This window comes from Mesoplodon bidens (genome assembly GCF_964165515.1).
Source record: "Mesoplodon bidens genome assembly, chromosome: 6".
NCBI lineage: Eukaryota > Metazoa > Chordata > Mammalia > Artiodactyla > Ziphiidae > Mesoplodon > Mesoplodon bidens.
In genome coordinates, this window is record NC_138162.1 from 3,803,685 (window position 1) to 3,854,996 (window position 51,312).

Genomic DNA, 51,312 nt, shown 5'->3' on the forward strand with positions numbered 1-51,312 from the left:
TCTATTTTATATATAATAGACTGGGATTGACATATGCAAGCTGATTTCTACAGCTTTCGAGGAAGAGGGAGCATTTTCTCCTTGTCCTGTTAGAGTGTCTTGACCACTAGTCTACCACTTGTAGATTTCAAGGTCAAACTCTGGAATTTCATCAGCACTAAGTGGGGAGAAATGGTCAACAGATCAAAAAGTGCAATGTGGGAAGGAACAGGCCAGGGGGTCATTATTAGCCAGTGGGCTATGGACAGCGGGGGCTCTGCATGCTCCAGGGCCCTGTGATCGACCCTTGACCTCCTGGAATCCTTGTCTCTGACATCAGAATTCCTTTTCCTGCTGGTTTCCCGTCCGGGGAAGTATTTGTGATGCAGCTTTTAAGGCTACAGCTGGCCCTCACTCCTTAAGGATTTCTGCTCTTGTGAACTAGGATTTACAGCAACTCTAGGATTTTCTGCAACTCTTCATACAATTGATTTCACCCAGAAACTCGCTAGAAGGCGTCCTGCCGCTCTCTGTCGGGCACATGGTGGCCACTCATCCGGGCTGGCGTCTGATGAATCCCCGGGTGAGTGCTAGTTTGCCAGGATAAGGAGGCTGATTCCTGCCAGTGACGGACCCCTGCATTGTCCCTCTCTAGCCAAGATAAAGTCAGAGGCCGTGTGGTTCTGAGGTCCACCGTCTTACACAATCACCAGTTTACAAATGCAGTTGTGTTGGTACTGACTTTGTCCTAAAGGTTAGCTGGGCCAGAGCCCTTAGAGCTTGCAGTCCCCTAGAATGGCTGCGTTCTTTGTCCAAGTCTGTGTTTTGGCTATGTCACGGGGAGGGGGGTTGTTTGAACCTTTCCCATGGGGAAGGTTGAAAGATGAGGCATGGGGGCGGGGAGGGGGGATGCCCCCAAGACGGCCAACCCACAGACACGCTTGGGCACAGCCTTGCCAATGACATACTGAAGCACCACGTCTCATCAGGGTGGTAAACAGACTCTGACCTGAGCTCACCTGTGTGTTCCCCCGGGGCTTCATCATGATAGGAGTTAAAGGGCTACCACTTGGCCCATCAGGGAGCCTCCAGGACTCTGGACAGGCCTCTGGCCTGCACCTTGGTATTTTCAGCTTCATCCCCTGGATAAAGCCTGGAAAGGCAAGAGCCACACGAATTACGAGGCGTCCCCAAGTTGTCCCGACGGCTGCAGGTGTCACCCAGACACACAGCAGGGCTCGCCCCTGCCAGGGAGGCCTGTGCAGCCTAGGGACTGAGCACACACCCGGATGCCGGCCATTGTGATGAGGCCCAGCCATCCAGGGACATGATTTCCTGAATGATAGGCATAGCTGTTCTCTCCCCCAGCAAGGGGGAGAAGTACCACGTCGCAGCACTGTCCAGGCCCAGAGGAGGCTCCTGAGAGCAGACCCAGCAGCTAGAAACACTTAGAGAAGTCATGTGCGCGCAGAGCAGGGATACATCGCATCCTTGGGCTCCATCGGCCGAGAGCAGGGCTAGTCACCGGGAGAGCCCACACTGCAGCAAGGGGCTATCTCCCTCAGTCTTTTACACCCGACCAGGCCAGGAAGCCCAGAGCCACCAAGGTGGTCACAGGCCAGCCTGGGGTGACCCCTGCTCCTCGGTGGGCCAGGTTTGCCCCCTGTTCAGCTCTGCTGCATGGGGCTGCAGGACTCGCTGCCCGGGCTCAGCCTTCCATCGGTTGCTGGAGAGGGAGGGTGGCCGGCTGACCCCCCGGTGCTGCTGCACCACTCGCACCCACCCCCCCGGCCCCCAGGCTGAGCTGCTCAGGACTCCGGAATCTCTGATCCCTCACCCCCACCCCACATGACTAAAGAATGGAGGGGAGCGGGGAGAAGAAGCCCCAGCATTGTTGCAAGCACTGGCTGTGGAGTCTCTGGGTTTGAATCTTGCTCTGATGACCTTGGGCACGTGCCTGGGCTAGACTCCCAGAGGTGGAGATGACCCTGACTCTGACCTCTGCCTCCCGCCGCCGGCTCTGCCAGGGACATCGGGCACTGCCCAACACCCAGCTCTCTTGCACCCTTTGCTTCTGATCCTCCCAGTGCAATGCTTTTACCCTCTCACTGACTCGCATCCAGCTGGAGGCAGAATTCGTTTCTCTCCCCAGACCGTAGTTAGAACACAGAGGTCCCTCCCCGCACCCCAGAGGACCTGGCCGTGACTGGGCTCTACCGGTCCAGAGGAGGCCACCGCCTGCAGAGCCCAGCCTTGTGTGGAGGGGACCCACGCCGGAATCCCAGTCCTGGCCCTGACGCTTCACTTCTTTGAACCTGTTTCCTCCTCTCCAGAATGAGGATGGTCCTGTCAGCTTCCTGGAGCTTGAGGGCTGACAGATAAGGGTGAACCCCTTGGGCTGGGTGCCTGGTGCTGTCACGAGAGCTGAGGGCCCCCCTTCCTCCAGCTGTGGGTCTTGGGAGCAAAAAGAGATGCCAGACAGAGAGGGATGAGGCTTTATTCAGGAAGAGCTCGGGAGGGAAGGTGGGCCCTGGGGTCCCACCCTGGGGCCTCTGGAGGCCAAGGACATTAGAAGCCAATGACTATGGGCATCTGAGCCACCTCAGAGTCGCCCGCGGGGGGCGCGGGTGTGGCCTCAGAGTCGCCCGCGGGGGGCGCGGGGGTGGCCTCGGAGTCTCCCGCGGTGGGCGCGGGGGTGGCCTCGGAGTCTCCCGCGGTGGGCGCGGGGGTGGCCTCGGAGTCCCCCGCGGTGGGCGCGGGGGTGGCCTCAGAGTCTCCCGCGGGGGGCGCGGGGGTGGCCTCGGAGTCGCCCGCGGTGGGCGCGGGGATGGCCTCGGAGTCGCCCGCGGGGGGCGCGGGGGTGGCCTCGGAGTCGCCCGCGGGGGGCGCGGGGGTGGCCTCGGAGTCCCCCGCGGTGGGCGCGGGGGTGGCCTCAGAGTCTCCCGCGGTGGGCACGGGGGTGGCCCCCTCGCCGAGCACCGTGGGCAGTGCCTGGTAGGACACGGTCCAGTACTGCACGTAATTGGTCCTCAGGTGCTGCTTCATGGAGCTGCCATCCATCTTCTTGTTGATTTCGAGGTAGTTGCCACTTTCCAGGGTGTAGGGATCCCAGTGCGTGGGCACAGGCGAGTGGCCCATGTTAGGGTCCCTGCAGAGTGAGAAAAAAGGCTGGGTAGCTGGCTGGGGCCCAGGGGCTCACGGCAGGCTGGAGACCCAGGTCCCTGGCCCGGCTCTGCCCCGGCTCTCCTGGGCAGTCCTCCACCCTCTGCCCCGTAAGCACTTCCCTGTCTCCTGGGCACTGGCTGGGCACGTGCGCATCCTGAGGCCCAGCCAGGAGCTCTGAGCCTTACACAGACGGGGGTACCGAGGCTCAGGGAGGTTAAGTGTAAGTGAGGGAACAGGAACTGGACCCCAGCCCTGCAGGGCAAGGTGGCAGGAGGCCACTCTCACCGCTGCCTTACCCAGTTCTGGCAAAGTTGGTCCAGTAGGCGATCATGGCCTTGGAGACAGCCCTGTCTTGGGGTCGGTAGCCCAGCTGGATGGCAAAGGGCGTCCCGAAGACATACTGGAGTTCATCTGCATGGTCAGCCCCCACCCAGCGGGGGTAGATGGGCATCCGAGACGGGTAGGAGAATAGGTAGGAGTAGGTCTTGGCGCTCCTGAGGAGGGCAGTGGAGACCACCCATGTTGGCAGGGTGCTCACCTGGGGCCGCCCACCCTGGAGATGGGGCCCCAGGGGAAGGCCATGGGGAGAGCAGGGAAGGGTCTGGGGAATTCCCACAAGACTCAGAAGGGGACTTCCCTGGTTGCGCAGTGGTTAGGACTCGGCGCTTTCTGTGCCGAGGTCTCGGGTTCAATCCCTGGTCGGGGAACTAAGATCCCGCAAGCCACGTGGTATGGACAAAATAAATAAATAGATATATAGATAAATAAATATAAAGTATTTTTTAAAAAAAGACTCAGGAAGGATCTGGGTCATTACACCTGGGGGAAGGAAAGCTGTGGCCAAATTTATGACTGCATGGGTTCTACAATTTCAATTGTATTTATACTTCGCCTCCACCAAACGTAGGGAGGCATCTTCCTTTCATAATTCAGTATCAAGAAAGATTGTTTTTGTGACTTCCCTGGCGGTCCAGTGGTTAAGACTGCACGCTTCCACTGCAGGGAGCACGGGTTCAATCCCTGGTCAGGGAACTAAGATCCTGCATGCTGCATGGCACAGCCAAAAAAAAGAAAACAGATTGTTTTTCTCTGCAAGTGAATTTGTATTCTTGATTTGATTGGACAAGGTAGTATATGCCCTCAGATGTTTTCCTTTTTGCTTTGACTGACAGGAACCTCAGAGCTAAATTTATTGCAAAGCTTTCATCCCAGACTTCTAGGTGTAATTTTATCTTTCTACTTTTTAAGCATTCCTAACTTATTTTTTATTTTCACTGGCTATTATTATATGGAGGTTTTTAATGTGGCCACATGCTTATTTTGAAAGTTGGCAAATTCAAAACCCACAGCAGAGAACATCACCCAGTGTTTCCTTCCTTCTACACAGCATGAGGGATGGAAGGCAGACTCAAGGACTTTCCGATGGGAAGAGCTACGGGGTGCGGGAGAGCGTGCAGGGCTGCACTGGGCAGAGGGTCACAGGAGGGTTTTGTAAAGCCCTCAAGGCTGGGAGGGGAAGAGGGGCCCTCTCAAGCCCCGTCAGGCCTGGCAGATGGTGCAGGCACAGGCGGGGACTGAGCATGCCTTTCCCAGGCCTCTCGGACACCTGGGAGCCACCCACCTGCCAGGTCTCGCTGGGAAAGTGCGTGATCCCAGGTGGGCCAGCCCCGCGCCCCCCTCCTCACTTGGCCTTGGTCTTGTGCTGGGCCACGGCGATCTCCGTGGGCATCAGGAAGAGGACGTCGGTCTCAAAGTGCACCACGGTCTTCTTCTTGTTCTCCTGGGACGAGTCTTGGGCCCAGGACTTGGTGTAGACTTCAAAGGTGGCGTTGGCACCTCTGGGTCCCTTGGTGATGGTGAACCCACTGACCATCTTGTAGAAGTCCTCCCTGCAGAGTCCAAGCTGACACTGGATCCTCCACCCCATACCCACAGGAGGGTATCTGCACCCCTATGCCGCAGAAGGCCACGGGCAACCCCCCCATCACTGCCACGGTGCGGACTTCCTCATTCGGTCGATGCCTCCCCCAGCTGCCCTGGGGCACTGTCCCTGTGCCACCCCCCCACTTACCCTGTGATGGCCTCTTTGTTCTTGTTGATGGCTGGCATCTCAAAGCTGGCAAAGATGTGGCCGTCCATGTTGTTGGTGCCTGCTATGTAGTCGATGTCCGCAGCATTGGCGTACAGGTTGATGGGGTCACTGGGGAGGAAGTCTCCGTCGATGACAGGGAGGAAGCCCAGGTAGAACAGCATGGGGTCTGGGGTGCGGGGTGGGGAGAGCAGCAAGTTTTCACACCTTCCGGTACCCACCTGCCCCGCCCCTCAACCTCCGGGCCAGGAGCTGACTCCATCCTGAGGCCACGGTGGAGATCTGCCACCTTTGATGGAGACTAGGGCTCCTCGGCTTCAGCGCTACCTACATTCGGGCCCGATCATTCTGTCGTAGGGGCTGTCCTGCACAGTGCAGGGTGTTTAGCGGCCTCCCTGGCCTTGACCCACTGGACACCAGTAACACCTTCTCCCCAGCTGCAACCACCAAAAGTGTCTCCAGACTCTGCCACGTGCTCCCTGGGCACAAAATCGCCCAGGTTGAGAACCACTGGTCCAGGGGCCAAGACTGTCCTCTCGCTGCAGCTGATGTCCCTTTCCTGTCCCTCTTTTCTTGCTGGGCCTAAATCAGGGAGGAGGAAGGCCTCGAAATCATTGAGGGGACCGATGGAGAAAGAGTGCCCCCTCTCCGCGCTGGGTTCCAGTCTGTTAGCCGGAAATGGTGCGAGAACCCCTGAACTGGCCTGGAAAGGACCATATGGCTGGCTCAGGGCAGAGGGTTGCCCTGCCTTCATTAGGCCTGGCCCGTTTTCCCTCCAGTTCAGCTCAAAAGGAAATAGAGTCGCATTCCTGCAAATCCACGGGTATTGCTACCAGGACACCAAAATCCAGGTGCTCAAGTCTCTTATATAAAATGGTGCAGCGTTTGCATATAACCTACCCACATTCACCCGTGTACTTTAAATCATTTCTAGATTACTTATAATACCTAATACAATGTAAATGCTATGTAAATAGTTGTAAATGCCATGCAAACGCTATGTAAATAGTTGCCAGGGAGAGGCAAACTCAAGTTTTGCTTTTGGGAACTTCCTGGAATTTTTTTTTTTAATGTTTTCCATATTCAGTTGGTTGACTCCCCAGATGCGGAACCCTCAGACATGAAGTTGGTTTGCGTTTGGGGCCATGTTGTTTGCTTTGGTTTCATTTTGCCTAGCACTTATGGTTTAATTCACATTAGGTAAAATACAAATGATGGGGTCCCATTATGCTTTGCCTTAGAAGAAGGAGCAAGAGAGAATTCTCACCTACTGGGCTGATGAGACTGACACTCATAGGATTTTGCTGCTGGGGTCCCCCTGACCTTCCTGGGGTACAGAGTAGCAGAGCTGGAAGGGCCAAATGCTACAGGGGGTGTTCAGGAAATGTTGTTGAATGAATGAGTGGAAGAAAGAATGAATGTTCGTCTAGTACAGAGGCTCTTGGTCTGGGGTCCATGAGTCTGCCAAAAATTGTGTACAGATGACTGCATATGTGTGCATTGTTGGGGGACGGGGACCAAACATTCATCAGCTTCTCAAAGGGGTCGTGACCCACCGAAGACAAGAGGAAAGAACGGCCCCTCCTCCCCTTATGGCCGAGGCCACTGAGGCCTGCAAGGGCAGTGGTGGCAGCAAGCTGCCTGGGGATGCCAGCGAGCTGGCGACAGAGCCAGGATCAGACCTGGAGCCCAATGTGGAGCCCCTGTGTCTCCCGCCCAGCAGCCCCTACTCACACTCCATGCCTGCCAGGGGCATCTTATAGGCCAATGTCAGGGCACGGGGGTCGGTGACCTTCAGACACCTGGCCATCCGGCCAGTATCGTTCAAGGGGCAGCCCACCTTCTCTGCGATCTGGGGGTTGGGGAGAGGCAGTGCTCAGGGCAGAGAACACGGGGTCCAGGACAGAGTGGAAAGGAGGAAGGCTCCTCCCCCCCACAGCTCCTCCTTTTACCCTTTTGGCCCAGAAGAGGGGGTTCTTCTGGATGGCCCAGGGGCACAGGGCCACACCACTCTGGCTGATGGCTCGCTTGATGAGGCCCTTGTTGTAGGGAGAGAGGGTCTGCAATACACAGAGGTTCTGTCACCAGCCTCGCCCCCCCCACCCCCCGTCTCCAGGGCTCGGCCAAGGACACCCCACACATCAGCTCCAGCCCCCCTACTCCCTATCCGCATCACCCCCTCCCACACCCTGGGGGGCAGGCCCCCCCTTAGGGGTCCCCAGACCTGCAGAGAGACGCTGGCACCCCCGGCTGATTCCCCAAAGATGGTGATGTTGTCAGGGTCTCCCCCAAAGGCTGCAATGTTCCTCTTCACCCAAGCGATGGCCATGTGCTGATCCCGAAGGCCGTAGTTACCTGGGGACAGGGCAGGGGCCTTCATCGGGGACCCTCAGCCCAGACCGGGGTGCTAGGGGCCCGGCCCACACAAGGTGCGCTGTCGTGTGGGTGGGATGAGAATGTCCCCGACTGTGCGGAGACCCTCTGGAGCCCCAGGATGGTACGTCCTGCAGCGTCCCCAGGAGGCTGGTGGGCTGGGAGCTATGGGAGCGGGTCCCAGGCTAGGGAAGGGGCGCAGGAGGGCCAGGGCCGCTCAGCTGTCTCCCGCTGGGCCACAGTCCCTCTCGTCTGTCCTGGGGCTTCCGTGTCCCGAGTCACTGCCTCAGTGTCCCAGCCCCTGTCTCTTTCACTTGGCTCCCTGCCCCTCCCCCCGGCTCTCTCTGGGTCTGGCTGGCAACCTCTTCTCTTTTGCTACAGCTGTGTCTTACGGTCCAGCTCCAGCTCCCTCACTCTGCAGGCAGGATTCTGGGCCTTTCTGGGGGGATGTCAGGAGTTGTTTCAGGACAAGGGTTGCTGAGGGGTGTCCCCGCTGGGCTCAGAGCTTAGGGGCCGGGCATGCTTACTCCCACACCCAGTGCCCCAAGTGCCCAGCAGACCTGGCAGGTTGGAGTCCCCGGTGCTGAGGAAGCCCAGCGGGCCGACGCGGTAGTTGAAACTGACCACGATGACGTTTCCCTGAGTGGCGATCTCCTCCCCGTCGTACAGGTAGTTGCTGAGAAAGTTGGGCCCGTGGCCGGCCCCCATGAGGAAGCCACCTCCGTAGATCCAGATCATGACGGGCAGGTTTCTGGAGACTGAGGCGGGGGGAGCAGGCCCGGGGACCCCAGATGAGCCCCCTCCCCGCTCTGTGCTGATGTCAGGGAAGTTCAGCTCTGAAGCCCCCACACAACCCAGGGGCAGGGACCCGGCCTCTGGCTACTTGGGGGCTTCCTGCAGGGCGAGGGGAGCTGGAGGGTGTGTGGGGGGAGCAGACCTTCCTTCCTGCCCTGGGGGACCCAGATGTTGAGGTAGAGGCAGTCCTCTTTCCCGTAGGTGCTGTCCTGGGTGATGGTGGCCTGCAGGCATCGATTCTTGAAGTTCTTGGCCTTCAGAATTCCTGGGAACGGCCGGAGGGGTTGGGATGAGGATGGGCCCCCCAGCCACAGGGCCTGCCCCACCCTCACCCACTCCCACCTTGCCAGCCGGGGTGTTGCTGAGGGTTCTCCAGGGGCTTGGGGGCAGCGGCATAGGGGATGCCCTTGAAGATGTCGACATAGTTGCCAAAGAGGCCCAGCTTCTTGTTGACGCCTTCCACGAAGCCGCCCTCCGTGTACACGGCGCCCAGCTGGGATGGGAGGTGGGAGATCAGGGGGGCCTGGGCTGGTCAGCCCCTGGGGGCAGGGAGCCCACCCGCAGGCCCCGGGTGCCCAGAGGCTCCCCAGAGACAGCTTCAAGGAGGGGCCCATCTGCACCTGAGGCCGAGGCCCCTGCCACCTGCCCCCATTGCTTGAGGAGGGGGCTCACTCCCCACTCGCCCCCTGGGTGTCCTGCTCCCTGGATCTCAGAGGAGGCTGGTTCAAGCAGTGTGTCCTCAGGAAAGCCTTCCAAGAAGGCCGGGACAGGTGGGGTGGAGGTTTGGATTCTCGCTGTGGCCGCCTATGCCCTTGAGCCTCAGTTTCCCCTCCTGTAAGATGGGTGACGACAGTATCTCCCTCGTGGCCCGTTTGCTTGTCCAGCTGCCAGCAGTGGTAGGTGCACCATGGACACTGAATGTTTCACGCCCAGCCGTGCGCTCCCTGAGCGGTGGGCCCGTCTTTCTCCTCCGCTCATCTCCCCTGACGGTGTCCCCTCAAGTCCTCACAGCCCCTGTGCTCCAAGCCGGGAAAGAACCCAGCACCCCAAGGGCGCCGGAACCGCTGCTGCATATCCAGCCCTTGCGCAGAGCTGGCCCCCTGTAGACCAATGTGTCCAATCCTCACCAGCATCCGGGGGGCTAGTGCTCATCTACCCATTGTTCCTGGAGGGAACACTGAGGCTTTCCTGTTTGAAGTCGCTGCTGGGAAACTGCTGTCTGAACTCAGAGCCAGGCCCTTCTCCCCTCTCAGTGCTTCACCCCATGGTCCAGGGTGAGCACAGGTCCATGCTTCCTGGCTCTCACCTGCGCTCGATTCCAGGTGGGCAAGGGCAGGGCAGCCCCACATCCCAGGCCTGGCGGGATCCCAGCTGCCCTCTGAAGTCTATGCTGAGAGGGGCCCCCTGCCTTGCCGGGGTGGGGATCAGGCGGGCTGGAACTGGAGAGGAAGGGTCTGGAAGCAACACCTGCCGGGCGCCTGTGGGTTGGGCCCAGGCGGCAAGCCCAGGCTGGCCCCTGTCTCTCTCTCTCCCCGTCCAGTCCCCGAGGAGCCTCCACACCCCCGGCCTCCAGGCATTTTTCCCGATCAGCCTCCCTGGCTGCTGGGAGAGAGCACCGGTCAGGTCAGGCCGGGCGGGTAGCAGCTCAGAAGTGTCTGTGTGATTGAGATCAGCCTGAGGGCCCCGGGGCGGGGCAGGGCATGGGGACCCTGGCTATCAAGGCCGGTGGGGAGGGGCGTTGCTGGCTCTGGAGCAACACGGAGGGAACCAGGGCCCCCTCAGCACCCAGAAAAGAGCTCCCCCTGAAGAAGAGTGACCTTCTCTCGGGGGCAGAAGGTGCCCAGAACCAGGCAGCAGGGGTTTGAACCTCGGGACAGCAGAGGGTGGGAAGAGCAGGGCCTGAGAAATCAGCATGAGGGGTGGAGGGACCGGCATGGGCCGCTCTGCGTGGGGCTGTTCTCTCCACCCTGGAAGTGTTTCCCTGCCCTATGTCCCTCACGCTGCAGGAGGGCAGTGAGGGAGCTCAGGCGTTATGGCTGCCCCAGGAGGGTTGGCTGGGCCTCCTGACTCTCACTGGGGAGGGGAGCTGTAGCAAGCAGGTGGGTGGGGGGCCAGGAGATGGAGGTTACACTTCGAGCCAGACTCCAGGGTCGGACTAGCCCCGGTTCCAGGTTCCTGCTCAGCCACTGTGGCTGTGTGAAGTTGGACAAACCCCTTGTCTGCTCTGGGCCCCTGTCTCCCCTTCCAGAAAAGAGGGGCAACGTTGACATCTCTAGAGAGGGGAAGGAGCCAGAGGGGTGTTGTGGGTCAGGTGGCCGACTCAGCAAATAAAAGTTCAGGTTGCTCAGTTACACTTGAATTTCAGATAAATAATGATTTTTTTTTTTTTTAGTGTATGTCCTAAATATTGGGTGGAACATATACCAAAAATAAATTACTCGTGGTTTATGTGAAGTTCAAGTTGAATCGGGCACCCAGTATTTTATCTGGCAGCCTGAGTCATCCTGCGAAGGGCAAAACACAAAATGCAGAGTAAGTGCCCGGGAAAGGCGGATACGTCTGTTGTCGGGTTCTCTTTCTCAGTCTGGCTCTTTCTGCCAGTGACTCTGTCTGCCTGTCTTCCCTCTGCTGGGCCCTGTCCCCAGTGTCCAGGTCTGGCTCAGCGGAGGAGAGAGGGACCCCTCCCCTGGCCCGACCCCTCTGCTGCGCCCTCACTTACCTTCGCCGCACTCGCTACAGCCAGGCAGCAGGCGAGGCCCAAGACCACCGGCTCCCAGCGCCCCATGGTGTGTGGCTGCCTCTGTGTGGCCCTCCCTCTGGGCCTGCAGTATTTATGGGCCTGGAGCCAGCCCAGAGCTGTCTGAGGAGGGACCCTTTCCCCCGCCTCCTACCGTTACCCTTTCCTCCAGGCTGGCCAAACTCCAGGTGGTGTACCTGGGGTCAGGAGACACCTGCTGTTTCCAGGAGGGCTCGGGCTGGGCCAAGGTCACGTGCAAACACACGTATACACACAAACCTACACACACACGTTGGGACAGTTCATCTTTCCCAGGGTCGGCTGCTGCCGTGTGACCTGGTCCCCACAGTGCACCTGTGCAGGTTACTGCCTACCTGGGAACAGAGGCAGATGGCACGGGTGCAGGGGACGTGGGGAGGGCTGGGGCTTGGCTGGGTGCAAAGCGCACTGCATTCTGGCGCCTCGACAAGGGCTTGCTTTTGCTCCTGGGGAAACGGGCCTGTTTCGTCCCCATGCCGTGCCTGCAGCTCAGCAGTGGGCGCTGATAGGCAACTGGGCGCGTGACTTCTGGGACAGAGAGGGCCACGGGCTACTGGGCAGCGGCTGGCTGTGCGGTTCGAGGTGGGGTGGGGAGCTGAGCATCATGAGGTGGTCCCGCCCTTGGAGTATGGGGGCTTCTCGCTGTCAGCAGCACAGTCCTGGGAGGGCAGGACAAGAGATCCAGCCCAGCCTTGAGGGCTTCCCGGGGAAAAGGAAGGGCCGGGCTTTCTGGCCACAGGGAACCTACAGATACACAGCTGTCCATCTGTCTGCCTGTCCGCCTACCATTTCCTGTGCCCAGATTTTTTGTGACGCAGAGTGAATGGAGAGAGGCTGGAGAAAGGTGGGGAGGGGTGGGCGGCTGTAGGTGGGAAGGAGTCAGGATGCTGGGAAGAGGCCGTGCAGGCTGGGCTGGCGAGTGTGGGGCCGGGGCACAAAGGTTTTGAGGGATGCTGCCAGTGACAAGGAAATGCACTTGTTGACTGACACCTTTGCCCAGCTCCTCCAGTTCTAAGAATCTGTTCTAAAGGAGGTAATTCTAAATAGGGGGGAGGGGACCATTCCAGGATGTTCAGTGCAGTGTTATTTATAGTAGCCGAGGAGGAAAGGAAGCGGGCAGGAGAGGGAAGGGGGCCTGCGGTTCACTAATAGGGGGTGGCTGCCTCTTCATCTACTAGTGAGGGCCTCACATGGTCCTGCACAGAGTAGGTGATCGGTAGACCCAGGACAAGCATGCCCTGAAGTGCCTGGGAGAGTCTAACACTGTCTGTCCAGTAAAAAAACTCCGCCCCGGCTTCCTGGCTGGGTCTGTCCAATGTGTTCATTGGTTGACCCTGTGTTAGAGACCAACTTTAGGGGCATTCATCTCAGCCAAGAAAGCTTTGGCCACTGCCTGAGGTCTGACAAAGATCCTCTCCTTGACCAAACTCTACTCAGGCTCCCTGACCTTTTCTTCAACTCTGCACTGTCCAGTTTTAGCAAGAATCCGGCTAAATTGCTTTAACTGGAATGCCCCACCCTCCATATCTGCCCCGCCGTGATCTCTGATTGGGGTCCCCATCCTCTGCCATCCCCCGCGCCACTGATCGCTGACCACCCTGGTCTGTCTTCAGCAAGAATCCTGTTAGGTCAGTCTCTCCGGAAGCCCCCTCTCCCCTGGTGTCTCCTCTTAGTAAGTTTCCATCCACAGACTCTCTCTCACCCTTGTTTGGCTAGGAAACCCCACTTGCCCAGGCTGTATTTGGACTTGAGCTCAGCTCTATATGGAAGTCTCTCTTTCCCTATTGCAATAATCCTGAATAAAATCTGTTTTGGGGAATTACCTGGCGGTCCAGTAGTTAAGACTCTGCGCTTCCACTGTGGGGGGCCTGGGTTCCATCCCTGGTTGGGGAACTAAGATCCCACAAGCCATGCGGCGCGGCCAAAAAAAAAAAAAAAAAAAAAGTCTTTTTGCTGCTTTAACAACTGTCCAGCTGTGTGTGTGTGTGTGTGTGTGTGTGTGTGTGTGTGTGTGTTTAATAATTTTTATTGGAGTGTAGTCTGGTTTTTCTTTGACAGATCTCCCAAGAGCCCTGGGACTCTAACCTGGAAGAGGGGCTGGCCTGCATGCCTGGGCCACCTCGGTCCCCCTGCTGTGGATTGTGTGGGATTTGCTGTGCACGGCCTCGACTGTAGCTTTTTCCTCTCTCAGGCAATCTTCTGACTCCTTGGTTCTCACAAAAAACTGGGAAAATCAGACAAAACTTGGAGCAGTGTGGTTGTTACGTATCAGCCGCATTATGGTAATTTGGTGGAGAAAACTTAATCCAAGTGTCTGAACTGGGAGTTTTGAATCCTGGTCCCTGGACCTGTTAGGAAGTTTAAGGACAGGCCATGGGAGCCTGGATGCCCCTGAAACTTGATCCACATATTTGTGGGTAAGCATATTTTCCTTCAGAAAGACTCCATGGTTATCACTGTATGCTTGGAGCATCTATGACCTTCCAAAGAGTCTAGGTTGGAAGTATCAAAAGTTCTGAATTGGTATAACTGACAAAGTAGAAAACTAACGAAATTGATTTAATGGCACAAATACTTTTAAAAAATGTTTTTCTGGGCTGGAGCACATTCTGTAAGGGCAAATGCACCTGTGTTAACATTTGCAGACATTGTAAACCAGACAGACACAGGTCCAACCCTGACACTGCCACTCGATAGCTGTGGGATCTGGACATGTGTCTTTACCTCTCTTAACTTCCCCACTGATACCTTTGCTCAGGGAGCGATGTCTGAGAGGTTCATAGCACAATAATTATCAGGGTCTACAGTTCTTACTGTTTACAAGGTGCTCAAAAGGAACATTTAAAATTTGTTTTCAGGCAGAGAAATGTCCATTTTAAGTTGTAGGGAACCTAACTGTATCAGTAGGTGTTCTAGCCACAGAGAAAACAGTTAGTTCAAGTGACTTGGAGGCGTGACTGTATGTTCATAGCAGCAGTTATCCTAAGGAGAAAGCGAGTGCAACAGAATCTTAAATGATCTTTGATGGTCGTATTGTTTTATCAAAGGTTACTTTATATAATTTATCACTTGTTATTTAAATTTGTATACTTGATAATTTATATGATTATAATATTTTCTATTTTGAAAATATATGTATGTTATAGGAGGAAAAGTAATTATGCTAGTGGTATAAGATTTTCAGCATAGGTGGAAAAAGAAATAAGAGTAAGATCAGAGAGGGACTTCCCCAGCGGTCCAGTGGTTAAGACTCTGCACTTCCAATGCAGGGGGTGTGGGTTCAATCCCTGGTCGGGGGACTAAGATCCCACATGCTGCGCAGAGAAGTAAAACCTTATAATCTTACATTTTCATTGGGAGATATCTATATAAACTCATAACTTTTTTTTTTTTTTTTGGTAAAAAAATGTCCATTTCGTAGCTCTGTGTAATCCAAAGCCCCAGAGGTAAAGAAAACCCAGGAGCAACAAGCACCCCCTGGTGCCCAGATTGGGGTGTCTAAACACCATTTCCACACCAAGGAGGGTGGCACCCTGGACCAACGGCTAGGCTGGATCTAAGATAGGAAATGCAGTGGAGGAGCCTGGGCCATCATGGTGGCTGGAAGCAAGAAGGCACGGGAGACCAGAGGGTGCGTCAAAGGACACAAGACCCAACCTGGGCCTACTCTCAGGCCAGAGATGAGACAAGTAGGGCAGCAAAAAGCATGACTGCAACTGATGGAAACAGATCATTACAAAGCTAAAAGCATCCCCCTGGTCATCACTGGTCATGGCTATGGAGCCATAAATGAGGCCAGTGGATGAGGTTGACAGCACCTGAGTGTGCTGGTCAGTCAATGCTCACGTCACGAAAGGGACCCAGCAGACATCGGTGCCTCCCAACTGGATGGGCACATTCGAAGCTGAACTGCTGTTAATTTGTTCAGTGTGATGACAGTGTCACTGTGTTTTGAAAACAAAAAGTCCTGATGTGTCAGACACACACTGAAGTAGGGGATTTCCTTAACACAATTCCAGCAAAACACAAATACGGAACAGAACACAACCGTGGGGAATAGATGCAACAAGTTTGGTAGAAGGTAACCGGTAAAGCCATATGATGGATAAATAGGGGCTTATTATACAATACTCAGAACTTCTGTGTATATTTGCTATTTTCCATAATAAAATGCTTTTTAAAAGGGTGTGTGTGTGTAGGTATTTAGGTTTCTAAGTAGGGAATCCCTGAGTACTTTTCAAGAACCTGGGAAGCCCGTCCAATTCGGCACATAGAAGGCAGGTTCTGGGTAAGGTGGGGCTTAGCTACAGAGGGAGTGTCCCTGTCCCCCAGCATGCCTCTCTCAGCTCTGCACAGGGACCAAGGCAGCTTCTGGGAGAGGGGGGCCAGAACCCAGACCTTCTCCCCGAGCTTTGAGTTTAGCAGCATGGCTTAGTGGGACCAGCCACAGCTAAGATCCACCAGCAGAGACCTCGGCCTGAGCGAAAGTGGTACGGAGGTGAGGGAAGGGGGAAGGCCCAGGCAGCTGCGCCTCATCTCCAGCGGGAGCGAGAGGCACATTGGGGCACTCAGCTCTAAAGGGCCGGTTCCCAGAACTGACCACTTCAGGCCAACTGTGAGCCACTAGGGTTTCTGACCTGTCGTGGGAGGGGGCTTCTGTCTGACTTTGGAACTTGTGGTCGCACTCTGTGGCCCAGCCTGCTGGCTGAGGAAGGGGGTGACGGGGCTCATCTCTGGCTCAGGAAGCGTGTGGGGGGGTTACTCCCCGGGGAGGGCACGTTCAGCCCCACCCAGGGACCCTGCAACCCCTGGAAACCTCTGGTTTCACACCAGGCAGCCCTGAGACAGGGTCTGTCTCCCGTGAGCCTCTCAAGAACACATCCATTTGGAACAGGAAGGGATGAACGTGAGGCTGTGGGCCCCCCGCGGCTGCAGTTACTTCTGGCTGTTCTCACCTGGCCCACCGGGCGAGGGGCATCAGGCCTGTTCTCAACCATCCCGGCATCACCCACCACGAGGTCACTGAGTGAACGACTGAAGGGACAAACGGTGTCCAGCGGGATCCCAAGCCCAGAGGCAAGAGGAAACCCCTCTCTGGCCCTGACATCCCCACTGAGACACCAAGACTCCTTGGGAAAATGTGTTTAATACGGACAATTCCAGCTGGGCCTGCCCTTTGCCAGGTTACCCCAAATGGATGGGGTCCAGACACAATGGCAGAGTCTTCGCCACCTGTGACCACGGACCAGGTTCCTCGCCCCGTCCTAGCCTCAGCAGCAGCCAGGGCCGGCCCTCCCCAGCGGCACCATCTGCACCTCCAGCGCTTGCTGGTCTCAGCCAGAGGGAGGCACTGTGCGCTGGCTCAGCCCAAGGGACACAGGGCTGGCTCGCGGCTGTGCAAAGCCGGGGCACAAGCTTCGGGATGTCCCCAGGCACCCAGGGCCAGACGGCGGCCCCAGGCAGGACCAGGGTCAGCCGTACCCGGCTGCTTTCCTCAGCGGGGCCGCCTGGGGCCATTCTGGCTGCTGCGGGCAGCACCAGGGGGCCCCGGCTTGTCCTGGGTCCCTCATCAGGCCTGGTCAGGGGGCCCAGCCTTGAGCCCAGGGCTGCATCACACGTAGTCCAGAATTTCCGTCTCCATCTCGTTCTCGCTCCCATCCGACGGCTTGAAGTCCTCCTCGTCCTCCTCCTCCTCGTCCTCGTCCTCCTCGTCCTCTTCCTCGTCCCCAGATTCGCAGGTCAGCTGTTCTTTCCCGCCGTCAGCCTTGGCCTGGCTGGAGAAGAGAGCTGGGCCAAAAGACAGGCCGTGTGTGTCCCGCCGTTGGCTCCTGGGCGCACCCACACCAGCTGTCGCGGGTCTCAGCCAGAGGCCCTCGGCTCCTGGGGGCCTGTCTACAAATATGGGTGTCTGGGCTCAAGCTCTAGAGAAGCTGCTTTGGGAAGTAGGACGGCTGGGGGACCTGGGACTCCAGTTTAACAAGCACTTCAGGGAACACTGAGGCCAAGGGCCTTGAAAACCTCTTCCCCGGAGGAGCCTCAGGAAGCTCATGGGTCCCGTGGACTCCCCAGGAGTGTGCAGGGCTCCGTGTCAGTGCTTTTCTCAACTGGACTCTCAGAGGGGGGCTGCGTCCTAAAGGAGGCTGAGAACCCCTACTCCCATCAGCTCCATAGGGGCTGGTGGGTCTGGGCCGCCCCCTCCCCGAGCCTGGGAGGAGCCCCCGACAGGGGCACTTTCGCTTGCTCTCCCCCAGCCCCATCAGACCTGCAGTGCACTCCTTGCTGGGGGGTGACAGGAGCCCAGGCGACAGGAGCCCAGGCCCCGCCGTCCCTGCCCTCCCTGCCCTCCCAGGGGAGACAGGAGCAACATGCCCACACGTGGCCAGGGGATGTAGGGTGACGTCAGGGCATAAAGCGGCGGCCCCCCTGGCAGCACTGGCCCTGTTCCAGCCCCACCCCTCTGGGCCCGTCTCCTGCCTTCAACCCCCAGGGCTGAGCCCTGGCTCCGAAGGCCTCCCTCCCACCACTGTCAGGGCAAGAGGCTCCCACTTGGGTGCTATTTCTTGGGGAGGAGGTCCACTAGGGACAGTTGCTCAGGCCCCAGAGGGGGGCCCAAAGCACCCAGGGCTTCCCTTCACCCCGAGCACTCTCACCAGGCCTCTTGGAGCGGATGGTGTGCCGGATCATGAGGGACATCATGTCCCTCAGGTCATCACTGGTCTTGGGGAGGCACCAGCCGTCCCGCTCTGTGCAGAGACTTTCAGCCCCGTCATTGCGGTGAATGATCTTCTGCAGCCTGGGCATTGGGAGACCAGAGTTCCAGGGTGGGGTCTCTGCTCACAGGTGCCAGTAAGCGGTTTTGGCAGAGCTGGGGTTGTGCTCAGAAAAACAGCACTCAGAGCACCATCCCGAGGGACGAGCACGGTCACAAAGGGCGTCCACGAAAGCCGTACGCCCCCAGCCGGGGCCCCGATCCCCACACTGCACACAAGGCGGACGTGTGCCACGGCCCACTTGCCTGGTGAGAGCCTGAGCGTTCAGCAGGTCCCAGGCTGGGTTTAACACGCTCCCGCCTCCTCCCACCCCAGCACCCCTCCCCCAGGTTTTTAAACATCACTAGGAACAACTGGCTTAAAGGTTTCTGGGATTCTGATCAACTCCAGGGACTGGGGACCGTGTCAGGAACCCCCATGCGGGCAAAGGAGGAGGAAGGCAAAGACCCCGGCCCAGCGCTGTGCTCTGCGCGCAGCACAGCTGGCTGCTCAGAGGTGCGGCCCGAGATGCGCCCGGGGAAGCTACTCCCGAGGGCCGCGCGAGCCCGGGCAGAGGACTCCCAGGCGGCCGGCCTTCTCGCTGAGAGATTAAGGCTGACGTGGAGTGGAAGAGTCGCAGGAAACACTTCGGTGCCCGGCTGGTTTCTCTGCCTGACCCCGAGTCCCACGGTCCCCACCTCGGCGTCTCTGGGGCCCCGCACGTACGTACTCGTCCACGTTCAAGTCGCAAAACTGGTAGAACATCTGTCGGTACGGTGGCAAGGCCCCCTCCCGGAAGATGTAGACCGAGTCCTGAGAAAGGAGGGCAGAGACGGCAAGGTCGGAGGGAGCGTCCCCGGGGCGGGTGGCGCAGGAGAGCCCCATGCCGTGGCTCCCACGGCGCCTCTCCCAGGGCGGCTGCGTTTCCTGCTCCCGGGACCTGGCAGGCCTGGCTCTTCTCCCTGGATCCAGGCGAGGCAGACGAGCCACGGGCCGGGGAGCCGGTGTGCAGAAAACGAGCCACGACTCCCCAGGCGTCGAGGGGTGGTCGAAGCAGCCAGGCCCTCCCTTGGGCCCTGGGACCGTGAGCCGCCGGGGGCCGGGGCTGGGCTCCGCCTCGGCGCCTCCCTGCAGGGCCCTCCGCACGTCTCTCTTCCACTGCTCAGTCATCTTAGGTGGCCCTGCAGGCCAGGTCCAGAGGTGGGGATAAAGGCCTAAGACAAGAGTCCTGGAGGAGGACGGCTGCTCTGGCGAGGGTCCGGGCCCTCCCTGAGGAGCAGAGACCTGACGCTGCTGGGAGACAGCCGCCCCACCCCCTCTACGAGGCAGGTGACTCCAGGGAGGGGGCCACCCTGACGCCCTCCCCCGCGCCACCACCACCCCCCCGAGCCTGGAGCAGCTCACGTCGGCCAGGCACAGGAAGGGCCCCGGGAGTCGCCGACCCTGCTGCGTGACTGTGCTAATGAGAGCCTGAGCCTGTGAGGGCGGCCCACGTCCAGCCTGCGGCCGGGGTGCAGACGGTCCGCTCTGGCTTCGGGCCCACAGCGCCTGATGCTCACTAGCCCCGTGGCTGCCACGCGGGGCTGCTGGCGTCTGAGCCCCTCCCTAAGACGTGCCCAGGCGGTCCCCAGCACCCACGCCCAGAGGCTGTCCCGGGAGGTGGGAGTCACATAAAGGCACTGGGAGGGCAGAGCGGCCTCAGTCGGAGCCCCTCCTGGCGTCACAGGCGGGGCTGGGGGCTGTGTGAGGGGTCTTGGGCCTGCCCGAGGGAGGGGCCGCCGCTCCCCACTCCCCACGCCCTCACCCAGGCAGGCAGCTCAGGGGACACCGACCTTGAGCTTGTACTTGTTGGAGGCCAACTTGCGTGCACTGGCCGACCCCGAGGAACCCAGGCCCTGCTTCAGGTCGTGCATGGTGGCGAGCTGGCTGCCTGCGAGGGGACCACGGCAGGGCTTTGGAATACGGGGGGATGTTTCTCCCACGCCCCCGCCCTGCCCTCCTGGCTGCGCCCTCCCTCCCCGGGGTGTGCGGGCCAGCAGTGCCCTGGAGTGACCTCCTCGGGAAGCCCCTTCCCATCCCGCCATCCGGATGCCCATCTTCCCCAGCGCCTGATCCGCAGAGGGAGCCTGAGGCCCTTACTCGTTTTTTTGACGGTGATGGGGAGGCTGTAGTTGTAGGTGCTGCGCTTGGCCTTGACGGGCATGTCGCTGGGGGCGTAACCTGCCGGAGGGGGGCGCGCATCAGGTGGGGTGGGCGCAGAGCCCCTTCTGGCAGCCACAGGCGCACTGGGGCTCCCTGGGGCAGCTCCTGAGAAGGGGACTCAGGCCCCCCGCTGCAGTGACAGGAGCCGCCGTGTCCTGGTGCTTTGTGTGCGGGGGGGTCACCGCGGGCCAGGGGCAGGAGACTGACGGGACGCCTGGCCTGCACCACAGGAGCCAGGACGAGAGCTCGGGTCCTCGTGTCTGCGCTATTCTGTCCCTAACAGTCCCCCCAAGTGGGGAACATATCCTCTCCACGTGGATATATTCTTACTACAGAAGAGAATGCTGGAAACAGAAAGCGATAAAGGGAAAAGGAAAGCAAAGGTTTCAGTAATTGTTTACCGTATTTCATTCCACAACGGATTCGGAAGTCAAGGACTTGATAAATCTTGGCGTCTGGGTGTTTTCGGGGGTCGTACCCGAATCGAATCCACAGGCTTCTCCAGGGGCCTGTTATCTGGAGACAGAAAGGGCGGGAGTGCGAAGTGCGGTCAAGGCCGATCCCCAGCCCCCCTGAGTTGCAGGCCCAGGTGGCTGCCCAGATGGGGCATCACCACACCCCCAAGAGCTGGGGACAGGCTCTGGAACCCTGCCCCCCAGCTCGCACGTGTGGCTCGGTCCCCTCGGATAGGTCAGTTGGCCTTTCCAAGCCTTGGTCTTCCTGTCAGATGGCGTTTTTTTTTTTTTTTTTTTTTGCGGTACGCGGGCCTCTCACTGCTGTGGCCTCTCCCGTTGTGGAGCACAGGCTCCGGACGCGCAGGCTCAGTGGCCATGGCTCACGGGCCCAGCCGCTCCGCGGCACGTGGGATCTTCCCGGACCGGGGCACAAACCCGTGTCCCCTGCATCGGCAGGCGGACTCTCAACCACTGCGCCACCAGGGAAGCCCCAGATGGTGTTTTTGTGAGGATTAAATGAGACGGTGCCCCTGAAGCCCTCACCACACTGCCTGGCACAGAGCAAGAGCTCAAGAACTGTCACAACTGTGACAACTGTGCTAATGGATGGAGGCACTGTCCCCAAACAGTGCCCCCGAGGTCCTTGTGTCCAGAAAGCCAATGCTAAAAGGCAGACAGCAGTTTGTGATGTTGGGTCTAAGCCCCGGAGGGATGAGCCCATCTCATGCCCCCCACCTCCTGGCCATCACGGTCATGGTCACATTGTCCGCTTGCCTCCCCAGGCCCCAGGTGGGACCCTTGGCCAGCAGGAGCTCTTCCTCACAGCACCTTGGGGAATCTCAGTGATGGGAGCCCCATCTCCATGCCCTCCTGGACTGAGTCCAAGGCGCATGTGACCCCTACTGAACGCCCCTCAACCCAGGGAGAATGCGTGAAGGCAGGTGGCACTGTGGTTAGGGGCCCAGGCGCTGCAGCCAAACAGGCCAGGGTCCCCCGGGGGCTCTGCCACTCCCTGGCTGTAGGATCTTGGCCCATCAAGTTACCAATCTGAGCCTAGCCTCTTCATCAGAGGTCCAAACCCTGCTGCCATCCCCCACGGAAGAAGAAAGGATGCTATGCACATAGCACTTAACCCAGCGCCTGGTCCTTAGAAAACTCTCCATACAAGGCCATTAAAAAATGTATAATCCAGGGCTTCCCTGGTGGCGCAGTGGTTGAGAGTCCGCCTGCCGATGCAGGGGACACGGGTTTGTGCCCCGGTCCGGGAAGATCCCACATGCCACGGAGCTGCTGGGCCCGTGAGCCACGGCTGCTGAGCCTGCGCATCCGGAGCCTGTGCTCCACAACGGGAAAGGCCACAATAGTGAGAGACCGCGTACCGCAAAAAAAAAAAAAAAAGTATAAGCCCTTTAACAAGCCATCCTCCGGGTGCTGGGACAGGGCCTCCTGCTCTTGCTGGGGCTCTGAGGCACGTCAGGGGTCAGGACAACCCAGCTGGGAAGCAAGGTGGGCGGTGGGCAGACACTCACCATGTAATAGGCCACGAAGGGCAGCAAGACCTTGAGCTTGTCGGGGTGGACGCTGATGTTGGCCTTGACAGCGTTACGTGACCAGATGGGGCGGATTTCAAACAGCTGGAGGGTCAAGGCAGAGGCTGAGAAGAGCACAGGCAGCTTCCCCGCCTGCCCCAGGCTCCCCGCACGGTCTGGCCCCAGAGGACCTTCCTGAGAGGAGCGGGGGTGGAGGGAGCAGGGGCCAGGCAGGTGGGGAGGGGCCTCTGCGCACGCCCACTTGTCCCGCCCTCGGAGGCGCCCTGCCCGCCCAGCACATGTCAAGTGCAGTTGCAGGGCCTGGGGCCTGGGGGTCTTGAAATGACCGTGAGAGACGCTGTCCCTATCCTTAGGCAGCTCAAAGGGCAGCGGGGAGGCAGAGGACCAAAGGAGCCAGAGCAGGGCCAGGAGGAGGACAGGCCAGAGCTCTGGGACCCTGAGCAGCCCCAGAGGGCAGGGGCCTGAGCTGGGATGTGAAGAAGGCCGCAGGGGATGGCCCAGCCCCCTCCCAGTGGGAGGACTGTGAAAGGCCAGTGGGGCTGGAGTGGGAGGGCCAGGGTGGGAGCGGCCCTGAGCCAGGTGGGAGATTGGGCTGTGTCCAGAGGACAATGAGGGGCCTTGGAGAGTGGCCCCCACTTCCCCCCAACCTAGTGACTGCTAGAAACATAACAAGGTGTCCACCACTTAAGAAATAACATCCCACCCCATCCCCGTCCCGCACCAAGCGGACAGTCAAGTCCAACAGGGGCAGAGGCAGCGTCGGTCAGCAGCGACGTGCTGAGAACCTACTGTCCACACCTGTGGCGACGCAAGGACCAGTCCCCTGGCCTGGGTCTTCCAGAACCTGCAAGCCAGCAGGCAAGGCAGGAGGCCGCCTCCTCCCAGGGCCCCCGCCCACCCCGACTCTAACGGGGAGGAAGTGCCGGGCCTGGTGCGCACCAGGTGCCCCATCTAGTGTGTTGCAGCCAAGGGCTGGATGAACAAAAGCTTCCGGAATCCCGGAGCTCCCTGCCGAGGTCACACGTGGACAAGGTTTACCATCCCAAAGGGACCTCTTATGAGTTTTAAGGAGCACTTTGAACTCTGGGAAGACATGGCTTACACTGGCACAGCTTTAGATGTAACATCTGGAGGGGAAGAGTTCCTATGTGTTAATAAGTGAGCCTAAAACAAGGTGCGGCCAGTGCAGAGGTGGCCGGAGGGGGCGGGGCTCACCTTCCTCAGCTCCTCCTCCACCTTCTGGTCCACGGGGTTGGTGCACACCTTCCTCCAGGTCTGGGCCGCAGCCTCTAGCGGCTGCTCGGGCACCTCATCCCCCTCGAAGTTGACAAAGATGGCGTTGTGAGGGCGCCGGGCCCTGCTCAGGCCGATCAGGTTCTCCCCGGAGACGGAGGGGTGGTTGTAGCCTTCCCTAGGAGCAGAGAGCTGCTGAGGGTGGCAGCGCCAGGCGTGGGCCCGGCCGGACACGGGCAGCCCACGTTTGGGGGCGTTTCCCTGGAATCTGGGTGAGGAGAGGATCTCAGCCCCGGCCGCTGAAGGCAGGCGCCTGTGTTCTCAGGCTGATGACCAGGAGAAGCGGCAGCGAGTCCGAGTCGGCTCAGAGAGGCTCCGAAGCAGGGCCAGGCCAAGGGTCCCAGAGGCTGGGGCGTGGGGAAGGGCCCCTGCTGTGAACTGCATCGCGTCGTGCACAGCACCGTCCAGCCAGTGACAAGCTGGAAACAGCCCAGATGCCCATCAGGCAGGGACAGTGGAATCAGCTGAGGCGCGGGCGGCCACACAGGAACCACTAATCAGCTGTCAGACCGCAGCTGTGCTCACTGGCGTCCACAATTCACTTATCTAACCCTCGAAACAATCCTACGAGGAAGGACCCATTTCCCATGAAGTCACTGAGGCCACAGGGGTTGGAAACCTGCCTCGACCCAGAGCTTGAGGTGACGGAGCCGGGACCTGAGCCCAGGGAGGCTGGCGGGGCCGCTAACCTCCGCCCTGCTCGGAAGCATCTCGACGATACCCCGGTGAAGGGAGGACGGGTACTACCAGACGCTCTCGTCACAGAGGCTAAAAGAAGGGCTCTGGGGACCTCCCTGGAGGTCCAGTAGTTAGGACTTCGAGCTTCCACTGCAAGGGGCCTGGGTTCGACCCCTGGTCAGGGACCTAAGATCCATCCCGCAAGCCACACGGTGCGGCCAAAAAAAGGGGGGGGACGGGGCTCTGCCACCAGCTGTCAGCACAGAACACACAGGGCCAACGATTCCCAGGAGGCTCAGAGCGCTTCCCTCTGAGGTGGGACGTCAGGAACATCACAGCTTCGCTAAAGCAGGGGGAACAGTACAAGGAGCCCCCATAAGCCCACCATCCGCTTCCACAATTGCCGTCACAGGGCCAATTTCACGCCATCCAGGCCCCACCCCAAACCCACTCAATTATTTTGCAGTGCATTTCAAAGTATGTCCTGGATGTCACACAGGTGATTAATACCTTTGAAATTTGTTTCCATTTTACCGTAATTTTCTACATGAGTACATACCATCTGCATATTTATAAAGAACAACAAGGTGATTTTTCACATTGGGAAACAAAATTACAAAGACAGGATCAAATCTGTGCCTTTTTTAAAAAACATGACTCCAGGGCTTCCCTGGTGGCGCAGTGGTTGAGAGTCCGCCTGCCGATGCAGGGGACACGGGTTCGTGCCCCAGTCAGGGAGGATCCCACATGCCGTGGAGCGGCTGGGCCCGTGAGCCATGGTCGCTGAGCCTGAGCGTCTGGAGCCTGTGCTCCGCAATGGGAGAGGCCACGGCAGTGAGAGGCCCGCGTACCGCAAAAAAATAAATAAATAAATAAAACAAAAAAACAAACATGACTCCATTTGAAACCATCCTGAACACTATCCTGTTTTCCGAGACAAGTCCCAGAAGCCCCAGACACCCCCGAAGGAAAGTCCCAGGTGCTCCCTCTGGGCCAGGCAGCAGCAGCAGGGAGCGGGCCGCCTGCCCTCCACACTCAACTGCCTCGAGGAGGGGGGACCCCCGTCAGGCCAGCTTCCCAGCCTGTCCTCTGCCCACTGGCCATATAGGAAGCTCAGCCTCCCTGGACCCACGAAGGCCAGCAAGGCAGGGGCCAGGCCTCCTCTGCCAGTCCTCGGTACGCATGAGGGCCATCAGAGCAGAAAAAACGATGGCAGCCCTGGGAGAAAAGGCAGGTTCCTTCCACGTGCTGGAAAATCGATAAACGACATGGGAGAAAAACAGGGCCTGTGGGTTCAAGGGCAGCCGGCCCTCCACCCTTGTCCCCCTCCCAGAGGCTGGGAGACAGCTGTCTGCTGGCCCTACAGGATAGAGCAGTTACTCTGACGCTGCCATCCAGCATCAGGGCCGGCAATGCGGGGCAGGGGACGGGTGCCTCTAGTTCCTTCTTCTACATATTTTTGTTTCTGACTGTAAGAGTAAAATGCTTGTAGGGGGGAAATGTTTCAAATTTTAGAAACACATACAGTTAAAAAATTTGAAACTCTCATAATGAGTATAACATAAGCACAGAAAACTGCAACACACTAGGGTTTTCAGCAGGGAGGGAATGGACCCGATTCCTTGCAGTTATCCATTTCTGTAATGTCTGGTCTTTTCTAACAAGCACAATTTACTCCTGCAATCAGAAAATGGGTCGGGGCGGGGGTGGCGTTATGGACTCAACTGGCCTGAGAGACATCGACCCTTGTCTGGCTCTCGACTTACTTTTTGAGGCAACGGGGAAACGAAGTGAGGACTGGGCCCTGGATGACGGGAAGGGCACTGTTAACGTTTGCTCATTCTGACGACAGCACTATGGCTAAGTTGAAATAAACCCAGTCCTTCCCAGTTAGAGACACACACTTGTTTCTGGAGGACGCTCTGTGATGCTGGGGGTGGAGGTGGTGGGGAGGTGAAACCAGCAGCAGAAAGTTGAAGCTGGTGACGTAGGTGGGCGTCCATCAGACACTCCTCTCTCCTTTTGGAACTCCCCAGAATATATTTTTTAAAGGAAGGGAACAATACACCTTTCTCCTTAGCATAAAGTCTTAGCTCCTTTCTGTGGCCCGTGGGACCCTCACCCCACCCCTCTCTCGGCTCTCTGTGCTTCGGGGGCAACACCCCCGACTGTTCCTTTGCATGTGCCAGCCCCCTGGTCTGGAACGTTCTCCCTGGATCTTCACCTGCCCGGCTCTGTCATCACACAGGTCTGTTTCAAAGGTCAGCTCCCCCGAGGACCCTCCCGCACCCCACTCACTGTCCATGACGGCCCACTCCCCACTTACCTCCTTTAAGACACACACCTGCCCGCAGGCTCCCACCACCCACTCATCCCTCACTGGGGCTCCATCGGCTCCCCAGCCCCCGGCCCTGCACGGAGCCGCCTGTCACGTCCCCACTGACACTGGCTCCAAGGGGAGCCCTGGGCCCCGACAGGCGGTCAGTACTCGTTGATGGAAATACTTGATGAGGGAAGAGAAGCTTCTCGCCCTCCCGCCCCTCTGCAGATAACTGTTCTGGGCCCAATCTTCCCAATCTTTCCAGGCTTCTATTATCACCCAGTTTACTTTTATAGCACAGAGTCTGCTCTAACAGCTGCTTTTCCGAGAGCAAGGTTTCTGGACACGAGCCATGTTGGCCCATGGAGCCCGCTTTCTTAAAGGCTGTGCGGCCTTCCTCGGCACAGACAGGCCATCCATCGTTTAGTTAACTACGTCACCCCTATTAGGGGACTGATCACTCACTTACCCACTTTATCCAACTCTGCCCGGCACTCAGTGTTCTGAGTATTTCCAGAAGCTTCAGCATTCAGCCCTCTAACAACGCCGAGAAGCGAGTACTGTTACTGTCATTGTCACCCCCGTTACAGGCGGGGAGGCTGGGGTGGGAGGTCGGGGCTCACCTGCCCGGCCTGCGACGTGGGAGCACAGGGCCAGGACCCCAACACGGGCCCCCGCCCACCCGGGCTCTCTCACCACACCAGGCCCTCTCAGCTTCTTGCTGCCACCCACAACCAACCAGAAAACGTTCTTTTCAGTGTATCCTTGAGCACAGAGACGACAGTCACTGTGGGGTAAATTCCTACAGGCCGCCTGGTGGTCAGGAAAGAACATTTAAAACTTTAATAGATTCTGCCAGGTTGCTCTCCAAAAACTATTGACCTCGTTCCCAGGGCTCCTGCGGCAGGGGGTGTCTGTCTCTCCACACCTCAAGGGACACACTTTTGGGGAGGGGTCTAAGTCCGAACATCCTGATCCACACTCTGTGGTGTGAGGACAGCCCTGAGCAAGGCCTCCGGGTGGGGCGCGGGGACCAGGGCTGGTTCCTGACACACCTGGTCAGGGCCCCTGGTCACCAGCTGCTCTGTTGCTGGGGCCACGGGCCTGAGTAGAGCCGGCCGCCCTGGCCGCCTGACCCGTGAGTGGAAGAGTCCAGCCCTCTGAGCGCAGGGCCCTTGCCCTGAGCCCCGAGCCCCGATGCTGCGGGGCGGTGGCCACAGGGAGGTACTTACCGGTGCTGTGTCTCTGGGCGGTAGGAGTAGTCCACCGGGGTGTCCAGCCTGGAGAAGATGGGCGGGGGGATGTAGAGCGGCAGCTCCTGGTGGAAGAAACTCTCCTTCTCGGGCTTGAGCATGAGCACCTTGCTGTACATGGACATGTGCCTGCCACCCGCCTCCGTGTGCACGGCCAGGTACTGGAAGTCAGACATTCCTGGGAAGAGACGTAGACAGACGGCGGACACCCTATTACACCCGCCCAGGCACTGGCAGCTGCCACGCACCAGCACCCACGTCTTCTCGGGTGCACTGAGCGGGCCTCGCAGGGGAGGCTGCCGGGCAACGGTAGCAGGGCCCCAAACAACACGTCTGAGTCGCTTCTGGGAACTCAGCCCCGTCGCTTGGATAAATGCTACTTTCGGGGGTAGGGGAGTTACATGATATGTGAGGATAAAGTCTAGGTCAGTGCTTCTTAGACTGCACCATGCACGTGACTCACCTGGGATCTTGCTAAATGCAGATGCTGAGGTGTTGCATTTCTAACAAGCTCCCAGGTGAGGCCCATGCTGCTGGTCTGGGACACACACTGAGTGGTGAGGTACCGGCTCAATTAGGGAGAGAAAGAAACGGATCACTTGGGAAGCCTCGTCCCGCGAAGGACGGCCCTCTTTGGTGAATACCACTTTCCACCAGAATGATGGACGTTCCCAATGCCCAACGTGTGGGATCCCAGGCCCTGTTTTAGTTTCTTTACACTTTCTATCCCCCTCTGCCTTTTTAGTCTTTATTCTCTTCAGTTTCTATCTCAGAACTGCGGCTGCAACTACAGATACTCTTGAGGCTTGTTAGTAATTCGCCAAGTACCACGCGTGTGCGTGAACCGGCACACGGCCATCATCTCTGAATCTCCACGAGGGCCTGAGGAACTCTGGGCTCCCACTGCACAGACACGGAGACCGAGGGAGGCTGAGGCAGGCACAGCTCCCCCTCTCCACCCCACGCCTCAGCGCCTCCTCCCAGGGGTTCCCTGTGGGGAGCAAACTCGACTGAGGACCCCACGGGAGACATCCAGTTGGCTGAGAGTTCAAAGGACATGAGGTCCCAAGGGGCTAAGGTGATCTGGGAAGGCTTCAGAGGGTCGGCAAGGCCCGCAGCAGTCGAGACCAAGAAGATCCCCAAACACGAGGGCGGGGGTGGGGCTGAAAACTGGGGGCCTGGGGACCAGTTTTATTTGGCCCCATGACACGGCTTTAACAATGAGATTTCTCCGAGAATTCCAGCTTCTCTTTAGAATGCAGAAAACCGAGCAGCAACGAGCAGGGCCTCCTGGACAGGGCCTGCACTCTGCCACGCCCCTCACGCCTGGGCATATCCAGGCCCCCTTCACCGCGTGGATGACCCACGCAGCTCCTGCAGGCACGAGGGACGCGGGCCCTGAAATAACCCAGTGCGGTAAGAATGCACGCTGCAGTTACCTTGAAATTTGTAAACGGTGGAGACGATGCCAAGGCTCTCTATGTCGAACGTGACCTTGGGGTGAGCCTCAGGCCCCGGCGCCCCCCTCTGCCGTCTCATCTTCCTCTTGATCCGGAGCAGCAGGCTGCTGGTACTGAAGCGGTTGGCACACACGGGGTGGCAGTAGGGGTCCTTGGGCCGGAAGTACAGCTCCAGCCTCTTAGTGGGGTCTGCATAGATCTGCGGCGAGGTCCAAGGAGACAGACTAAAGCAGAGGGCCGCCAAGCAGCTGGCAGCTCCTCCCTCAATGAAAGCCCGATGGCGACCCAGGTGGCCAGGGAAGGGCCAGGAGGTTTTTTGTTCCGTTCTGAGCTTTCAATTCCCAAAAGACTCATTTTTCAAACCCAAGTATCTTAGCTTTTATCTGGTAGGGAAAATGAAGGCAGTCTCTTCCTTCTAAGAGGTTGTAAAGTTGGAGACGATAACTGTCAGTTAAGGAAAGCCATTGTCTCTTGAGTGACAGGTCCGGGCAGCACGTCACGGAGGTGTCACCCGCGTGTCTGCCGTGAAGAGCCTGGGTGGGAGTTGAATGACTAGTCTAGGGCTTCTTCTCTAGGAACTACCCACCCCAAAAGGTCCTGGTATTCAGCCTCATATATACAAAAGTTTCGAGGTCCAAAGGAGATGCAATCGACAAGTAACAAGCACTTTGGCCCTGACTAGTGTGACTTACCCTTTCCACGCCTTGGTTCCTTCTCCTTAAAATGGACATAATAACAGTACCTACTCATCAGATTGTTACAATGATTAAATGGAAATATATGTAAAGCACTTAGCCCGGCACCTAAATCATGGTAATGTGTCATCGATATAGGAATGCTTGTCCCACATGGGGTAAGAGGGACACAGTAAGTGTCAGCTGTGAGCGTGTGAAAGCACCAACAATGTTAACTAGGCCAAGGTCATCTACTTGCTGATCTGCTGGCTCCCCAACACCCAGGACACAACCTGGCCCTTAGCAGGTGCTCAGGAAGCATCTAGGGAAAGAAGGTTAAAAAGAGCCCCTATTGTCAGGAAACAGGTCTGTGAGACTGCTGCGCTGGGAATGACCCCAGATGCGGGGCTGGCACAGAGGAGGTGCACAAGAAACAGGAATGGAATGAATGAAGGACCAGTCTCTTCCCAAAGGGGTCGCACTGTAACTGTGTCCAAACATCCCTGGCGTTAGCAGGAGTAAGGGTCCTGGTCGATGCCGCCATAAAGTAAGTCAGGATAAAAGAAGAAAACCTGACTGACTGGGCCTCTACTGGCCTCCTGTAGAGGCTTAATGACAGGTTCAAGGTTTTTCAGTATTCATCAAGGATGAGGAAGCAGAATTAAGAGTTCAGGCTTCAGAGGGAGATGTGCATGCGTTCAAATGCCCACTGTACCAGGTAGGAGCTTATCTGACCCAACCTTTCTTCCTGTGTCTTTATCAGAAAAATGGGAATAATAATGGTAACTAACTCACTAGATTGTCGTGGAGATTCAATCATGCATTTGATGAGTATTTTAGAAGCAGGCACAGTGATGGATATTAGGACCACGGGAGGTCCCGTTCTCATAGAGTTTACAGCCTCAGAGCCAAAGGTCCAAGACAGACAATAAACACATTAAAACCTAATTTCAGATTGGAATTAGAGGTTAGCTGCTAGCAGCCACTTTAGTAAGGGCAGTCAAGGAAGGACTCTCTAAAGAAGAGACACTTCAAGATCTGGTGCATGTAAGTCACTTACATAGAGCTTTGCACAAGGTAAGAATTCATCCCAGCTCCACTGTTTGCTGGGTGAACCTGAACAAGATGATTCGGCTTCCTTGTAAAATTGGGACAATGACAGTTTCTACCTGGCAGGGTTCTAATGCAAATTGAATGTAAGTAAAGTACCTAGAAATGTAGCTGGTACAGAATAAATTGTTAGCTATTGCTACTTTTAACACTAATAACATAATCCTTCCTACCCCTGTCATTGTAGGTCAACGGTTCTTCATCTCCCCATATACCTCATTCTTCTGCTCTGTGAAATGAGGATGTGGCAGCCCAGCACATCCTGGGGAGCGGGGGGGTCGGTGCAATTGAGCTCCGTTCATGGCAGTAATGATGGGATGGAATGGACACCCTCTCTGGGTCTCCCCTGCAGTCCTTTTCCCTCTGATCCCAGGGATAAACTGTCCACGCCCGGCGGTCTTGAAGCAAATCCCCGCCCACTGGCCGCTCCAGAGCCGACCTCGAGCTCCGTTGCCAAGGAAACCTCACATCCCAGGGTAGTCCCGCCCCTCGGCCGTAGTCTAGAGACTCAGACCTCCCCTCTGGTCCCCGGAGACCCCCCCGCTCCTCACCCGGGAGACGCCTTCCTCGCCGCCCAGGGTCTGCAGCATCTTGGACACGTCGCGCACCACGCCCGGGTACTCCACACACACCATGTGGCGATCGCGCCGCAGCTCCACGGGGACGGCGACCCCCGGACCCCGGTCTGCCGCCGCCATCCTGCTCGTCGGGCCCGCCGCGGGCCGTCCCTCCTCGAGGTCCTAGAGGCCTCGCCTGAACTGTTCCGCGAAGGAATCGTTCCGGGCTTCCTCCCCGCTCGCGTTTGTCTAAATCCCTGAGTTCCGCGAGGCTCGAAGGCTTCTGGGAGCACACCCCTGAGGTGAGGCCCCGAGGCTCGGGGTAAACGACAGCCCGTCCCTCAACTTCGTGTTTAAAATGAGGAGGGTTGGAACTCGAGGGGCGGGGTAAGGACCTGTCTCTTCCACCAACCCGCGAGGGACCCGGAGGCTTGTAAGACACGCCCACCCTTTTAGCCAATGAGAACCCGAGGGACACGCCGCACTTTTTAGCCAATGAAGAGTCAGAAGGAAGCGAAGTTTCAGCCCCCTCCTTCCGCCTGCATAGGTTGTTAGCCAATAAAGAACCAGGACTAGGCCGGGTCTCCGCCCCTTCCTCGAATCCTACCCAATGACAGCTCGAGGGCGGGCTCGAGGTAGACTTCCGGCCAGTCTTCCTGCGCGCTGAGGTCCCAGTAATGAATTGGTTTCCTGACGTCGGGTCCGCCGGAGGGGTTTCTTGGGGGCTTGGCCCCCCACTCCTGCTGGCCGCCCCAGGACGGAGACCAGGAAGAGTTTAACCTGGAAATGGGGAGCGCAAGGGAAGTTCACTTTGAATTTTTTTTTTTTTTGGCCAGGCCGCGGGCTATGCGGGATCTCAGTTCCCCGACCTGAGATTGAACCCCCCGCAGCTGGGCAGCGAAAGCCCGGAATCCTAACCACTAGACGATCAGGGAACTCCTGGGAGTTGTGCTTTGAATGCTCGCCCACCTCCACACACGGAAAACCGGGAGCGCCCCCCTCCCTCCGTGAGAGCTCGGGGCAGAATGCGGGTGTCTGTCCTTCGTTTCTTAGACAGTTATTTAGCGCCTGCTGTGTGCTGGGCATTACTCAGAACCTAACAGGAGAGAAGCATTAAGTGTGCGGCTGTGGAAGGCCCTGAAAGGAGGGACCGGGGCCATTCTAGGAAATGACGGAAGACAAAACTGTTAACAGCAGGCAGGTAGCTACGTATGAGAAGAGAAGGAGGGGCAGGGGCCAGGTGGCAGGGGGCCCATGGGCAGACAAGGAAAAACAGGAGCCTCCAGACTGACAGGAAACGACACATTTTGAGTGATAAGTGTCCTGGAAGCATACAAAGAAAGGTGAGGAAAGGCGGGAATCTCTTGCGTCCAAATGTAACCTGTTGCTCAGTATGCTCTCATTACAATAATATTAGCCTCACAGAAATACCCATCATGCACCGACGCTATGACAATTCTCATCTAAGCTAAATAAGGACAAAAATCCCTCCTACCCTCGGGAAGATGGAGCTGGGATGAAAATCAAGGAATACGAACCCCAAACTCCTCCTTCCCCAGTGAATATTCCGCCCCTTCCTTTGTATGCCCCTCACAACTGGCTTGCCGGAGAAACCCAGGGCAGCAGCGCCTCACCTGTCTGCTCGCTTTCCCTCAGAGGGAATTCTTGCTTAAATAAATTCTCACTTTACTTTCTAAACCTCCCTGCTTCATCTCTGAATTCTTTCGCGATGAAAAAAGAACCTGGGCTTCCCTGGTGGCGCAGTGGTTGAGTCCGCCTGCCGATGCAGAGGACGCGGGTTCGTGCCCCGGTCCGGGAAGATCCCACATGCCGCGGAGAGGCTGGGCCCGTGAGCCATGGCTGCTGGGCCTGCGCGTCCGGAGCCTGTGCTCCGCAACGGGAGAGGCCACAACTGTGAGAGGCCCGTGTACCCAAAAAAAAAAAAAAAAAAGAACCTTAAATTCACCAGGAACAAAACTATAGGGAGGGAAGTAGGGGGAGATGAAGGGTCAGAGGTCGACATAGGCCAGACCTAAAAAGGATGTACCTAACGGATTGGCTTTTTCTGAGTGCGATGGAGAGCCTTTGAAGGGTTTTATGCAGGGAGTGCCAGAATCTGATTTATGCATTTAAAAGACTCTATATGGCTGTTGTGTAGAGAACAGACCAGAAAAGGCAAAAGTGGATTCAGATAAACCAGGAGAGGCTGCATAATCCACTTAAGAGATGCTGCCTGGGGTCAGGGAAGTGGCAGTGAGTATGGAAAGAAGGGACTGGGGACTTCCCTGGTGGTCCAGTGGTTAAGACTCCGCACTCCCAATGCAGGGGGCCTGGGTTTGAGTCCTGGTTGGGGAACTAGATCCTGCATGCATGCCACAATTTAAAAAAAAAAGGATCCTGCAACTAAGACCCAGTGTGGCCAAATAAATAAATAAATACTTAAAAAAAAAAAAAAGGAAAGAAGGGATCGGATTTAAGGATGTCATGGGATAAAAATCAGTAAGAGCAAGGGACCCCTTGGATATGGGTACCCCAAGTTTCCAAAGTGATTTCTGAATCGAGATTACCTCATTATTCTAGATGGATTTAAGAAGACCAAATAAATGGCTGCAAAGACCACGAAATACATTTTTAAAAGAAAAGTGTGTAATCTGAGTGTGAGATATGTGTCATCGGCTGGGAGCCCCGAGACTTTGAAAAGAAGGCCCCTCTGAGAGCACAGTGAGGAATCAACCAAGAGGACGTGGAGGACGGGCCAGAGGAGGCTGGACATGAAGGCTTAGCAGTCCCTGACCGGCCTTCTCCTGTGGGAACTTGCATATTCTACCATCAAAGAAGATTCTATGCTGTGAGGCCAGGATAATTCTCTAGGCTTTTCCATGCCTTAAGAGGAAATGTCATTTTAAACTTCTCATGTCCTTTGCTCTCCTTCCATGCTCACCAAGCAGTATTCTGGGTTGGTTTAATTTTCCAGAAAGGAGAATCTGAATAACAGATGTATATTTTTACCCCTGCCCACAATTGTAAATTAATAAATTGGTGTGTTTATATCAGCCCCCTGTGAGTTTGGTACACATGAGTCAGTCCTGAGAGCTGTCACTGTTGGTAGAGTGCCTGATGAAATATTGGATACACAGTTAAATTAGATTGGATACATACATAATGTTGGGGACATACTTATAATAATTATTTATTCGTTATTTATCTGAAATTACAACTTATCTAGGTATATTTTTATTTGCTAAATATGACACTCTTACCCTGGGTATTGAAGGAATTGAGTTTCTGAACCTGCAAAGCTGATTCTAAACTACCCACAGCCTTAGGGTGTCCACTGAGGTCCTGACCAACCTCTAGCCCCCAATCCAATGATCCTTTAGTTCTGTCTGCTCTAATCTGTTCTCCTTATGGAAGCAAGAGTGAGCTCTCTAGAATGAAATCTCACTCTGGCTTTGTCTGCAGTGACTCCCCTACCCATTCCCCATCCCACCACTTTGCTGACCCCTCAGCATCCTTCAGGGTTCCATGTAGAGATCAGCTTGCCTGGAGAGTTTGGTGTCACCCTCTACGCCCCTGACATCCAAACTCATCCTGTCACACAATCTGCAGCGCTGTTTTATTTCTTTTTTATTTCTCTTCCACCAGAGCTGCAGCTTCCTGAGGGCAAGGACTTTGTCTTACCTGGGATCCAAGGTGGTGAGGTCAGAGACAGGAGTAGGGCAGTGAGGCCGGGCTGGGAGGGAAGGGAGGCCAGGAAGGTTCAGGAACCCAGTTAAAGAAGCAGCTGGGACTTTCCCCAAACATCACAGCATTGGGAGCAGGTAACAATGACACTTAATAATTGCACACCGAGGCGGTCTTTCCCTGCCCGGTTTCCGGGCATCCTTCCCCACCCTCATCCTCCTGCAGTGGGAGTTTTCACCCCTTTGGACAGAAGGGCTTGGGGTCTCTGCTGCTCTCGCCACCTCCTGTGGTCTGGATTGGGGTGGGGGCCAGGGGCGGCTGGTGCATACCACTCCCACCCAGGAGAGATGCAACCGCCAAAAGAGACCTGGGTGTTGGTGACCAGTGTTTGCTGCTCAGGAAAAGGTGGGGACCCCGGCAGGAGACATTGAAGGGTGCTCCTTCCACTGCCCAATGTGATGGCTGAGCTGCCTTTCCCTGGCTCAGAGACCCTCCGCCGAGACAGGCAGAGGAGCCAACTCTCTCCTCTTGGGTCTCAGGCTGAATCTTGGCCTCAGCCTAAGTCTTGCAGGAGCTTTGCATCTCGAAGCTTCGAGTATTGTCTGTCCACCCCAAGTGGAGTTTCTGCCTTGCCCTTGTGGGGGACGGCCTGCTTTACCTACTGGTCCTCATTGGGGTGTCTGGAGACTGGCCCACACGGTTTGAAACTTTATGCCTGCTTCAATGTTTTCTTTCACATGGCATGCCACGCGTGAGTGCCGGGGAGGAATGCGGGGATAGGAGGTATTAGATACATAAAGCTCTCATCATCAAGGCAAAACAGGTTATTTCTATCTTGGGAGTGTAAAACAGGGCTCAGTGTAGTCAAATACGAAGACAAACATTAGTTCCATTCATCAATCATTCAACGAAAACTTTTTGAGTCTCCACCATGCACCAGGCAGTAGGTCCCTCCGCAAGAAGGGAGACAGGTAATAAACACGTACATAATTCTCACACCTGGCATGCTGTGTATTATATGTGCTAAGAAAAAAGGCAGCCTAAGGGGGTGTAGTGTGCTGAATGGGGGTCCCTAGGACACGCCCACATCCTAATCCCTGAGATCTGCCAATGTGACCTTATATGGAAAAAGGGTCTGTGCAGAGTGATTAAGCTAAGGATTTTGAGATAATGGGATCTTCCTGGGTTATCCAGCTGGGCCCTAAACCCAATGACAAACGTCCTTAGAAGAGAAAGGCAGAGGAGATGGGACACACAGAGAAGAGGAGGCCTTGTGATCACAGAGGCAGAGATTGGAGTCATGTGGTCACTAGTCAAGGGTTGCTGGCAGCCACCAGATGCACTGGACAGGGCAGGAGGGACCCTCCCCTCCAGCCTTCAGAGAGAGCCCGGCCCTGCTGACACCTGGATGTCGGACTTCTGCCCTCCAGAGCTGTGAGAATACATTTTTCTTGGGTTTTAAGCCACCTAGTTTGTGGTCATTTATTACGGCAGCCACAGGAAACTCGTACAGGAGGACAGAGTCATTGGGTTTTAAAGCATTTTCAAGGGGCTTCCCTGGTGGCGCAGTGGTTGAGAGTCCGCCTGCTGGTGCAAGGGACACGGGTTCGTACCCCGGTCTGGGAGGATCCCACATGCCGCGGAGCGGCTGGGCCCGTGAGCCATGGCCGCTGAGCCTGCGCATCCATCGCCTGTGCTCCACAATGGGAGAGGCCACAATGGTGAGAGGCCCGCGTAACGCAAAGAAAAAAAAAAAGCATTTTCAAAATTCTTTTTTTTTTTTTTTTTTTTCTTTTTGCGGTATGCGGGCCTCTCACTGTTGTGGCCTCTCCCGCTGCGGAGCACAGGCTCCGGACGCGCAGGCCCAGCGGCCATGGCTCACGGGCCCAGCCGCTCCGCGGCATATGGGATCCTCCCAGACCGGGGCACGAACCCGTATCCCCTGCATCGGCAGGCGGACTCTCAACCACTGCGCCACCAGGGAGGCCCCAAAATTCATTTTTGAGTCGTGACACTTTCTGTCACGAGTGGGGCAGTTTTTCTGCTGTTGGCTTTAAAAATATATATGCACAACGTGGGAGTTGCGAGTTAAGTTTTATTTGGGGCAAAATGAGGACTGCAGCCCGGGAGACAGCGTTTCAGATGGCTCTGAGAACCTGCTCGGAGGAGGCCAGGGGAGGGGCCGGGATATACTGGAGTTTTGCAACAAAGGGCAGGTAGTTGGGAACGTCAAAGGATTATTGTTAATGAAAGAAAACCAGATATCTCAAGTTAAGGAAGTTAGTGCTTCTCTATGTCTGGGAAGATGCAAGAGGCTGGGCTCACTGAAATCATTCCTTGGTTGATGTGCACCTTAGCTTTCTGGGGCCGGTATCCTGTGTTTTCACATGCTGAGTTTCCTCAGCGCTCACCGCAGGGAGTGGCTGCAGTCTGACAGCTGCTAGATGGCAGGTATCCTTTTCAGCCCTGAGTTTCCTCAGGGCTCACCTGCTCACGTTGGAGGGCTTCAATCATTGGTGACTGTGACCTCCTTTGTTTATTGATATGGCAGGAAATATTCCTTTATTTTTTTTTGGTGGTACGCGGGCCTCTCACTGTTGTGGCCTCTCCCATTGCGGAGCACAGGCTCCGGACACGCAGGCTCAGCGGCCATGGCTCACGGGCCCAGCCGCTCCGCGTCATGTGGGATCTTCCCGGACCGGGGCACGAACCCGTGTCCCCTGCATTGGCAGGCGGACTCTCAACCACTGCGCCACCAGGGAAGCCCGGAAATATTCCATTTATCACTGCTCTCTCGAGTTATTGGAAGTCATTCACTGCATGGCAGGCCTCCCCCTCATCCCTCACCCCTTTCCTGAAATCAGAGACCCCCCTGTTCATCGCAGCACTATTTACAATAGCCAGGACATGCATGCAACCTCAATGTCCATTGACGGATGAATGGATAAAGCAGATGTGGTACAAATATACAATGGAATACTACTCAGCCATAAAAAAGAATGAAATAACGCCATTTGCAGTGACATGGATGGACCTAGAGATGATCATACTAAGTGAAGTAAGTCAGACAGAGAAGGACAAATATCATATGATACCACTTATATGTGGAATCTTAAAAAATGGCACAAATGAACTTATTTACAAAACATAAATTAGAGTCACAGATGCAGAAAACAAACTTATAGTTACCAAGGGGGAAAGTGGCGGAGAGATAAATTGGGAGATTGGGACTGACATATACACACTACTATACATAAAATAGATAACTAATAAGAACCTACTGTATAGCACAGAGAACTCTACTCAGTACTCTGTAATGGCCTGTATGGGAAAAGAATCTTAAAAAGAGTGGATATATACAGATGTATAACTGATTCACTTTGCTGTACAGCAGAAAGTAACACAACGTTTTAAGTCAACTATACTCCAATAAAAATTAATTTAAAAAAAGAGAGAGAGAGAGAAAGAGACCTCCATTCCCAGGATGGAGGCTGTCTCTGAGGGGGCACAGAGTGTTGAATGCCCCATGCACGACCTAGGTGGTTGAATGGCAGCAAAGAGGCGTTTCACAAAGGCTCGCTGGGCAACCTCCGTGTGCAGGACCCTGTGCCAGGCACCGATGACCAGCGGGGGAGACCATGAGATGGGCAGAGACCACATCTGATCAGCTGAGACAGACAGCAAGCAAAGGAAGCAAATCAATATGTAATACAATACCAGGCAATGCGGCTGCAGGGGAGGAACAAAGTCCAGTTTATGTTGTCTTTTCCTGCAATGGGTCCTGCAGCGTGTTTCCCCAGCACGCCCCACCCCACTCCTCCAGACCCCAGGGAGTCACAAGGTGAGTTCTCCACCAAGTCCGCGCAGGCTCAGATCCTCCCTGGGTATCTGGGCACCCCGGTTTGGGAGCGGGTGCAGTGGCCGGCACCCTCGACATCTTCCTATCCTCTGTTCCCGCCCCTGGGCTGTCCCAGCGTCCCAGTCCCCGTTCCCTGATTGAGGACACATAGCTGTCCTATCTGCAGAGGTACCCCAGATAACCCCAGGGTGTTGGAAAGGGGCTGCTGGCTGATTGGTAAGGCCGAGTCCCATGGAGCGGGGTGGGGAAGCAGCCTGACACCCGTCTAACCCACAACTCCCGCATCTGATTCCGGTCCAGGGTCTGAATACTGAATCCTGGCCGGCGAGTCCATTCTTTGTGTGTGGCAGGGGGAGGTTGGTACCTGGGATGGGGGGGTTATTGATCCTCTATTAACCGAGGGCAAGGAGGGTTTTGGAAAATGTTTCCTTTGGGCCCCAGAATCTGAATATTTCTTCCTGGGCCGCTGGGTTAGTCCGTGGAGCACACAGTGAGGGTTTAACACTCCCCAGCCGGAACTGGATTCTCACTGCACCCTTAGGACGGGACAGAAGGCGTAGTGTTCACTTTCGGCCACGAGGTGGCGACAGAGCGTCCACGTTGGCAAACACCGCCACCTGGTGGTCACCCTACGCCCATGACACCCTGGAAGAAAGGGCAAAGTGGCGGCAGAGGAGGGGAAACGGACCAGGGGCCTCTTAAGAAGCCTGTGCTGGGGTCAGCAGCCAGCTCCCTCTCAAGTCCGACCGCGGGGGAGCGTGGCCACCCCTCTCCCCGGCTGCACAGGTACAAGTCCACCCAGGCCCAGGCATCCTCTCACAGAGCCTCGCCGCTGCGATGCAAATGATGGGGGCGGGGAGGATGGGTTTTTTTTGTTTTGTTTTTGCGGTACGCGGGCCTCTCACTGCTGTGGCCTCTCCCGTTGCGGAGCACAGGCTCCGGACGCGCAGTCTCCGCGGCCATGGCTCACGGGCCCAGTCGCTCCACGGCATGTGGGATCCTCCCGGACCGGGGCACGAACCCCTGTCCGCTGCATCGGCAGGCAGACTCTCAACCACTGCGCCACCAGGGAAGCCCAGAGAATGGGGTTTATATAGAGGTTTCCGTTTGCTTTTTACTTCCAAGTGGGACACACTGTTCCAGAGGACATTCGTCTTCCTAGTCAACTGGTTCCAAAGCAAAATTAAACTAAATATCTACAAGGCTGAACGTCAAAGACTGTTCATAAATAGAGTTTATGTGGCCTAGTTAAATATTTTCAAAAATGTGCCAGGCAGAGGCAAATTTCAACGCAGCTAATAAAATTTAAGCATCAGGCTCCCTCAGTTGGAGGTACCTTCCTTCAAGGCCCCTTGGCGTTGTATTCACAGGGGCCGATGTCTTTATACAAAGGGAAAAGGTGAGATCTCTTAACTGCCGTTGGTTAAGACTGCCCTCCTGTCACACTTCCCCTTTGCTTTGGGAGGCATTGAAGTGGTCACTGGTATTTGGGAGGCTTGATTAAGGGGAAGTCACATTGGGAGTACATTCCGTTTCGACTGAGTGGAATATATGTGCCCGGTCTGTAGTCACTTTTGAGGGTGGGGTCTTAGAACAATAGAAATTTATTCTCCTATGGTTTGGGGGCTAGAAGTCCGAGATCAAGATATTGGCAGGGCCGTGCTTTCTCTGAAGCTTCTGGGGGAGAACCTGTTCCATACCTTTCTTTCGGCTTCTGGAGCGGCCAGCAGTCTTTGGCATTCCTTGGTTGTATGTAGATACATCACTCCAGTCTCTGCCTGCATGGGCCCGGGCCTATCTTCCCTCTGTGTATCTGTATCTTCAAAGGAGTCTCCTCTTTTTTAAAGGTTATACTTCATTTATAGTTATTATAAAATATTGGCTATAGTCCCCATGTTGTACAATATATCCTTGTGGCTTTATTTTTTTTTTTATTTTTTATTTTTTTTGCGGTACGTGGGCCTCTCACTGTTGTGGCCTCTCCCGTTGCGGAGCACAGGTTCCGGACGCGCAGGCTCAGCGGCCATGGCTCACGGGCCCAGCCGCTCCGCGGCATGTGGGATCTTCCCGGACCGGGGCACGAACCCGTGTCCCCTGCATCAGCAGGCGGACTCTCAACCTTATTTATTTTATATAGAGTAGTTTGTACTTCCTAATCCCGTACCCCTACGTTGCCCCTCCTTCTTCCCCTCTCCCCACTGGTAACCACTAGTTTGTTCTCTACATCTGTGAGTCTGTTTCTTTTTTGTTATATTCTTTAGTCTGATGGGGCTTTTTGGTTCCACATATAAGTGAGATCATACAGTATTTGTCTTTCTCTGTCTGACTTATTTCACTTAGCATAATGCCCTCCAAATCCATCCATGTTGTTGCAAATGGCAAAATTTCATTCTTTTTTATGGCTGAGTAGTATTCTATTCTATATATATATATATATATATATATATATATATATACACACACACTCCAGATCTTTATCCATTTGTTTGTTGATGGACACTTAGTTTACTTCCATATCTTAGCCACTGTAAATAATGATTCTATGTACATTGGGGTGCATGTATCTTTTTGAATTAGTGTTCTTGTTTTTTTCAGATATATACCCAGGAGTGGAATTGTTGGGTCATAGTTCTGTTTTTAGTTTGAGAATGTAGTCACTTCTGTGATAGGTAAGTTACTGGTGGCCAACCCATGTAAGAATGGCTTCCAGAAATACCCTCTTACCACCTTCTGTGACAGTTTGCTGGTGGTGTGATATGAAGGTCCATGGCCAAAGGCAGTATAGCAGCCAGAGCCAGAGGCCTGTCTATGGAAAATTCCTCCATCCTGCAGACGTGTAAAACTGTAAGCAGAGGAATATAAAATGGTGCAGCCACTGTGGAAAACAGTATGGCAGTTCCTCAAAAATTAAAAATAGGATGGCCATATGATCCAGCAATTCCACTCCTGGGTACACATCCAACATAATTAAAAGCAGGGTCTCAAAGACATATTTGTACACCCATGTTCATAGCAGCATTAGTCACAACAGCCAAATGGCAGAAGCAACCCAAGTGTCCTTCAACAGATGAATGGATAAACAAATATAGTCCATCCATACAATGGAATATGAGTCAGCCTTAAAAAAGAAGAAAATTCTGGGACTTCCCTGGTGGCGCAGTGGTTAAGAATCCGCCTGCCAATGCAGGGGACACGGGTTCGAGCCCTGGTCCGGGAAGATCTCACATGCCGCAGAGCAACTAAGCCCGTGTGCCACAACTACTGAGTCTGCACTCTAGAGCCCGCGAGCCACAACTACTGAGCCTGCGTGCCACAACTACTGAAGCCCGTGTGCCTAGAGCCCATGCTCCACAACAAGAGAAGCCACAGCAATGATCCCACGCACCGCAGCAAAGAGCAGTCCCTGCTCGCTGCAACTAGAGAAAGCCCGCGTGCAGCAAGGAAGCCCCCAAGGGTTATTTAGAAGTGTATTGCTTGATATCCCCAAGCTGGGGAATTTAAAAATTGTCTTTTCTGTTATTGACTTCTAGCTTAATTCCACCATAGTCAAAGAAAATATTTTATATGATTTCAACCCTTTTGAAATTTTGGGGGACTTGCTTTATGGCCTGGCATATGGTCAGTCTTGTTAAGTGTTCCAGGTACACGGCTTCCCTGGTGGTACAGTAGTTAAGAATCTGCCTGCCAATGCAGGGGACACAGGTTCAATCCCTGGTCTGGGAAGAGCCCACATGCCGCGGAGCAACTAAGCCCGTGTGCCACAACTACCGAGTCTGCACTCTAGAGCCCGCGAGCCACAACTACTGAGCCTGCGTGCCACAACTACTGAGCCTGCGCTCTCGAGCCTGCGAGCCACAACTACTGAAGCTTGTGCGCCTAGAGCCCGTGCTCCACAACAAGAGAAGCCACTGCAATAAGAAGCCCACGCACCGCAATGAAGAGTAGCCCCAGCTGACCACAACTAGAGAAAGCCGGCGCACAGCAACGAAGACCCAACGTAGCCAGAAATTAATAAATAAATTAATTAATTAAAAAAAAAGTATTCCAGGTACAGCAGAAAAGAATGTGTGCTCTTCCGGTGTTAGGTGTAATGTCCTATATCATTCCCAATGTGCTCTGTGTGTGTGTGTGCATGTGTGTGTGTCTGCTCCTTCCATAAGAGATGTGTTAAAATTTCCCACTATGATTGTGAATTTGTCTATTTCTCCTCTTATGTTTGTCAATTTTGGTTTGTTTGTAATTGAAGTCCCTGTTATTATGTACATATAAATTTAGAAATGTTACACATTCCTGGTAAATGGACCATTAATCATCATTAAATGTTCTTCTTTATCTCTAGGAAAGTCTAAGTTGTGTGATATTAATATAGCTAGAAGAGACTTGTTCTGGTGAATGTTTTCATGATATATATCTTTATCCATCTTTTCACTTTCACTCTTTCTGTATCGTTATATTTTAAATCTATTTCTCATAAGCAGGATGTAGTTGTGAATTTTTTTCTTCTAATATCGTTTGTCTTTTAACTGGAGTATTGAACCTTTTTATATTTAATGTAATGCTGATATATTGGGTTTAAATCTTTCATATTCCTATTTTTCTGTTTGTCCAACTGTTCAGTCCTTTCCCTCCCTTTCTCTTCTTCCATTATACTAATCATATTTGCTTATTCCATCTTCCCCACATATAAATAGTTGTACATACTTTTACTGGTTACCCTAGAGATTATAATCTGAACTCTTGATCTATTAAAGTCAAACATAAATTAATACTTTTATCACTTCCATGACACAAAGACACATTGAGACAAACCCCGCTTGTCTTTTGCGTTGTTATAAAGTCATGTATACATATCTGTATATGTACTAAATGAATTTCATTGAGGTATAATTTACCTGCAGTAAAATACATCCAGTTGAAGTGTACAGTTCCATGAGTTTACAGATATATGAATGTAGTCACCACCTCAATCGTGACACAGGATATTTTACCCAAAGGATTTGCTACTTCTCTTTGCAGTTAGTCACAGTCACCAGTCGGGGCCAAGAAAACAGACGTGAGTCCAGGGGCTCTGGGCGGTGACCAAGGAGGCATTTGAGCCCAGGGCTTACTCAAACATGCAAGGATGGCCTGGAAACTGTCCTCCCCTCGAGACCACCTACGGAGGAAATTTCTCCACAAGGAAGGCAGAGGGCGTCCTGGACGGTCAAAGGGGGAAAAAGACAAATGAGCCCAAACTGGACTCATCTGTCTCCCTCCAAGCCCGCTGCTCTAGGATTCCCTTTCCCAGGAATGGCGGCCCCAGAAATGTGGGCACCACCCTGGATTCCCTGCTCTCCCTGGCCCCTCACTTCCCACAGCCTCATGGTCTGCTCCACCACCTAACAGCATCGGGAGTCCACACCTTCCCACCCCTTCCATCACCCCAGCTCACGTCACCTCTCAACTGTACCACCATGACAGCCTCCTAAAGGGGGTCCCACATCCATTTATATATTTTCCTTTCAGGAGGATGAGTAACGGGATACACGTGGTTCAAAATCTAAGACACCAAAGCCTTTTGGTATAAAGACCTCCTTCCCACTCCTTTCCCCAGACACGGGAATCACCATTTCTCTGGAGGTGTTATCAGTTTCTTGTTTCTCTTTTTGGAGATAATCTACATAGTTATAAGCAAAATTGTATAGATACTGTTCATCCCCCTTAAAAAAGTGAACTAACCCACAAAGGAGTTTTTAAATTCTATTTTCCCTCTAATAAATGGCTGCACATGCTTTTGCTGGCTTCCTAGAGATTATAATATGAATTCTTGTTTTAAAGTCAACTCTAGGGAATTCCCTGGTGGTCCAGTGGTTAGGATTCTGTGCTTCCACTACAGGGGGCATGGGTTCGATCCCTGGTTGGGAAACTAAGATCCCGCAAGCCATACAGTGTGGCCAAGAAAAGAAAAAAGTCAACTCTAAGTGAATTGACGACAAATGATAGCTTACTATACACTCCCTTCCATACCCGCCTTTTTTACGTGACGATATGTCATGGAAATTAGTCTGTATCAATTCGCATGGCACTTCCTCATTCCTTTGAACAGATGCACAGTGTTCCTCTGTATGGTTGGACCATGATTTATTTAACCAGCCCTCTTTGAGGGATACTTAGGTTGTTTCCAACCTTTTGCAAATACAGGGTAGCAATGAATCACTGTTGTGTGTCAACACATGGGCAGATATCTGTAAGATATTGTTGGCTCAAAGGGCACGTACATCTGTGATTTTGTTATACGGCACCAAAGGTTCTCCCATTGGGGTCACCACCCTATATGATCTCTCCTTCCCCACCCCCCACGAGGCCAGGCTGTGTGAGGGTCACAGGGGCCTGTGGGGCCTCAGGCCATCCTCCAGCACTGACTCCCTTGGGCACCTCCACCTCCCCGTTTCCCCGGCTTCACCGCCTTCGCAGGGCTTGGTGCCTGCCTTGCCGCCCCGCAGAAGCCAAGGGGCGCTTCTCGCTCAAAGAGCCTTGGCTGCTCATTGCTGGGGTTGAGGGAGGCAGGGACCCCAAAACCTTTAACAGAGATCCTGGGGGTCCTGCTCCCCCAGACTCTCCAAACCGCATCCATTTTGCCCCCTACCCCCCGCCCCCAATTCCTAACCCTGCGGCTCCAGGGGCCCCCCAGAGCCTCCGTGCTTTTGCCCCCGCCCTCCTCTTCTTCTCAGGGCGACCTCTGAGAACAGGTGTCCGTCTCCCACTTTGGAGAGGCCCCTGTACACGGCACACGTGGTGCCCACTACCCCGAACCCCCACCCCCACCCGATTGCTTGTGGTTGGTGGGGTCTCTTTGGCCCGTTTCCTGGCGCCTTTCACAAGACAGACAGAGGGCGGCTAATGAATGAGATCGTCGGGGAGCGAAAGCAGAACCGCGCCGGGAGTCCCGCGCGCTCCACCCCCCCTGCGGGAGCGGCCACCAGGGGGCGCCGTGCCCTCCCGACTCCGCAAGGACCCCGCCCGGGTCCCCGCGGGAAAGGGATGAACGACTCGAATAATTCAGCATTTCCGGCCTCAGGACCAGCCAGGGCTACGGCCCCACCTGACGCTTGGAAGAGGGGGAGAGAGATGGGGAGGGAGAAGAGGTGGGCGAGAAAGGGGGGAAGGGGGGAGTGGGGAGGAGGAGGGGGAGAAGAGGGAGGGGAAGAGGGAGGGAAGGGGCGCTGCGGTCCTGGATGCTATACTGCCAGCGTTCCGGGCTCGACCCCTCGCGGTCTGCCCAGCGCAGGGATGCCACCTCGGTACCCAGGACTGGAGGTGTGGGTGTCGGGAGGAGAGCGGCCCACGGAGCCGGGACTGAATCCCCGATCCTTGGGGCAGGGCTTACCTTCGGATTAAAAAGCCTTTGGGCAGAGCTCCCTTAAAACTCAGCCAAGCTATGGACAAGCCTACGCCTCGGTTTCCACGGCTGTAAAACAGGGATACGTAGCGGCAGCTATTTACACGGGAAGTCCTCCGTGTGCATGCAGGATCCCCTTTGGGATGGGTCTTCCAAGACGATCGGATCACATTAAGGGCTGGTCCTCCCAATGGGTAGTGGTGCTCTCTCCTTGCGGCAGGGTCTCATATCCATTTGCTAATGGCCGGGAAGTCCATGCAGCTCAGGTAGGACTGACCGGGGCTTCCGGGCCCCAAGTCACAGACCCCCACCCCAGCCCTGGGCCCTCACCATGCACCAGCCCCTTGGGGTGGGAGTGGGGGACACAGGCCATTATTTTGTTTGCCCATCCATCCACTCATCCATCCACTGAAAAATATTTACTTGCTAGATGCAGGGGAAGCAGGGGAGACCTTCACGGGTTGTGTTCAGACAATGGCACAAATGGTTATTTGATGACAATTATGATCAATGTCAGAGGGGAGAATCATGGAGGGCTGTGAGAGTCTGTCCCTGGCGAAGCCTGGCCTCCTCGGAAGGTGCATGTGGGTTGAAACTAGAATGAAGGAGCAAACCTGGTGGAGAATTGAGGGAACCACCTTTCAGGCAGAGGGAACAGCTTTCTGGGAGACCCTGAGGCCAGCAAATCCCCTCTGGGAGGAAGAGGAGAAGGACACTGGGATTCTGGCGCGGCTGCATTGTGGGCGCTCACTTGCTTCATCCTGGAGGGAAGTGGCCTCTCCCCGAGCTCTCCCGCAGCCCCCAGGTCCTTTCCTGCTCCATTCAGAGCGTGCCTGGCCTGGCTGGCCTCGGTGGTGGAGGACGTGGCTGCCCGTCTCTTCACCTGCACCACGAGCTGTTGGCTGCTGGGCTCTGGTTCCAAAGCCTTTGTTCAACAAACACTAAGACTACACTCTACCCACCGGCTTTTTTTTTTTTTTTTTTATGGTGCTAAAATATACATGACATACCGTTTGCCATTTTCACCATTTTTAGGTGTACAGTTCAGTGTATTAATTCCATTTGCGTTGTTGTGCAGCCATCACCACCATCGATCCCCACAGCTCTTTTCATCTTGTAAAACTGCAACTCTGTCTTCATTAAACCCTAACTCCCATTCCCCCTCGCCCCCAGCCCCTGGCACCCACCCTTCTACTTCCGTTTCTATGAATTTGACCATTCTAGGTCCCTCATAGAAAAGAGATTTGTCCTTTTGTGCCTGTCTTGTTTCACGTAGCATAAGGTCCGCACGGTTCATCCATGTTGCAGCCTGTGTCAGAACTTCCTTCCTTTTTAAGGCTGAAAGATAATCCATTATATGGACAGATGACACTTTGTTTATCCACCGTCTCTGGATGGACACGGGCTGCTTGCCTTCTGGCTGCTGTGACCCCGTCGGCTTTTCTTGCTTCTTGCTCAGCAACTTGGGCCAAGCACACACCCCATGAGCAGTTGATATTTTGCAAACTTGTAGCATGGAGGGAGGGTAGACCCCTCTTGAACAGCTCTCTCACTTTTGCATCTTGGGAAACTGAGGCCCAGAGGAAGAAGAGGACTGCCTCAAAGTCACAGCGAAGGCTTGAGGAGCTCCAAGTCGGCTCGGAGGACTTAAATAGGCGTAAGGCCCTTGGACCCAAGCCTGTGCCTGGAGGTCCCCTCCAGGACCTGTTTCACTCCAGCTATCTCACCCTTTCCCGAGAAATGACCTCAAAAGCTGCCAGGTAGTCGGACCCTTGGCCCTGGGTGCCGAGCACTGTGCGGGCATTTGTCCCCAAGCCAAATGCTGACCTCCACCCCCAGCCTCGGAGATGGAGGTCAGAGCTGGGGGTTGCTCCTGCCTGGCATGGGCACCTTCACTCCCCAGGACAGCCCTGCCATGGGTTTTGTGATCGCTTTTACAGACGGGCAGATGGGCCCAAAGTAGAGAAATGACTTGCCTAGGATGGCGGAGCCCCGCACAAGCCCTAACTTCAAAGCCATCATCGGTCCATCTGTCTGACCCCACTGGTAGAGGAAGCCAGTGGCCTCAGTCCCCCGCCCCCTCCCATGTCCAGAGGCCTCCTGAGATGGAGGCAGAGACCCAGGGTGGGGCTCCAGGTCTGGACCGACTTTGGCCTGGAAGCCTGGACTCCCGCTGGAGAGGTCTCCAGGGCTGACGTGGCTGCGGTGACCTCGGCCTCCCCCCGCCCTCCTCGGAGGATGCTCCCAGCCCTGCAGTGGCCCGCCGCTCCCTCCACCGGGCCTGCAGAGGACGGGCACCCTCACCTCCTCACGTGGCTGGGCCTGCACGGAGCAGGGTCTGCAGGCCGAGCTGCAGAGGGCCACCAGGGTGGAGGGCATCCGTGGGTATGCTCCCACTGAACTTTCTGTGAAGGCCCCCACCCTTCTCTTTCTCCCTCCCCGGTGTGGTGGGATGGCAGCGTCAGCTCCAGCTGCTGCTGTGGCGGGGTGCTTCCTCTTTGCCTGGCTCGCTCTGCGGTGGCCCTGGGCCCTCTGGCCACCCGATGGCAAGCCTCCGCGGCTTCCTCGAGGCCAGGCCTCCACATCCCACACCTGTGGCAGCCTTTGCTGCTTTAGAAGCTTTATCTGCCAGAGGGGCTTTGAGGGCGAGTGGGACCCTTATCTCCCCGCCAGGGGCCTGTCCTACAGTTGGGGCTTTGTAATCTGACATTGTGATTTTTTTTTACCCTTGTTTTTCCGCCCATGGAGGGAAGATTTGCTGAATCATCCAGGGGAGGTGGTTGGAGGGGGCCATGGGGTGAGGCAGCTGGAGGGCAGTGATAAGTCTGAGGCTGGGCTGAGGGGCGCGGGGAGCCGGGCAGGGAGGAAACCCCGAGCTGCGACGGTTTCCAGCTAAGATTGTTAGCTTCTGCAGAGCTGCCCTGGGGGCGCTCGCTCAGCTCAGGGGCCTGAACCTTCCTCCCAGAGGGCCGGCCACAGGTGGGCATCCTTGAGCCAGCAGGGACTGGCCAGCTGGGACCGTGAGAGCCAACAGCAAGCCGTGGTGAATGTGACTGGGCACCGAGAATCCCAGGATGGCTCCTGTGACCCCTCTAGGTCACCCTCCCTCTACACTTTGACCTCTGTGGCCCCAACAGGGCAGTGGCTGGCGCCAAAGCCCCCAGCAGGTTGGGAATGGAGCTGGGAGCAAATGGAGGCCTTATGTCTCCTCAGGGCCTTTGCACCTGCCATTCCTTGGCTTGGGGCAACCCTCTCCACTTTTGACAGATCAAATTCTTTTCATCATGGGACTTCCCTGGTGGTCCAGTGGTTAAGACTCTGTGCTTCCAGTGCAGGGGGCAGGGGTTCGATCTCTGGCTGGGAAACTAAGATCCCACATGCCCTGTGGCCTAAAAAAAAAAAAAAAAAAAAAAAAAAATCTTTTCATCTTTCGGATGTCTGCTTCCTCCAGGAAGACTTCCCTGACCCAGGGTTGGGCTCGGTGACCTCTCAGCCTCCTAGAGTCCCCTAGATGTCCCCTTTTTGGGTCTTGCTCCATCAGGGCCCAGCCCTGAGTGGATGCCCAGGTTGATGTACAGAACCCTGAGCTTATCTCCTCGGAAACACTGAGAGGAGTTGCCTTCTATTGGGACTAAAATCCTGGGGCCTGCAAGGTGGGAAGGAACCCCCAGAGGGGGTGGGCTGGCCCCTGGGCCACTCTCTGCTGCAGAGTGGACCCCCCGGCAGGGGGAGGTGGGCCCCACCTGGGCCCTGGATGCCACAGCCTCTGCCTCCTCGGCCCTCACTCTCCCTGCAGGCTGGCTTGACCTCTAGGAGCCGGTTTCCCAGCCTCTGCTAGAGTTGGTGATCTAGTGGAGACTGACGTCCCATCAGCTTCGCAGGGTAGGGCGTGGGCCACATACAGAGACAGGGTCGTGCTGGGTGCAGTGGGAGGCCCAGGGCAGAGGCTGGGCTGGACGAGCTGAAGGCTTCCCCAGAATGTTCTCTGCCCCCCTGATTTCTGATTCCCCCCGGAGTCCGGTGGGCAACCGCAGCCCCGGGGAAGAGGGGTGATTGACGCCCCTGAGTCAGTGGCCACATCCCCTGCTGCTCCCAAAAGGGGCTTCTGGGGCAGGAAGAGCTGGCCGCGGTTGTCGCTTCTCTCCCTTCCTGCTGCCCGACTGAGCCCAGAGATAAGTCCTTGCTGGGCTGAGGGAGGCTCGGGGGGTGCAGTTCTTCCCCAGAAATCATGTCAGGGTTCCTCACGTGGAGGAAAGAGCCTGAGGACCACGATAACCCCTTTATTTTTAAGAGATCCGAGAGGAAGTCCCAAGTCACCCTTTGCAGAAATAGCTCTGAACTTCAGCCTGGCTCCAGCTGTCAGCAGGGACAGCCCACGAGTGTGGCCTGGGTCAGTTCATCACATGCTGGACCCGGGGATCCAGCCCGGGGCCTGTGCTCCAAGGTCAGAGCCACTGGCTAAGATGATAGCAACAACCACATTTATTTGTGCGTAATGTGGACAAAGGGCAGAGGCTCAGAGTCAAGGTGTTACCAGGCGCAGGCAGCAGGGGTCTGAGCTGCAGAAATGTGTCAGGCACCCCTGTTCTATCTTCCCGAATTTCAAACCGTGCTCCATGTCTGGACACTGGCCTGAAGCCATGTGCACTGCCGGCCCATGAATGCGCAAGCTCCAGTGTCTGTCTCTGACAGTTGTCACCTGCACCCTCCACTCCCTTGTTCAAGAGTCCACGAGGGGAAGGGGGGAAGGGATAAATTAGGAGTATGGGATTAACAGGTACACATTACTATGTGTAAAATAGATAAACAACACAGACTTACCGCATCGCCCAGGGAACTATGTTCAATATCTTGTAATAACCTGTAAGGGAAAAGAATCTGAAAAATTCTATGTATGTACAGCCGAATCGCTT

The 51,312-nt window shown here is 55.6% G+C and overlaps 2 protein-coding genes across 6 annotated transcripts; both read right to left on the reverse strand.

Moving 5' to 3' along the window:
• Positions 1–2,547: 2,547 nt before the first annotated feature.
• CEL (carboxyl ester lipase) lies at positions 2,548–11,201 on the reverse strand (the record flags this gene model as incomplete). 2 transcript variants are annotated; one of them, XM_081237608.1, is made up of 12 exons in its annotated part: positions 2,548–2,646; positions 2,911–3,127; positions 3,441–3,638; positions 4,830–5,033; positions 5,216–5,402; positions 6,968–7,085; positions 7,186–7,293; positions 7,458–7,588; positions 8,167–8,364; positions 8,544–8,666; positions 8,744–8,894; positions 11,121–11,201. In XM_081237608.1, 12 exons carry the CDS (start codon positions 11,184–11,186, stop codon positions 2,548–2,550), a joined length of 1,800 nt encoding a protein of 599 aa, XP_081093734.1. The 2 variants fall into 2 exon arrangements, with proteins under 2 accessions (XP_081093734.1, XP_081093733.1); XM_081237607.1 differs by having other exon boundaries at positions 2,548–3,127; positions 11,121–11,186.
• A 5,105-nt stretch (positions 11,202–16,306) lies between these two features.
• On the reverse strand, positions 16,307–31,825 carry GTF3C5 (general transcription factor IIIC subunit 5). Of its 4 annotated transcripts, none has more exons than XM_081237759.1 (11): positions 31,473–31,825; positions 29,117–29,336; positions 27,657–27,855; positions 23,349–23,544; positions 22,113–22,217; positions 20,530–20,644; positions 20,066–20,146; positions 19,759–19,856; positions 18,657–18,739; positions 17,828–17,970; positions 16,307–16,964 (listed from the first exon to the last, which is right to left on the reverse strand). In XM_081237759.1, the coding sequence occupies exons 1-11, from the start codon at positions 31,617–31,619 to the stop codon at positions 16,789–16,791; spliced, it is 1,563 nt and encodes a 520-aa protein (XP_081093885.1). In that variant the 5' UTR covers positions 31,620–31,825; the 3' UTR covers positions 16,307–16,788. The 4 variants fall into 4 exon arrangements, 3 of the variants coding, with proteins under 3 accessions (XP_081093885.1, XP_081093884.1, XP_081093886.1); XM_081237758.1 differs by having other exon boundaries at positions 16,307–17,069; XR_014016138.1 differs by having other exon boundaries at positions 16,942–17,069; positions 18,653–18,739.
• Between the last annotated feature and the right edge of the window lie 19,487 nt (positions 31,826–51,312).

Excerpts from the sequence above, each read along its gene's own strand:
- GTF3C5 (XM_081237758.1), bottom strand. The coding sequence starts at position 31,619 with ATGGCGGCGGCAGACCGGGGTCCGGGGGTCGCCGTCCCCGTGGAGCTG. Across the intron at positions 23,545-27,656 it reads CGCCCAGAGACACAGCACCG|GGAAGGCTACAACCACCCCT; the intron begins GTAAGTACCTCC and ends CTCTGCTCCTAG. Across the intron at positions 20,147-20,529 it reads CCGTTGTGGAATGAAATACG|GTTACGCCCCCAGCGACATG; the intron begins GTAAACAATTAC and ends CCCCTCCGGCAG.